This window comes from Microcaecilia unicolor, chromosome 12, assembly GCF_901765095.1.
Source record: "Microcaecilia unicolor chromosome 12, aMicUni1.1, whole genome shotgun sequence".
NCBI classification, from domain to species: Eukaryota; Metazoa; Chordata; class Amphibia; order Gymnophiona; family Siphonopidae; genus Microcaecilia; species Microcaecilia unicolor.
Window position 1 is genome coordinate 20,575,466 of NC_044042.1, and position 60,948 is coordinate 20,636,413.

A 60,948-nucleotide genomic window follows, 5' to 3' on the forward strand; every position below is an offset into this window, starting at 1 on the left:
TTTCTTTTTTTATTTTGTAACCTGCTTAGATGTCTTTTTGATTTAGCGGTATATCAAATAAATTAAATCTTCAACCTTATATTGTATTAATATAATATTATTTCTGTTATATTTATTGTTCATTTGTATCCCACATTTTCCCACACATGCAGGCACAATGTGGCTTACAGTATAATTAGGAAAATTTACAATTTAAGAAAATATTGTAAAGTCGACAAAGAATAGACAAGGGGAGCAGTACCTAACAATGGGGAACTAAGCAGGGTGGGGAATCATGATGGGACTTTATATTGTCCTTCACCTGGAACAGTGTATCCTCTTGGCAGTCAAGCTTTCAGGATTTCCACAATGAATATGCATGAAAGAGATTTGCATATAATGGAAGCAGTGTATGTAAATCTGTCTCATGCATATTTATTGTGGATATCCTGAAAACCTGACAGGCAAGGGGATATACTCCAGGACTGACTTGGGAAACACTGACTTAGAGCACAGTGAGCACCAGATATAAATTAGGGCCTCTTTTATTTATTTAGATTTTGCTCACACCTTTTTCAGTAGTAGCTCAAGGTGAGTTACATTCAGGTACTCTGGATATTTCTCTGTCCCAGGAGGGCTGACAATCTAAGTTTGTACCTGAGGCAATGGAGGGTTAAGTGACTTGGGTTAAGTGACTTGCCCAAGATCACAAGGAGCAGCAGTGGGATTTGAACCGACCACCTCTGGATTTCAAGATCAATGCTCTAACCACTACCACTAGGCCACTCCACTCCACTACTAGCAACATTCCATCTAGAATCTCCAATAATAGCAACATTCCATGTAGAATATTCAATATTTATTTAGATTTTGTTCACACCTTTTTCAGTAGTAGCTCAAAGTGAATTACATTCAAGTGCACTGGGTATTTCCCTGTCCCTGGAGAGCTCACAATCTAAGTTTGGACCTGAGGCAATGGAGGGTTAAGTGACTTGCCCAAGATCACAAGCAGCAGCAGTGGGATTTGAACCGGCCACCTCTGGATTTCAAGATCAGTGCTCTAACCACTAGGCCACTCCTCCACTCCACTCCACTTTTACCAAGCTGCAGCAAAAGGGGGCCTGCGCTGGCGTCTGTGCATGTTTTTCACACGCGCCGAGGCCCCCTTTTACCGCAGCGGATATAAGGGAAGTCTCTCTTTCTTGCAGGAAATGGCCATGCGGCAAGTAAAACACTTGCTGTGGAGTCATTTGGGGGGGGAGCCCTTACTGTCATCCATTGAGGTGGCGGTAAGGGCTCCCACACTAACCCAGCGGTAACTGGTCAGCATGTGGCACTGCCCAATTACCATCAGGTACACTCCGGCACTACAAAAATAAATATATTTTTGCAGCACCGGATATGACAGTGCACTAGGAGTGGGAAGTACTACTGGGCTGCTGCGGTAGCCCAGCAGTGCTTCCTGTTCAGCGAGTGGTAAGCCCGCGTTGGACTTACTGCTGCTTAGTAAAAGGGGTCCTAAGTGTGTTAATCCTATATAATAATTCTCACCTCCAACGTTCTTTGCGTCTTGCTGCCTGTGTCCGTGGCTTCTTCGGAGTTGGTCTGCTAGGCTCCGTAGCCCAGGCTGACGTCACATAGAACACCAGAGCCGGAGGAGGAGGGGCGAAAGGGGCAGGGCACAGGGGCGGAGGCGGAGTTTGAAAAAGAAACAGAAGTGTTGAGGGGCGGAGTAGCCGAGAGCATCGCCACCAATGGCAGGGAAAGAAAGGTCAGAGTCCTCCTTGGGCGTGAGCGGAGGGGGCAGAGCCATGGAGAGCGTGCTGCTGTGCTGAGCCGGCGCACGGGTGCGCTCACGCGTTCCTGCACTGGGCGCGGGGGAGGGGGGACCTCAGGAGTCAGAGCAGCGCTGCAGAGGAGGAAAGCAGGCGACGGGCACGGCTGCCCCTCCGGGCCCCATGGGAGGGTGTGTGGGCAGCCGCCATGACTCCTCGGGAGGGAGGGAGAGACTTTGAAACTCGGAGGGAGGGAGGGAGGAGGGACCCTGAAACTCGGAGGGAGGAAGTAGGAGGGACCCTGAAACTCGGAGGGAGGGAGGGACCCTGAAAGTTGGAGGGAGGGAGGAGATGACCCTAAAAGTCGGAGGGAGGGAGGAAGGGAACAACCCTGAAAGTTGGAGGGAGGGAGGGAACGACTCTGGAACTGGGTGGGAGGGAGGGGGGAAGGAAGGGAGGGGGAGGGAGGGGGCACCTGGCACACACATTCTCACACACACACTCTCTCTCTCACAGACACACTTGCACCCAGTCTCACTCTCTCACAGACACACTCGCACCCAGTTTCACTCTCTCTCTGTCACACATACACACTCGCACATTCACTCTCTCTCTCTCTCTCTCTGTCACACAGTCACTCTCACACACACTCTGTCAAACATACACACTCTAAGAAAAACCTTGCTAGCGCCCGTTTCATTTGTGTCAGAAACGGGCCTTTTTTTTTACTAGTAAATAATAAAAGATTTGGGGATTTCAGTTTTAAGTGAAGAGAACAGATATTCAGTTTAGTTCTAGCTGCTTTTGGTTTCTTTCCTTAGTTTTCCTGAAAGCACTCGGAGTTCTCGTCATCAGAAAATGAACAAGGAGGTAAGAAACCAAAGCACCACCTCACCATACATTTCATATATAGTATTTAAACCCATCTATTAAAAATTTTCTAAGTGTATGAACATATATATTGAATTAATAATAATAAAAGTATTAAAATAACATAAGACATCTAAAATACATTAATCATATTTTTCAAGACATAAGTAGTATCATTCAAAGTGGTTTACATATATTATATGCAGGTACATTTTCTGTTTCTAGTGGCCTCACAATTATTTTTTGCTCACATCTTTTTTTTTTTCAGCAGTAGCTCAAGGTGATTAACATTCAGATACACTAGATATTTCCCTGTTCCAATTTTGTACCTGAGGCAGTGGAGGTTAAGTGACCTGTCCAAGATCACAAGGAGTATAGTGGATTTTGAACAGGGCATCCATGGATTTCAAGGCTTGTACTCTAATCACAAGGCTACTCCTCTACCCCACATGAGACAATCAGTCAGAAACTATTAGAACCATTGTAAAGCAGCTCCTGAAATCCCTAATTGTAACAGACAGACAATCTATTAAAATCTCAGGAATGACTGAGCCAAAGGCAGCTGCTTTATGTCTGATGTTCAAGGCTAATAAACCAAGTAGACATGGCTTCACTTTAAGTAAACGCTGGATTTATTCAAATGCACTTGGGATGTCAAGTACTCTTCCAAGATACCCGTAAAATCCAGCTGAAGAACAGGAGTAAATGTGTTGGTTAATGAACCTCAGTGGTAAGACGCTGTGCCTTTATCCACTCATGCAAGGTGTCTTAGCTACTCAAATCGTCATTGGTTCAGTAGCCGCCAACTTCCTATTCAGTTTTTAATTATTCTGTAAACTTTTTGTGATAATAAACTTGATAAACTGCCTTATATCATTCATACTACTTAATACTCATCTTTAAAATATAACACTTGATCTAGTTGGCTTAGGGGCAGTCTTCTCCGACACGGCACGTGTTTCACTGGGTTGCTTTTTCAAGGATGTCCCCTAATTTCAGCTACCGCTCATCCTGCCGACGTTCACTGGACATGGTCGACATAAATGTTGAGATGGTCGGCCTTAGAGATGGTCGGCCCCGGTTTTCGGCGATAATGGAAACCGAGGACACCCATCTCAAAAACGACCAAATCCAATTCATTTGGTCGTGGGAGGAGCCAGCATTCATAGTGCACTGGTCCCCCTGACATGCCAGGTCACCAGCCGGGCACCCTAGGGGGCACTGCAGTGGACTAACTGATGCACTAACTGAATGGAAAAAGCCCTTCCCTTACTGATCCCTTAGCGATTCAGAAAGGAATGGGCATGCATGAAGGAAATTGCATGCAAATGAGCTGCTCGCTGTTAGCTCATTTGCACACGATTTCCTTCCTAAGGAGGGGAAGCCAGTGCAGAGCAGCCAAGCGTTATACGTGGCTGCTCTGTGCATGCCAAAGACGGCTTCATACATGCAGACAAGCTGTATGTATAATAGCTGTCTACAACCTTAAATAAATTGCCATCTACAACCTTAAAAAAACACAAGTCCAGGTGAAGGGCGTCCAAGTGTTAGGTGCCTTCGCTATGTGTGATGGGCAGTGGCTGTCCCTGTGGGGGGGGGGGCAGTTCAGGATGTCCAAAATGTTTGAAAGAAGGACGTCCATGCCTTCGCTATGCCTCCGCTGACACACACACACACTTCCCTCCCCACGGTCCTGCATACTGCTGCGATGGACCTGAGTATGATATTTGAGGCTGGCAAAAAAAGTTTTTAAAGTTGTTTTTTTCAGGGTGGGAGGGGGGTTAGTCACCACTGGGGGAGTCAGGGGAGGTCATCCCTGATTCCCTCCGGTGGTCATCTGGTCAGTTCGGGCACCTTTTTGAGGCTTGGTTGTAAGAAAAAATGGACCAAGTAAAGTCGGCCAAGTGCTCGTCAGGGACGCCCTTTTTTTCCCATTATCGCTCAAGGACACCCATCTGTTAGGCACACCCCAGTCCCGTCTCCACTACACCTCTGACCCCCCCTCTCCCCCGGGAACTTTGGTCGTCCCCACGACGGGAAGCAGTTGGGGACGCCCAAAATCGGCTTTCGATTATGCCGATTTGGGCGACCCTGAGAGAAGGAAGCCCATCTCCCGATTTGTGTCGAAAGATGGGCGCCCTTCTCTATCGAAAATAAACCCGATGGTGTAGTACGTACAGGTTTCACTCCAAAGTGTGCCCATAGATTCTGGATCAACTCAGACATAAACTGTGTCCCTTGGTCTGAGAGTGTGGCTATCCTACCCGGGAAAATATTTCTAGCAGGGCAGTGGCAATCTTCTCTGATTCTATGGAGGATAAGGCTACCGCTTCAGGTAGCAAAGTCCACCACTGTCAATACATATCTTTTCCTAGTCTGTCTAGGGACAGCTAAAGGCCCCAATATATCCACAGCTATTCTCTCAAAGGGCTCAGTGGTAATGGCTAAAGGTTTCAGGAGAGCTTGGGGTGATCTTGGGTCTTACCCACTCTTTGGCGCGCATCGCAGGTTTCACAATAGTCAGTTACAGCTCAAGGTACTCCCAGCCAATGAAAGTTCTGGGTCAATCTAGTGTGTCCTGCTAGTGGAATATCATGTGCAATCTGTAGGAGTTGTTCTCTGTATGGCCTAGGCACTACAAGCTGCTTGCCTGCAGTCCAGGGCCTATTAGGATCAACAGGGCCAGTCTCTCTGTACTACAAGCCCCCCTTTCCATAGGATACGATCTTTACAAATCTCACTGATTGGTTGCCCAGCCCTCTGCCTCAGGGCTTCTAGGTCTACTGTGGCCCACCTCTTGACATATCTTGTTTCCTCAGAGGCGGGATGCGGTAGAGCGAAGAGGGCGGTGCTGGTGGCACCGCGGCTTGGCAGCCTATGGGAATCTCTGCCACCTTTTGGAACATAATAAAAGAAGCTAAACACAGGGAAAAGAGTTGAGGAGGGAATTGGGGAGATGCCAGATCGGGTGGGGACGGCGGTGGTGAGGGCGGGGGCGCATTTCATCTCTGCCTCATGCAGCAGATTGCCTTGGGTCACCCCTGGTACAGAAGACTAAAGAAACTAAGCCAAGGTAAGCTACCTACCCACCTAGAAAGCCAAGTTAATTCTTGAGGAAGACCAGGGCAAGGCATCCATTGTACATGTCAAAGGAAGATCGCAGTATAGCAGATAACAAACCTCTGCAGGAATCCCTCCTTTCCAGTACCCGATTCCTCTCCATATTCCACACAACATTTTCTGCTTTACTTGTGTTCCAAATGTATTACTAATTTGCTTTTTTCTTGCTCTCTTGCTTGACTTTCACGCATTTTTCATTCTGGGGTAAGTTCTTCAGTTATTATTTTCTTGTTTCTTATTTGTTAGCCTTCTGAAATACTCCAAACCATCCAGAACATGCCTCTGGTACTGGCCATATTTGATGGGCTAAGAGGCATTTTTCTGTTCCTGAAGAATGGAGGGGAACTTCTGTTTGTTTAAACTAGAAACGCAGTTAAAATATATGGGCACAATTTAGTAGCCTAACATAGGAGCCTAAATTTTGTAGCTCATCTTTTTTTGAGTATTAGGGCCCTATGGGAGGAATCCTATAAATAGCACTGAAAGAAATTGGCACTAATAGCAATTCTAAAAAGGGCAAACACCCTTTAAAGAAAAACCAGGACCAGATTAAGGCCAACTGATGTCCTAAGCACAGCCCAAAAATGGTGCCCCCTCAGCCCTTCCACTGCTTAACTGACAAGAAAGACATTAAGACTTAATAAGTGCTGAGAAATATTATTATTATACAAAACAAAACATCATATATATTTATAATGATTAGGAAAACACTGAAATTCATGTTGGATAATGGGTGTGGCAGACGGCAGTGAAAGAGTTAAGGGCATGATAGCTAGGGGGAAAAACCACTGTGGTGCCTCCCTTTCCTTGGTGCCCTAAGCACATGCTTCTGTTACTTAAAAGTTAATCCAGAACTGAGATGAGAATAGCACATAACACCAGGGTCCCGTGCCTAACTGCGGGTGCCAGACTTACACCTGCTGAAACCTAGTGTAAATGCGGTTCCTAAGTGACCCTTTTACAAAGCTGCAGTAAGCCCAACACGGCCTTACCGCACGCGAATCTAGAGCTACTGCTGGCCCAATGCCCCAGTGTGTGCCTTTGCCCGTGCTGGGGAAAATAGGGCTGTAATTTTTAGCATGGCACTAACCCGGCGGTAATTGGGCAGTGTCGCAAGCTGCCCAGTTACCGCTGGGTTAGCGTGGGAGCCCTTACCGCCACCTCCATGGGTAAAGGCTCCCCCTTGCGTGACTACATGGTAAGAGCAATCTTACCACATGGCCATGGCTATTTTCAGCCTTTTTTTTACCTGCTGTGGTAAAAAGGACCCCAGCATGCAGCAAAAAGTGCTCCCACTGCCAGCGCAGGGCCCTGCCTATCGCATCTTATTTAAAGGGGCCCCTAAGTTAGGTGTGCTTACCCAGTATTCTATAACTATGCATGTAACGTTTTGGAATGCCCCTGACATGCCCATGCTCCTCCTATGGCCACACCCCTTTGGGGGATGTGCGCTCTGGGAGTTAGGTACCCTGCTTTATAGAACAGTGCGCGGCCAGATTCGCAAGCAAATTTTAATGAGTGCCAACTAACATCAATAATTGATTGTTAGCACCCAATAATTATTGATGGTTAAGAGCTCATTAACTAATTCATTTGTGCGCACGTCTCAGCAGTATGCATAAATTTGGACGTCATATATAGAATCCAGGGGCATGTGACTATCCTGCTTATTTTTGAAGGAGATCGCCGGCCATCTTCCGACACAAATCAGGAGATGGCCGGCCATCTCCTGAAGCCGGTGAAATCGGTATAATCGAAAGCCGATTTTGGCCGGCTCCAACTGCTTTCCGTCGCAGAGCCGGCCAAAGTTAAAGGGGGCGTTTCCGCAGGGTATGGAAGGCAGGACAGAGGCGGGACGGGGGTGTTGTTAAGACATCGCCGGCTTCAGCTGATAATGGAAAAAAGGCCGGCTCTGAGGAGCATTTCGCCGGCTTCACTTGGTCCATTTATTTTTAGGACCAAGTCTCAAAAAAGTGCCCCAATTGACCAGATGACCACCGGAGGGAATAGGGGATCACTTCCCCTTACTCCCCCAGTGGTCACCAACCCCCTCCCACCCAAAAAAAACCCCTTTTTTGTCAGCCTCTATGTCAGCCTGAAATGTCATACCCAACTCCCTGACAGCAGCATGCAGGTCCCTGGAGCAGTTTTTAGTGGGTGCAGTGCACTTCAGGCAGGTGGACCCAGGTCCATCCTCCCCCCCCACCTGTTACACTTGTGATGGTAAGTGTTGAGCCCTCCAACCCCCCCCCCCCCACAAAACCCACTGTACCCACATGTAGGTGCCCCCCCCTTCACCCATAAGGGCTATGGTAATGGTGTAGAGTTGTGGGGAGTGGGTTTTGGGGGGATTTGGGGGGCTCAGCACACAAGGGAATGGAGGTATGCACCTGGGAGCAATTTTTAAAGTCCACTGCAGTGCCCCCTAGGGTGCCCGGTTGGTGTCCTGGCATGTGAAGGGGACCAGTGCATTAGAGATGCTGGCCCCTCCCACAAGCAAATGCCTTGGATTTGGCCGGGTTTGAGATGGCCGGCATCGGTTTCCATTATCAGCGAAAACTGATGCCGGCCATCTCTGACATTTGGCTGGCCCCAACCATATTATCGAAAGATGGTCGGCCATCTTTTTCGATAATACGGTTCAGAACTGCTCTTTGTGGCGGCGCCCATATAGATGGCCGGCGCCGTTCGATTATGCCCCTCCATGTTACCTGCCCAGATCGTACTAAATGTATATAAGAGACAGAACCACTGCATTCGGATCTAACTTTTAAAGAGTCCCAAAGAAACCTGCAGAAGACTCTGTAAATGAAGAAAAGCAACATGGAATATGTTTACGTTTGGGGATCCTGCCAGGTACTTCTGTCCTGGATTGGCCACTGTTGGAAACAGGAGACCAGGCTTGATGGACTTTTGGTCTGATTCTATTAAGGCTGTTCTTATGAGTAAAAGGAATAATCTGTTCCAGTGGCGTAGCCAAGGGTGGGCTGGGGTGGGCCCAGGCCCACCCACTTTAGGTTCAGGCCCACCAAGTAGCAGCACACCTATAATGTGGCTGGCAGGGATCCCAAGCCCCACCAGCCAAAAACTCCCAACAACTGTTTGCTGCCGGTGAAAATCTGCTATTTAAAAGGTATATGGGGGAGAGGGGATGTTTGAAAGACCATATGGCATGCAGGCGAGAGAGGGAGAAACCAAATCACTTGTAGGACAAGGCAGAGTTCTGCCCACCCACCATGGGTCCAGGCCCACCCAAACCTGGGTGTCTGGCTACGCCCCTGATCTGTTCTAAAGCCTAAAGTTCAGCCCTATGAGAAGTTAATGAAACAGGGTCCTGTCTGCTTCTCACGCTGTTTGTCTCTTGTCTGTCTTTCTATCCAGCACTTCTTAATGGAGTAGACGCAAAAGAAGAAATGTCAGGAAACACAGGAGGGCCAAGCTCCAGTGGAGGCAAAACCCAAGAAATCAAAAGTCAAAAGATCTGAGGATCACAGTTCCACTGAGGAACCATTTGCTCTTTCTCAAAGTAAGAAAGATTCCAGCTGCCATTCTGAGGCAGGAGTAAGAGTCTTGGATATTAGTAAATTAAGGGAAGGCCTTCGTATCCACAGAGATATAACTATATAGATCTAGCTTCAACTCTGCTCACTAAAACTTGAAAGGACGTTTACCCGCATGAATCAGCTCTCTGAAAATTGCCCTCCTTCAATGTTCTTGGGAAGCACAAGGAGGTCGTGAGAGGAAAATTATATTCTTGGATCTCACTTTCAAATCTATTTGCATTATTTGCCATGAAAAAAACAAATAACGCAATGCATAACGCAGTTGCAAGTGGCTGAAGCTACTTTTACCCATGACAAGTACATAAGCGCTTTCCCTTTCAGAACTGTTGCAAAGCCTGCAGCTAAAAAGTATCCAGGCATTTTGCCCCAGTGCAGTCAGGTTGCAGCTTGAAATTTACCCCTTTAACCTCCTTGAGCTGAAAGATAAGATTGGGCTGGGAACATTGCAATAAGGCGAGTTTTGACTCTTGCATAGCTTTGTAAAGGTGGTAGAGAAATTACAGTCAATAGGTTCTAATTTCAGGAGAGTTAGTGGCTAAGTACAATATGTGGTACCGAAATGAAATCTGACCCCCCCCCCCCCCCCCCTGTGGTATCGGAGGTCCCACAATGCATGATGCATGGCACAGAAAGCCAGTTCTTGAGTTTATCTTTAGTCTTATAGTCTTGTAGTTCGTGTTACATAAGTCTTGGTGTTGATCTGGATTTCTGGGAGCTAGTATATGCTTTTTGTAAGTGTCCCAAGGCTATCTTTGTTGCTGGGGTCCAAAGGTGCCTTGTTTGCCCATATCTAGCCAAATATCTTACAGTACAGGGCATAAGATGAGAAGATTTTAGATTCCTGAAGTCATCTCTTATCCAAAGGGTCCTGCATCTTGGTGCAGAAATTTGGGAGTCTGGCCTCACTTGACCTGCTTTTGTAGGGTGCCCCGGTGGTGAGGCTTTTCCTGACCCCACAGAATTGCCATAGTCCAGTGAGTGAGTTATTTTTGCTTGATCAGTGAGTTTTGGAGCTTTCCATTTTCTGTTTTACTTTTCGTGTTTGATACAGATGGGAAGAGAGTGAAAAAGAAGAAAAGTGATATATCGGAGGAGATCAAGAATCCTTATTCCAAATTCATCAGAGAGCCCAAGAATACAGAGGACTCCTTACCTCACTTCACTATGACAAAAATCTACAAAAAAAGACGAGGTAAGAAGCCGATCTGGCTCCTTTTACCCATGCCGAAACAGGTAGATGTACAGAGTTCCTGAACAGCGTTTGTGGTTATTGTATGGACCATTGCATGAACTCTCCTTCTCTCCCACCCCTACCTATTCCTCTCCAATGTTCAACGTTTTACCTTCTAATCAGAGGAAGAGGTGGAATTTCTCTGATAATCAGATGTGGTGTGTTCTGGTATTTTCCCTGCACACAAGTACCAAGCTGCTAATCACTTATGTGGACCACCATAAGCATGATGGTTTCCATGGCAGGGCCATGAGTGGAGTGGGTTTCCAGTGCTGTCCCCAGCCATCCCAAGACAATGGAGGGTTAAGTGAATTGCCCAAGGCCACAGGAAGCTGTCGTGGAATGTAAACCCTTCTGGTTCCCAGCCCACTGTTCCAACCACTAGCTTACTGTTCCATTCTGATAATCAGATAACAAAAATAATTTGCATGCTGTTAGCGTTGACCATCGGTCGGTAATTTAGATTCGCTGTTCCAGCTGGTGTTTTCTGGCACTGTTCTATGCATCTCCTCCTGGGTTGGACCAATGGTCCATCTAGACCAGTATCCTTCTTCCACCAGTAACCAATCCAGGTCACAATTACCTGGTAGAGTCCCAAAGAGTTGCAAGATTCTGGAATCCCAAAGATTAACAAGATTCCAGAATCCTAAAGAGGAACAAGATGCCATGCAAAACCTAAAAGGGGAAGGGAAGTGAAATGGGACTTGATATACTGCCTTTCTGTGGTTTTTGCAACTAAAGATTATAGCAGAATTCTAGAATCTTAAAGATTAACAAGATTTCAGAATTCTAAAGAGTAACAAGAGGCCATGAAAAATCCTAAAAGAGTAGCAAGATTCCAGAATCCCAAAGATTAACAAGATTCCATGCAAAATCCTAAACAGTAGCATGATTCTGGAATCCCAGAGAGTTTAAGATTCCATGCTACCAATCCCAGAATTAAGTAGTGGCTTTCCCCATGCCATGTCTACCTTAATAGCAAATTATGGACTTTCCCTCTAGGAACTTGTATAACCTTTTTAAAAATCCAGATACACTAACTGTTGTTACCTTGACCCCCAGCAACAAGTTCCAGAGCTTAACTATTTATTGAGTGAAAAAATATTTTCTCCTGTTCATTTTAACAGTATTTCCATGGAACTTCATGGTAATACTGAGGGTTCAGTTACTCAGGCTATATGTGCACAAACTCAGCTGTACATGGGCAAGAAATTTTACCAAAGCCCATTTTCACAGGTAGACAACTCCTGACCTGGGCATCTCAATTCCAGTTTCTATGTTTTTTCTAAAATGGGACTGAACACAGAAGTTCAATACTCCATTCCAACCCTGCCCCAGAATATTTCCCTAGGGAAGAAAGGTTTATGCATTCACAGGGTATATATGCTTAAGTTAAAGATCATGTACTTATGGCAATGTTAGAAATAATAATTTCTGCCCCATAAATGCTGTTTTATATGCAGAAACGCCTTACAAAATTACACCATTAAAACTTAATAAGCTGAGTGGAAATTTATGTCAGGATCCACCCGTGAACTCTAAGGAAATTATACTGTTCTGTCACTGCATCTGGGATGTTTGCTCAAAGGTGAATCTTTTCATAAAGGTGGCTAATACATCTCAATAAACAAACAAACAAATAAATAAATAAATAAAGATTTCTTTGGCTAAGAAGTCCAATCCTAGGAAAGGGAAATTGCAAAACTGTCCCACAAGTTTCCAACCTGCCACTAGATGTCCCTCTTGCTCTACATGAACCCCAACGAGACAAAATGTAGTTTGGAGGAAACCAAACACAGCTTGTGTTCTATTCAAAGTAAAGGAAGGGAAATTCTCAAAAGCCATTTATGTGGGCAAGTGGCTAATTAGCCAGGTTAAAAGGCCCTTTTGAAAGCTGCCCACCATCTCCACAATGCCACAACCTTCAGCCTCTCTTGAGTGGAGGCTGTCCCAGCAGCAGAAATAGGGAAGGGAATGCAAGTAGATTTGCAGGGAAATAGTACCCACAGAACAGTCAGGTACAGATCGCTCTGGGGTCTATTTTTCCCTAGAAAGATTTCAAAGGGAAAGGATGCTTGCACTTTCCTAGTGAGAACTGGTGCAAAGTCCATGAGTGAGAAGTATCCACAGACTTTGCAAATGCCCACAGACTTCACCTCCTAAAGCACTGAAGATTTTCTAAAATGTGCTACCATGTTGCCACACAGTATCACCATTAATGGGTGCTGCTAGCAAATAGGAGCAGAGGAGTAACCTAATGGTTAGAGCAGCAGGCTGGAAACTGGAAAGGCCCAAGTTCAAACCTCACAGTAGCTCACTGAGGCCTTGGGCAAGTCACTTAACACTCCAAATTTCAGGAAAAGGCAATGGCAAACCACTACTGTATCATGCCCAAAAAAACCCCAATAGGGCTCTTTTTACCAAGCTGCGCCAAGAGGGGGCCTGCGCTGGTGTCAGCGCATGTTTTTCATGCATGCCGAGACCCCCTTTCTACCGCAGTGGGTAAAAGGGAAGTCTCTCTTTCATGCAGGAAATTGCCGTGTGGCAAGTAAAGCATTTGCTGCGTGGCCATTTCAGGGGGGGGGGGGGGGGAGCCCTTACTGTCACCCATTGAGATGGTGGTAAGGGCTCCCACGCTAACCTGGCAGTAACCAGGCAGCGCACAGCACTGCCCAATTACCACTGGGTACATTCCAGCACTAACAAAATGAATATATTTTTGTAGCGTCAGATATGACGGTGTGCTAGGGGTGGGAAGTACCACCGGACTGCTGCGGTAGCCCGGCGGTACTTCCTGTTTAACAAGTGGTAAGCCCATGTTGGGCTTACCATCGCTTAGTAAAAGGGGCCCATAGGGGGGAGGGCACTAGGGGTCTCACCAGAAATCAAATCTGATTCAAGGGCATATCTGAACCCAGGTTAGTAAATAGGCCCCACAGCATAAAATAGGATCAGCAGTAAATAATGTATGCTAATATATACTAATACACAAGAGCACCTTTTAGTAAATCTAGCCAATAGTTATATTTCCCATTTTATGCAATGAGACCTAGTAACTAATAACTGGGGTTAACAGTAAAATAACATGCCTTAACAGTAGCCCACATTAATAACTTTTTCCGTAATTAAAGAAAAAAGAAATGTCTCCAGAAATTGGAATCACTGCTCTATGTAATATAAGTGAGGCAAGTATAGGACAATCAAGCCATTGTGACATCACTGATGAGGCTGGATCTTAGGCATTGGTGGAATGAGGCATTATGACATCACAATCTCAGCTCTGGTTACCAGAGACTGAATCTCATCACACTAAGAGAGGAAGTTATCGACATGGACTGTTGATATGTATTATTTTACCACTAATTCATGCTTTTTTAGCACAGGTCCCATGTTATCAGTGCGTTTTTTTTCTAGCGAAAAAGGTGCCGGTACTCAAATGCCAGGCCACCCTTCAGGGATGGGGTGAACACTGAGGGAACCATCCCACAATAGCCAGGCCCCCTGCAACCAGTCACAGAATCTATGACAAGGCAAAATTGGTGTGTAGAGCCTGAGCTTTCATTAAAACTTGGGGACCATGGGTCAATTTTAGCAGACAATGGAAAAGGTTCCGGTACTCAGTACCCCCAAGTACCCCCTCAAAAAAAGCCCTGATGTTATACAATGAGGTCCCATGTTATACAATGAGACCTAGTTACTAATAACTGGGGTTAACAGTAAAATAGTGTCATAACTGTAGCCCACGTTGATAACTTTCACCCTAAAAGAAAAAAAGAAATGTCTCTAGAAAGGGAAATCACTGCTATAAGTAATAAAAGTGAGCCAAGTACAGGCCAATCAAGCCATTGTGAGGGAAAATCCGCCAGAAAAGCGGAGAACTCGAACACCCCACGGTAAAAACAAAAATGTAAAAAAAGTGGGAGAGCGACCAAGGATACCAGAAACTGGAGGATGTTCGATAATACACAATTTATTAATAATTTGAAGACTCGACACAACGTCGTGTTTCGGCCGTCAGGCCTGCATCAGGAGTCTACTTTGTGAAGTGCTGCGTAGCAAAGGTGACGACAATGCATTACGAAGAGCGCGAGCAGCGCTTCTGACGGCATTTTTTCCAAACACAGTCTTTTTAAAGACTACAACGTTATATCTGAAGGATCATTTTGTCTTAGAGTTAGCTGTAAAACTTCAAAAGGCTTGTCGTCACCTTTGCTACGCAGCACTTCACAAAGTAGACTCCTGATGCAGGCCTGACGGCCGAAACACGACGTTGTGTCGAGTCTTCAAATTATTAATAAATTGTGTATTATCGAACATCCTCCAGTTTCTGGTATCCTTGGTCGATCTCCCACTTTTTTTACAATCAAGCCATTGTGACATCACCGATGAGGTTGGCTCTTCGGCATTGGTGGAATCACAATATCAGCTCTAGTTACCAGAAACTGAAACTCTTCACACTAAGGGGAAAAGTTATCAACGTGGGCTACCATTAAGATGTGTTATTCTACCAGTAGCTCAAGCTATTTAAGCACAGATCTCATTTTACGCAGTGATGTCCAGTTACTAATAACTGGGGTTAACAATAAAAGAACATCTTAACGGCAGCCCACGATAAGTTTCTCCTAAGTCAGTTTGTGTTATCTGTCCCTGAAAATCTTCTCTCACCTTCCTACATCCTTCTGCCCTTTTTAAACATTACGTACACAAAATTCTCTAGGCTTGGTTCCTTCTGATTTAAATTCCTTAGCTCTTGACAGGTTCCATGAGTTCCTCCTTTCTCTGTTACTCTTTGTGTTTCCTATTACACCCCGGAAGATCAGGCCTAGCAGAGTGGACTAACCATTCGGGCAACCAGGCAGTGCCCAAGGGCTCAGAGGCTCTGCCCGGTTGTCCACCACCGCAAACTTCAGCCCCCAAGGGGCCCTGGTGGTCTAGTGGCCGCTGCCACTATTCTCCTTGGTTGCAAAATGGCTACCGAGACTACCGTGAGAAGTCTTGGCAGCCATTTTGTAAACATGACTTTGCGCCGAGCAGAGGATGGGCAGGAAAGAGCAGATTTATTTCCTGCCCCCGAAGAAGCCAGAGCCACTAGACCACCAGGGCCCTTCAAGGTGGGTGGGGAGCACAGTAGGAGGGAGGCAGCACGGTGGGGGTGGGGGCAGCGGTGGTGGCAGCAACAGCAGCATGGTGGGGGGGGGCAGCAGCAGCATGGCAGGGGGCCCAGAGTAGTCTCAGTGCCCAGGGGCCCAGAGTACTCTGTCTGCCCCTGATGCCTATGATGCCTAGTGCTGGACTTTGAGTTGCACTGTGACCAGGAATCTCAAGAAAGATCAGCTACTCAGGAACTAGTCAAAGGATTGAATTCTCTGATATGAAATGTCCATGTGCTAATCCACAGAAACACCTAGCCCTATCACTGAGTCTAGGTATACTAACATTCTCCTCTTCTTATTTTCTTTTTGGATGTAAGGGCAGAAAGTGCCAGGTTGTGATCCCATGGGAGAAAGTTAGTCATTCATAGTTGTGTGCTTCTCATATGTCTTGGGCATCCCAACCAACCTTCCATTGTTACCCCAACAGGAGACTCTGAGGAGGAGGAGAAGAATTCTAAAGAAGATCTCCCCAAGAAAGCAAACAAGAAGAAGACCTCCAAGGACAATACCTCTGTGGGCAGCAAGGAAAAGAAGAAGCCGAGAGGTCAGGCTAGCACCTATATCAATCTCTGATCTTACTATATGTGCCCTCAAACCGTCATGATATCCACAATCAATATGCATGAGAGGCCATCCCCAGAGGAGGTTCACCATGCTAGCCTGATGATTCGGAGACCTGCACTTCCATACCATGTCAACCAACAAAGTTGCAATGAACCCAGTGCTTCTCAGCTGGTGCAATGACAGCAGCAATGTCCTTGGTGTGCCAGGGTAGCACAGTCTCAGCGTGATCTCCTCTGTTCCCCTTTGACATGGTTCGTTAGCAGGAGGAGAGCAGTACTTCTTACCTGCATCTGCTGTATGAAGTCAGGACTTTTTTCATTCTACGACAGTTGCGCTCAGTTAGGTGTTACTTTAATCACGCCACATTCCACTCTCATCATTTCATTCTTTTCCTCCAAGATAGACTATTGCAACATTATCTATTTGGCTTGTCCCAAATCCACCTTAAAATCTTCAAACTCTTCAGAACACCGTCATCCGACTTCTCTGCCACGCGGACCATACAGATCAAGTTTCTCCACTACTCCAACAACATCATCGGCCTCCCATTAAACAACGAACCATATATAAAACACTTCTTCTTACTTTCAAAGCCCTTCATGTGGGCTACCCTGATTACTTATCCTCCCTTATCGTCCCCTATGCCCCTTCACGCTCCCTCTGTTCTCAAAATGATCATCGCCTTGTCCTTCCAAATCCCAAACAAGCAATTCTAGACTCTACCAGAGATGGAGCTTCTATTTCACTGCACCTGCCCTCTGGAATTCCATGCCTTTAACACTTCGTGCTGAAATTGAATCCTCTTTATACCAGTTTAAAATTGACCTTAAGGCTTGACTTTTCAATCTTGCTTTCTCGCCAAACTACTGCCTTAATTTTTGTTGTTTCTTCTTATACTCAGTTTATTTCTGCTTTACTACATTTTTGCTGTATGATTAGGCACACCCTACCCTTTCCTAACCAATATTATAGTTCCTTTCAATCTTTGTGTTTTATTGTAATTTTTAGCAGGGCCGCCGAGAGACTTGGAGGGGCATAATTGAACAAAAACGTCTATCTCCATGGGCGTTTATCTCCGAGAACGGGTCCGTGAAGGGGCGGACCGAACCGTATTTTCAAAAAAAATAGACGTCCATGTTTTATTCGACAATTTGTGAGCTGGGCGTTTTTGTTTTTCAGCGATAATGGAAAATGAAAGCGCCCAGCTCAAAAACGAATAAATCCAAGGCATTTGTTCATGGGAGGGGCCAGGAGTCGTAGTGCACTGGTCCCCCTTACATGCCAGGACACCAACCGGGCACCCTAGGGGGCACTTTTACAAAAACAAAAAAAAAGGTAAAAGAGCTCCCAGGTGCATAGCACCCTTCCCTTGTGTGTTGAGCCCCCCAAATCCCCCTCAAAACCCACCACCCACAAGTCTACACCATTACTATAGCCCTAAGGGGTGAAGGGGGGCACCTACATGTGGGTACAGTGGGTTTGGGGGGGGGTGGAGGACTCAGCATTAAGCAGCACAAGTGTAACAAGTAGGGGGGATGGGCCTGGGTCCACCTGCCTGAAGTCCACTGCACCCCCTAACAACTGCTCCAGTGACCTGCATACTGCTGTCAGGGAGCTGGGTATGACATTTGAGGGTGAAAATAAAAAGTTGTGAAACTTCATTTTTTGTGGTGGGAGGGGGTTAGTGACCACTGGGGGAGTCAGGGGAGGTCATCCCCGATTCCCTCCAGTGGTCATCTGGCCATTTAGGGCACTTTTTGGGGCCTTATTCGTGAAAAAACAGGGTCCAGGAAAAGTGTCCTAAATTCTAGCTAAAAACGCATACTTTTTTCCCATTATCGGTGAAATGCGCCCATCTCTGTTCGGCAGATAAGCACGCCCCAGTTCCGCCTTCGCCACACCTCTGACACGCCCCCATCAACTTTGTCCGCATCCGCGACGGAGTGCAGTTGAAAACGTCCAAAATCGGCTTTCGATTATACCGCTTTATTCGTTTTTGTGAGATAAACATCCATCTCCCGATTTAGGTCGGAACTTGGGCGTTTTTCTCGTTCGATTATAAGCAGGTTGGCCAGGCCCGGGACAAGGCTGCCCCCGGGGCCCCCCCACCTGAGGTCGCCGGACCCCCCCCCCCCTTCACCCGCCACCGGGCCTTCTCTCCACCCCCGGGCCCATTGTACTGACCTTAAGTGCCTCACCTTCGAAAGTGCAGCAAGCAGCGGCAGACCACTCCTTCCTTCTGTGTCCCGCCCTCGCGGAAGTTACGTCAGGCGAGGGCGGGACACGTAAGGAAGGAGTGGTCTGCCGCTGCTTGCTGCGCCTTTGAAGGTCAGGCGCTTAAATTCAATGCCAGGGAGCGATGGAGGGCGGGCGGGCAGGCCAGACTGCGGCAGCAGCGCCGGGCCCCCCCCGGAGGCCCGAGCCTGGGGAATTTTGTCCCCCCTGTCCCTCCCTCTCGGTGGCCCTGATTTTTAGACTGTGTAAGTGGTATAGAAAGTAAATAAAAGGATGTAAAATGAAATAGTGTCTCTTCTGCCAGCTTCAGTATGGTCTAAATCATGCCAGTCCCTATAATCTCAGGGCTGACTCTGGGGTGGGTAGCACACTGGGCAGTGGGTAAGGTGTGCCTGGCCTAGGTAATTATATCCTCTTCAGAGACAGGAGCCAGCTGGGTGCCATACAGTGCGCCAGGTTTGCACACACTTGGGACAGAAGGGGACGTGAGGTCAGCAGAGGACCATGTGGCACCCCAGGCAATGGCCCTGTTTACCTAAATGCAGCCCAGGCCACAGCTCCACATGTTCAGACCAGATTGAAGCCAGGAGAGGTAATGGAATTCAAACATGCATGGGATAAACACAAAGGAATGGATCCACGGAATCTTAGCGGACATTGGGTGGCGATGCCGGTGGAGAAAGGCAGGGACAATTCAATTCAATTCAAGCTTCTGCTACTAACCTACAAATGTACTCGATCTGCAGCCCCTCCTTACCTCTCAACTCTCATCTCCCCTTACGTTCCTACCTGTAACCTCCGCTCTCAAGACAAATCCCTCCTTTCAGTACCCTTCTCCACCACCGCCAACTCCAGGCTCCGCCCTTTCTGCCTCGCCTCACCCCACGTGTGGAACAAACTCCCCGAGCCCATACGCCAGGCCCCCTCCCTGCCCATCTTCAAATCTCTGCTTAAAGCCCACCTCTTCAACGTCGCCTTCGGCACCTAACCTCTACACCTCTACCCAGGAAATCTAGACTGCCCAACTTGACATTTCGTTCTTTAGATTGTAAGCTCCTTTGAGCAGGGACCGTCCTTCTTTGTTTATTTTGTACAGCGCTGCGTAACCCTAGTAGCGCTCTAGAAATGTTAAGTAGTAGTAGTAGGGACAAATCTGTTGGATTATTTGTAGTAAATAATTAGCAGATCTTAGTACACACAGCTTCAGCTTTAGAAATGTTAATTTCTTTCTTCATCTCTCTCTCATTCACCCCTGAATAATTCACTGCTGAGTCACTTTAAAGTTGAAGTAACAAAACATCTGTTTACTCACAGTTTGTAGTTAGATTATAATCAGACAGGCTTATATATACATATTACTATACATTTGTATTATCAGCTCCTTCCATGTGCTTAGATGGTAATGGATGCTCACACCACCATAGATCCTCTCAGGTTAGGAGAGATCATGAGCTCCATGTGCTCCATGTGCTGCATGTGCTGCATCTAACCCCCACAGGAAGTTGCATAGCTGTGTGACCTCTCTAAGTAATTCACATCAGAGGTCACAGAGTAATCACAGAGAAATAATAGGTGACAGGCAATGCATGTAAAATACAATACATTCCAACAAACCCCTTCTCATGCATAACTGTCATGCAATTATTTATTCATACAAAGTCCAAGCTTTATACGCAGATTCACAAAATGTTCTCTGGGTAACGGTTTGGTCATGATGTCAGCTGTCATCTCACTGGTGTGACAATAGTGTAGACTGATGACCCCTTCTTTTGCCAACTCTCGCACGTTGTGGTATTTCGTTGCGATGTGCTTGGTGCGTGACTGAACCTTGTCATTCTGTGACAGTCGGATGCAGCTCTGATTATCTTCCATTATCTGGATTGGTCTCTTTTCAGCTATTCCGAAATCCAGCAAAAGTTTTTCAATCCACATCAGTTCTCTGCACGCTTCCGATACAGCCACATATTCAGCTTCTGTAGAAGACAAACTCACAATACTTTGTTTATGACTGGCCCATGAAATTTGTACATTTCCATACATAAACACATATCCACTTGTGGATTTATAATCAGAATGATCCCCTGCCCAATCTGAATCACAGTAACATATTAGTTTTGGATTACTATTGGCTGAAATCTTTAATTTACAATCAATGGTACCCTTTAAATACCTTACCATCCTTTTAACTGCAGTCCAATCTGATTTGGTAGGTGAGCTGACCCTTCTGCTCAAAATTCCTACTGCATTTGCTATATCAGCCCTGTATGTGGTAGCTAGATATAAAAGCTTACCTATGGCTGATCTATATTGGATGTTATCTGGTAAAGGTTCTCTTACTGTTTCATCCTTCAGAAAATCAGTGATCATGGGAGTGCTTACAACTTGGGCATCTTGCATACCTAAACTTTCAATAAGCTCATTTATTTTCTGCTTCTGGCTTAGAAGATAAGAACCATCATTTTGTTTCTCAATTTCTATACCAAGATAGTATGACACATTACCCAGTTCTTTTATCTCAACATTCTGGTTTAAACACTTTACAATGTCCTTGTACTCTTGCTCACTTTTGCTTGCAATGAGCAGATCATCAACAAAAGCTAAAATGTATGCATATTGTCCATTTGTGCACCTAGTGTACAAGCATTTATCTGCTTCACCTTGCTTAAATCCTAAATTTGTCAATATTTCATGCAATTTATCATTCCAACATTTTGCACTTTGCTTTAATCCATAAAGACCTTTGTTTAATTTACACACTAGCTGTCTTTGTTTTGTATTTATGAAACCTGTTGGTTGTTCCATGTACAAGTCTTCAGTTATTTCTCCATGAAGAAACGCTGTTTTCACATCAATGTGTTTGACTTGCATGCCTTTTGAGACTGCAATGCTCAGAAGTGTTCTGATTGTCGTGTGTTTCACTACAGGTGCAAACACTTCATCAAAATCTTCTCCATATTTTTGAAGATATCCCTTTGCCACTAATCTGGCTTTATACCTTTCCACTTTTCCTTGTGCATTCCTTTTTAACTTGAATACCCATTTGCATCCTATAGCTTTCTTGCCAGGAGGTAATTTTGTAAGAATCCAAGTATTATTTTTATCCAATGCATCAATTTCTTCTTGTGCAGCTTTATGCCATTCAGCAGCTTCTTCTGCTGGCATTTTCTCAATCTCATCCCATGTTAAGGGCTCTTGAGCTTCTGCTGACTTTGTTAGGTAAGACAGTCTTGGGGGTGGAACACCTTTGTTTTCCCTGGATGAGCGTCTGACTACAGGTTGGTCTGACCTTTCCGCATCCTCTAAATCTGAGAGTTCTTCTCCAATTGATTCCCCTTCTCCAACTGTACTGTCTTCTTCAATGATCCTTTCTGTGTCTGTTTCCTCTGCCTGTTCCTCGTTAGATACAGGTGAGTTGCTTTCAGACATCTGCCTTGGTATGGCATTTATATACACTGGCATGTCTATTATGGTTCTAGTTTCATATTCTGGATGATAAGGCTCATCTGGGATAATCCAGCCTTTATCAACCCTTTTGTTTTCATCAAAATATGTAACATGTCTTATGCCAACAATGCCAGTTTTCAGATTCAAAATTCTATATCCTTTGTGTCCTGGAGCATAGCCAACTAAAATGCCCCTTTCTGTTGTGGAATCCAGCTTATGCCTTCTTTGCTTTGGTACATGAGCATATGCTGTACTTCCAAATGTTCTTATGTGTGAAAGGTTTGGCTTCCTACCATGCCATGTCTCATGTGGTGTGCGCTCAGCGCCTTTAGTTGGCATTCTGTTTTGTAGGTACACTGCTGTGAGAATGGCTTCCCCCCATAGTCTTTTAGGGAGATTGCTATCTGACAGCATACATCTGGTCATTTCCACAAGTGACCTAAATTTTCTCTCTGCAACAGAATTTTGCTCTGGTGTATAAGCTACTGTTGTGATATGCTGAATGCCTTCTTGTTCTAGAAATGTGCGCATGCTTTGTGAAGTGAACTCACCACCATTGTCGGTCTGAAGAACCTTTGGTTTTCTTTCAAATTTATTGCTCACCATGGCTACGTATTTCTTCAGCATGTCTGTGACTTGACTTTTTTCTTTCAGCAAATAGGCCACACAATATCTAGAGAAATCATCCAAGAATATTAGCACAAATCTGTTATTTCCCAATGATGGGATATTAAACGGTCCACATAAGTCACTGTGTATTAAGTCCAGCACTTTATTACTCCTATTTCCTGTGTATGCAGGAAATGAGGGTCTTACACCTTTTTGAGTAACACAGTCTATGCATTTCTCCATTTTACCAGCATCTGCACTTATCTGAATGCCGGTGGCTAGTTGCTTACTGTAAAGATCCTGGATCACCTTAAAATCACGATGTCCCAGGCGGCGGTGCCAGATTTCCGGACTACATTTACCATCATTCTTCCTTACTTGCACCATATGTGAGGCTTCACCTGAAATGCTCAGTTTATAAACATCATTATGCATAAAAGCTTCAGCATACACTTCATCATTTTTAGAGATTGTGCACTTACTGTTTTCAAAATGAATCGCAAATCCCTTCTTATCTAATGTAGATACACTAAGCATATTACAAACTGCTTGGGGAATATACAAGACATCACTTACAGGAATTTCTTTAACTTCATTAGACACTTTGCATTTTAAGAATCCAATACCTTTTGCTTGGATCTTAGCAGTCCCTGCGTTTGCAGTTTTAAGAATACCTTCTTCTGGACACATTTCCTGAAAGAAATCTTTACAATTGGTTAAATGGCATGTGCTCCCCGAATCCAAAATCCAAGTACTTTCATTTGAATTATTATTTACCATAGTCAAAGATTTTTCTGCCATTAGAAAGCCCTTGTGTTTATCTTTGTCCTTCATACATTTCCTGGTTTGACAATTCTTTAGTTCCATTGGCTTAGGTGAGCTAGAGGGAGTGTTTTGTGTTTCCTTACACCATTTAGATACATGTCCCTCCTTTCCACATGAGTAGCAAATCAGCTTGCCCTTGGGTGGAGTTTTCCCATAGCTCCGCCTTCCTCTGTTCTTTGCCAAGAAATTTGTTTCATTTCTCTCTGACTGACTTTGAGAACACATCTCCTCAGAATCATTTATTATGCATTCCTGCCTTAGTTTTGATGTTGCCTGTTCAAAAGATTGCCCTTCAATGGCCTCATTTACAGACCTAAAAACATCAAACTTCTTTGATAGTGAGGTAAAAAGAAATGCTCTTTTCAATGCATCACACATGGGAATTCCAGAAAGTTCTAACTTTTGAAATGAAGACATAAGATGCATAATGTGATCATTACATTTACTTTTATCCCTTAATTTGGTTTCATTCAACTCTGCCAACCAAATTGGTTGCTGCTTTGCATATGTAGTTGCATACATAGTTCTCAGTTTATATAAAATGTCCTTTGGTGTATCTTTTCCCTCCACTAATATGGCTTGTTTCTCTGAGAGAGCTTCCAAAAGCATGCACTTCACATAATAGTTTGCATTGTCCCATTCAGCCATATTTTCAGCTGTTCTGTCTTGGTCTAAGCATATATTTAATCCTTTTGCTCGAAGGAGACTTATGAATCTTAGTTCCCACTTCTGATAATTAAACTCAGTTAATTTAGGCACCTTGAGAGAATAGAAAAATGGTGAATTTCTTCCCTCAGCCATTTTCTTAGCCTTCTGTCTGCTGTGTGGGGGGAGAGAGAGACAGACTGAATCTTTCCTTTAAAACTTAAGAGAAAAATGTGGCCTTTTTTTCTGCCTGGTAATATTTCTCTTCTTTTTCAATTCCTGGGCCCATAACCCTTTTGTTGGATTATTTGTAGTAAATAATTAGCAGATCTTAGTACACACAGCTTCAGCTTTAGAAATGTTAATTTCTTTCTTCATCTCTCTCTCATTCACCCCTGAATAATTCACTGCTGAGTCACTTTAAAGTTGAAGTAACAAAACATCTGTTTACTCACAGTTTGTAGTTAGATTATAATCAGACAGGCTTATATATACATATTACTATACATTTGTATTATCAGCTCCTTCCATGTGCTTAGATGGTAATGGATGCTCACACCACCATAGATCCTCTCAGGTTAGGAGAGATCATGAGCTCCATGTGCTCCATGTGCTGCATGTGCTGCATCTAACCCCCACAGGAAGTTGCATAGCTGTGTGACCTCTCTAAGTAATTCACATCAGAGGTCACAGAGTAATCACAGAGAAATAATAGGTGACAGGCAATGCATGTAAAATACAATACATTCCAACAAAATCAAACTCGGATTATCTTGTTGGGCAGACTGGATGGACCATTCAGGTCTTTATCTGCCGTCATTTACTATGTTACTATGTGTTGTGGTTTCCTGTCTGGGAGCCGTGAGGACGGGCATTGAGACCTGTTTTCTGAGTGACTGAGCAGACTTCTCTCACTGTTCCTTTCCTCGTTCACAGTTTGTTTATTTATTTGGATTTTGCTCATACCTTTTTCAGTAGCAGGTCAAGGTGAGCCACATTTAGGTACACTGAGTATTTCCTTGTCCCTGGAGGGCTCACAATCTAAGTCTGTACCTGAGGCAATGGAGGGTTAAGTGACAGTTGCAAGTTACTAGTAGTTCAGCCTGTTGGTGTCTCAGGTGATAGAAAAGAAATTTTTTATGAGAACCAGTGACAATGAAGGTACAGGACCATTAGAAACCTCAAATATTAGTTGTTTAGGTCTTACCCTTTCTGTCTTTTCCTGAGCTCAATAGTTTCTCTTACTTCTTTGGGCTTCCAGTTTAATCGGAATCAGGCCTGGGATCGTGGCCCTCGCTCATAATCAACCACCCAGAGAACTTTTCTACTATTTTGCTTATAACCCTTCCTAACCTTATTTAAGTCCAGTCTGGAAGCCATGAATGCACCAATTCCTGCCACTAGGTGTCACCATTGGGCAATGACTGGGACGCCTTCCTCCCAGGGAACCTGAGCTCTACTTCCTCAACTGGACAAAGATGTTGAAGACCCAAACCCAGGCTACTCTACATGTCAGTGCCTAAGTCTGGGTCAGTTTCCTTTCTCACATTTTTATACTTTATAAGAAGAAGAGATGGGCTTTTGTTTAACAGGGCACAAACCATTTCTAAAGCTTTCTCTCTGGAATCACATGTTGATTTTAAACAGATTTTTTGGGCCCTTTTACTAAGTGGCGGTAAGCACTAACACATGTTTACCACACGCTAAAAGACACTACCTCAAGTATTCCATGGTAGTTCTTGGATCAGTTTGCGCAAGTCCCGTGCTAAAAAATATTAAATACTTTTTAGTGCTGCGGCGTGTTTGGGCGTGGAGAGTAGACAGGGGCGGACTGAACATTCAGGCAACCAGGCAGAGGCTCTAGGGGGCCTAGAGGCTCTGCTCAGTTACCACCACTGCTGCACACTATAACACTCCCCCCCCCCCCCCCCCCATCAATCCTACCTTCAAGGGCCTGGTAGTCTAATGGCCTCTGGGTAGGGTTACCATATTTGGTCCCCCCAAAAAGAGGACACATGCCCTGCCCTGCCCTGCCCCACCCCACCCCCTGTCATGTATCGCCCCATCTCACCCCACCCCCTGCCCCGCCCCCCACATCCCCCTAAGGGTGTCCTATCCCCTAGTCCCCTCCCCTTACCTTACTCTACTGCCCTGGTGGTGTAGTGACCTCTTTGGGGCAGGAAAGAGCCCCCTCTGTCCTGCCCAGAGTGCTGCCCTGCAATCTTTCTCTTCCCTTTGCAATGCTGACGGTCCCGGTGCTGATTCAAAATGGCCGCCGAGAGTTGACGTGGCCTCACAAGACCGAGGCCGCGATAACTCTTGGTGACCATTTTGAATCGGCGCCAGGACCATCAGCATTGCAAGGGGAAGAGAGAGAATGCAGGGCAGTGCTCCGGGCAGGAATGAGAGGGCTCTTTCCTGCCCCGAAGAGGTCACTAGACCACCAGGGCAGTAGAGTAAGGTAAGGGGAGGGGATAGGACACCATTAGGCCCGCCCATCAGCCTGCCCGTTTGTCCGGAAATCCCGCCCGGTTGCCCAGCCATGTCCTCAAAAAGAGGACATGTCTGGGTAAAATCGGACATATGGTAACCCTACCTTTGGGGGAGGGGGGGTCAGGAAAGAAGAACATTCTTTCCTGCCTGCTGCCGCTATTCTGCCCGGCGCTGCTGAGTTTTAAAAATGACTGCCGAGACTCCCTGCGACAGTCTCATGAGACTATTGAGACCCACAAGACTACCATGGGAAGTCTCGGCCGCCATTATGAAAATAAGGCGGCACCGGGCAGAATAGCGGTAGTGGACAGGAAAGAGTGGGGTTCTTTCCTGCCCCCAAAGAAGCCACTAGACCAGCAGGTAGGACCAGGAAGGGTCCACCGAGGCTCGGGGGACTGTGATGTGTGGAAGGGGGACGGCAGCAATGTGAGGAGGCAGCAACATGGTGGTGGGGGGTGCCCAGATCACCCTAACTGCCCAAGTGCCCAGATCGCTCTCAGTACGCCCCTGAGAGTAATTGTGTTTATCCCATGCATTTTTGAATTTTGTTACCATTTTCATCTCCAAAACCTACCGCGGGAGGGCATTCCAAGTATCTACCACCCTCATCCATGAAAAAGTACTTCCTGACATTATTCTTGAGTCCGCCCCCATGTAACCTCAATTCATGTCCTCTAGTTCTACCACCTTCCTGTCTCTGGAAAAGGTTTGTTTGTAAATTAATACCTTTCAAATATTGGAACGTCCGTACCATATCATCTCTGTCTCTCAAGTCTCTCCTCAAACGTCTTGCAACGAAAACCCCATAGCATTTTGGTCACTTTTCCCTGAACCGCTTCAAACTTTTTTATGTCCTTTGCAAGATACGGCCTCCAGAACTAAACACAATACTCCAATACCTGTAAGCTGGAGATCCTGACTGCTAACATTCACCTGCTCCTGCCCCTCGTTCCCCCTGTGTTAGAAAGAAAAGGTGGCAGCAGTACAGGCTTCCAACAGGACAGACATCGCAGGCAGGCAGTGCAAAACAAGGGCATCAAGGTGGAGATTGCACTGTGTAGCAGGCACTTTCTGCCAGAGGTTTACCTGGCATAGGAAGTGCCGAAGCCAATATTCCTCTTTGCCTTTACTACTACTACTACTACTACTTAACATTTCTAAAGCGCTACTAGGGTTACGCAGCGCTGTACAATTTAACATAGAGGGACGGTCCCTGCTCAAGGAGCTTACAATCTAAGAGACAAGTGAACGGACAGTCCGATAGGGGCGGTCAAATTGGGGGCAGTCTGGATTTACTGAACGGTAAGAGTTAGGTGCCGAATGCAGCATTGAAGAGGTGGGTTTTAAGCAAAGACTTGAAGATGGGCAGGGAGGGGGCTTGGCGTAAGGGCTCAGGAAGGTTGTTCCAAGCATAGGGTGAGGCGAGGCTTCCACATGCTTCCTTTTTTTCTAACTTATGCCCCTGGCATTTCACGTTTGTTCCCTTTGGGTAATCCATTTACCTCCTGTACATGAGATGATTCAAAGTGGAAGGACCCTGGTCCAAAACAAAATGATCCATTCTAGTCATATGCCTTCTTTTCCTTTGGAAAGTAACATGAGAGAAAGAGAGAGAAAAGTTGAGCCCAGGAGAGCTGGCCCAGCAGAGCTGCTAAATCTTTATATCGCAGCTGTCATTTAATGATGATGATTTGCCAGTCTCTGCCATCTCCCCGCTCTTTGCTGAATCTCTTGCCTCTCACCTCTTTCAGGTTAGCTCCATTTCCACCCAGTCAGCCTTTCTTTCCCCCCTCTGCTCTCTTCCTTGCTTTTATACCTGCCTTTGTTTCTGTCCATTTATTTCTCTCTTCATTTTTTCAATCAGGGGAAAAGGATGACTTGGAAGCAATGGCCAAAGGCATTAAAACAAAGAAGGATTCGGCATCCATGTTTCGAGTGAATGGGGAGAAGGAAGGAAAAGCTGGAAAAAAAGGTTAAAACCATTAATATCCTATATCACTGCTGCTATGTGCACAACACATTCTCATTGAATTGACAATTGGATTGCATTTAATTATTTGCTTTTCTGAAGCCGTCTTCAAGGTGAGTCCAGCTCCAGGAAGTCCGTTTTCTTCTCTCCTCTGGGTCAGTATGGTCCCATCTAACGCTCAGCAAATCTTCTCCAAATAAACCCAAAAGAAGACTTGTATTTCTACAGTAGAGGCAAACAGGTTCTGAACAGGGCCGGATTTATTGGAAGAGATGCTATATATGGCGCCTAAATGAATCAGCGCTGAAATCAGTGCCGACTAAGCATATTCTATAATCAGCGCCTAGAAGGTGCTAATTATAGAATAGGCTTAGTTGATATTTCAGCGCCTAAATCTGCACGCATCCATATACACCAACTAAAACATGGCATAAATCCTGGCTTGTAGATTTAGGCGCAGTGGGACATATTCTATACCTAGGTGCCTAAATTTCAGAACGCCCACGAAATGCCCATTTCCCCACCCATAACATGCACTTTTTTGCCTGCGTACATTACAAGTTCAGCGCACATCATTATAAAATACGCTTAGTGAGTTGTGTGCCTAAATTCTAATTAGTGCCAATTAGTGCTCATAATTGCTTAAGTGCTGACATCAGCGCTCATTAGTTTGTTAAGCTAATTAAGTTGCGCGTGGTTTTATAGAATTCGCGCCAATATCGGCACCTAAATCTAAGTGCACTATATAGAATCTGGGGGATTGTGGCCCCTAAGCTGTAACATTTAAGCAGTGACGATCCTAGGTCGGCTGCCACCCGGGGCAGATCGCCGATGCGCACCCCCCCCCCCCCCCGGCACAATGACACCCTCCCCCCCAGCGCATCAAACCCCCCCCCCCCCCGGGTGTATTCTTGGCTGCTCGGAGCAGCCGTGTGGCTCTCGGCTCCGCTGGCTCCCTGTTCCCTCTGCCCCGGAACAGGAAGTAAACTGTTCCGGAGCAGAGGGAGCATGGAAACAGAGGAGCCGACAGGCGCGCGGCTGCTCTCTGCACCCCTCCAGCGGCGTGCACCCGGGGTGGACCGCCCCCACCACCCCCGCCCTTGGTACTCCGCTGCATTTAAGAGCCCTCCTCAATTAAGTAGGAAGTACATTTTAGGTTGAATAGTTTTCCATGCTAGTGAAATGTGAGGCCCTAAGATCCAAAACCTTTCCTGGGGGAACCCTATCAAGTCAGGTTTTTAGGATATTCACAATGCATGAATAGCTTTGCATACTAAGGAGGCAGTGTATGCACATTTATCTCTTTGAATATTCGTTGTGGATATCCTGAAAACTTGACTGGCTGGGGTGCCTCCAGAACCAAGTTTGGGAACAACTGATCTAAAGCACTGATTACATTTCTAGATGTGCAGGCTTTCAAATGAACCATCCAGTAATAAGCATCCATCCCTCAGAAGGGAATTCAGACAATGGCAGTCGGAAGGCACTTTGTAAGCTGAGTTATCTTTCTAGCAGTTCATCTGAGAAAGAAAATTCAGTGGACACCTTGAAGACAAGGCTGATTCTAAGGCAGAGGTTCTCAACCCAGTCCTCGGGACATGCATAGCCAATCAGGTTTCAGGAAATCCAAATGAATATGCATGAGATAAATTTGCATGCACTACCTCTATTGTAGGCAAATATGTCTCATGCATATTCATTATGGGTATCCTGAAAACCTGACTGGCTAAGAGGGGCATTTTCGATACGACGTCTACATCTGACTTTGGACGTTTTGCTGAAAACGTCCAGAAATCAAGTAGTGAAAATTACCATTTTCAAACCAGAAAAGTGTCTCTCTTTTTTCTTTGAAAATGACCATTTCCTAGACGTTGTTGTGCTTAATACGTCTATCTTTTTGAACCATGAAAAAAAAAAGTTGAAGTGAAAAACACACAAAATCAAGCCATTGGGATGTAGAAGGAGAAAGTTTTCCTAGTAGACTGGTCACACAGGCATCCCAGCAGAGCAGTGGGGCACCCTAGGGGGCATTGCAGTGGACTTCACATAAAAGGTTCTAGGTATACATCTCACCATTACCCCCTTATATTGTATGGGGAGCCTTTCAAACCCCACAAAAAACCTACTGCACCCAACTATACACCAGTACAATAGCTCCTATGGCTGTAGATGTCACCTATGGGTACAGGGGTTTGGGGGGCTTTTTTGGGGGGGCTGACACTTTCCACCACAAGTGTAGTAGTTAGAGTGGATTGTGGGCCTGGGTCACCTTCTCTACAGTCCACTGCACCAACCACTAGGCTATTCCACGGACATGGCTTGCTGCTCTAATAGGACCGGCCATAACATCTGAAGCTGTGTTAGAGCCTGATATATATTGTTTCATATACATCTTTGCGGGAGTGGGAGGGGGGGGTCAGTGACCACTGAAGGAGTAAGGGGTGTCATTCCTTTATTCCTGCAGTGGTCATCTGGTCATTTCAGGCACTTTTTGTGGTTTATTCGTTAACAGGTCTAGACCAAAACATCCAACTTATAGCCCTGGATGTTTTTGTTTTGCTCCATTATGGCAGAAAAACATCCAAGTGTTAGGAATGCCCAGATCCAACCTTTATCCTGCCCCTGGCATGCCCCCTTCTGATTTAAATGCACTTCTGACAGACTTCATAGAAAGATATCTAAAAATTGGTTTTGAAAATATCCATTTGGACGTTTTTGTGTGAAAAAAAAAGTCCAAATGCATATTTACGCCACTTTTTGGACATTTTTCTCTTTTGAAAATGAGTCACTAATGGGCTCATTTTCGAAAGAGAAGGCCTCCATCTTTCGACACAAATCGGGAGATGGGCGTCCTTCTCCCAGGGTCGCCCAAATCGGCATAATCGAAAGCCAATTTTGGGAGCCCTCAACTGCTTTCCGTCGCGGGGACGACCAAAGTTCCCAGGGGCATGTCGGAAGCGTAGCGAAGGCGGGACAGAGGCATGCTTAACACATGGGCGTCCTTGGCCTATAATGGAAAAAAGAAGGGCGTCCCTGACGAACACATGGAAAAGAAAATAAGATGATACCTTTTTTATTGTACATAATACATTTCTTATTTTCTTTTCCATTTTTTATTTTGTTTTATTTCTATTGATCACCTTTAAAAGTGGACTAACACGGCTACCACACCTCTCTTCTCAGAAGAGGGAAGCAGTTTGCAGGTGGATTTTGACTGGATTTGTATTAAAAGATAAGAACGCTGCCACAAGAAGAGAAAAAGTCAACACAGTTTCCTTGTCCCTTATTTGTCGATTTCCTCTTCCATCTCTTTTCTGCTGCAGATGAGAAGGATGAGGAGAAGAGCTCGGCTTCCAGTCCCAAGTCATTAAAACCTGCCAAAAAAAAGAATGTGACTTCCATGTTCCAAACAGGAAGTGGCGACGCCAAGGAGAAGAAAAGCAAAAGGAAAAGTAACCAGTTTCCTCTTCTTTCAAACATACCTCTTAGACAGTGAAGTGATGGCACTCGGGATCCCCTTGTTGAGGAGCAGAGCTGCAGAAAGCCCCTTGATAAGACTCGTCACTTCTCCTGGAGCTTGACTAGTGGGATGGACACACCCCAAGTTGCCACCTTATCCAGGACAACCTGAAGAGGCTGATCCAGTCTTGACTTTGCCTGTATTGCATGCAGGGAGTTGTAGTTCTGGTTACACTGCATCTTCTTGCATACAACAGGACCAAACCTGGCCTGAGTCACCTCTGGTTGGACTAGTTAAGGGGACATCCCTAGACATAGTGCTGCTGTTAGCTCTAGAGGCTTTACTAATGAGATGGATACTAGTGCTGATAGAGCTTGCTTAAGTTGAAGGATGATGGCATTAGATCGGGCCAGGTGCAGTGAGAGGAGGAAAGAAGATTTGGTGGTCAACAGACTGGTGTGAAGGATGTGGGTAATGCCAGAATACCAGGAGCTGTAATCTGGATGACTAGGACCTCAGTTCAGTAGAGATATGAAGGGCTTATCCCAGCAGCAGAACAGCACAGTCCTATGGAAGCAGAAGCCTTAATATAGACGATCAACCCACAATGTGGAGGGGAGACCAGCATTCCTGAACAGCTCAGAGAAGGTGGATAAGTCAACAGACAGATTTTCTACCTTGAAAGCTCCTGATGTCTCATGTCATAATAGCTAAGGGCCTCTTTTACCAAACCACTCTAGTGATTCCCGGTGTGGCAGTCGCTAGCGTGGTTTGGTAAAAGGGGGCCTTAAGATTGCAAAACAATGGTTACTAAGTATAACAACCATTTGAACTATTTACTTGTTTTGCCATATATAAACCAAGCACCAGTAGCTAAATACAGATCTAAGAGGAAGAGATTATAAAGGTGAGCATGAGGTGGTGAGGTGGATAGGCTGGATGGGTTGTCTGGTTTTTGCTTGTCATCATTTTCAATATTTCTCTAGGTTTACATGAAATTTTACAGTATTTTCATTGTAACCTGTGTCTGTGCATTTTCTCTGGAATGACCATATTCCACCAGGCAGCGGCGTACCAAGGACGGTGGTGGCGGTCCACCCCGGGTTCACGCTGCTGGGGGGGGGTGCAGAGAGCAGACGTGCGCCTGTCGGCTCCGCTGGTTCCCTGCTCCCTCTGCCCCAGAACAGGGGCTAAAAGTGCACCTGGGAGGGGGGGGAGTTGATGCGCCAGGGGAGGGGTGTCATTGTGCTGGGGAGGGGGGTGTTGTGCTGCACCCGAGGGGGGGGGGGTGCGCATCGACGATCCGCCCGGGTGGCAGCCACCCTAGTTATCAAAGGAGGGCTCCTACTAATCAACACAAGACGAACAATCATTATGTAGACAAGATTCCTAAAGAAGGAACGAGTCACAACAGAGAAAGAGCACGCAGGAGGATACGCAGTGATTCAGATGAGCTTTTTATCTCTCCATGTTCAACACCTATCAATAATTCTACCATGATTCCTGTTAAGGAAATCAACTCCACTTTTTTAGACACACTTTGGAATACAAAAATCAAGAAGAAGGAAGAAGGGAAACACTACCTCTATTATCGCCACCATAAGGAAACAAATATCAGGAGAATGAGTATTATCCAAACACCAGAATGGAGTTCCAAGGGAGAGGAAGAGGACGTGGCAGAGGGAGAGGCAGGATGCAGTATCATCGCCACCAATCGTACAAGAACTAGACATTCCCATCATTAACTTGTCAGACAAAGTTTTGTCAAATGAAGAGACTTCAGTTCTAAGGAAAGGCCTGAAATTCGTGCCCACTAATACCTATGACCCCTTACAGACAAGAATACACCTATGTATATTTGAAAGGAAGCTCGGGATCACACATTTCTTTGATAACAACACCACCATCAACTCGGACCATTCTTTGGTTAAACCCCCCCCCAAGATGGATACCACCTGGGCCCACTGACCCATTGATAGCGACATTCCATCAATGTGTATTAAGAGACATTGAATTGTTAGAAAACAAGAAAAGTAGAAGATTCTACAATCTTTCTACAGAAGAAAACAAAGCTCTTCATGATCGTAAGACGAATAAAGATATTACCATTAAGCCAGCAGATAAGGGGGGCGGTATTGTGATTCTTAGCTACATTCAAGAAATCAATCGCCAACTATTCGATACTCAGTTCTACTGTAAATTAGACACAGATCCAACTGATGAACTAAGAAAATAAATTAATTTTTGGGTTGACTTTGGCTTCAGGTCAGGCTTCCTGACTACGAAAGAGAGAGATTTCCTAACAACCAGCCACCCTATCACACCAATTATCTATATATTGCCAAAAATTAATAAATCTTTAGTGGATCCACCTGGAAGACCAATCGTATCTGGGATAGGCTCTATTCTTGAGCCTCTCTCCATCTTTGTGGATACTTTTCTCAGACCCTTCATTCAGCTCATAAGTTGGCATATTTTCAAAGCACTTAGCCTTCCAAAGTTCCATAGGTTTCTATGGAACTTTGGGAGGCTAAGTGCTTTGAAAATAAGCCTCAAAGTCATATATTTGTGACTCATCTCACGTTATTAATTTATTAGAAGAATATGATGGGGACCTCAGTGATATTATTTTGGTTACTTTGGATTTGGAGTCTCTTTACACTAATATCCCGAACCAACCAGTTTTGGAAATTATTACAGATGTGCTGAATGATAGGGAAAATAACAGGGTCCCCACTGCTTTCATCACTCAACTGGCATCAATATCACTTCAAGAAAATTATTTTTGCTTTCAGGAATCATTCTATAAACAAATCAGAGGTATAGCAATGGGGGCAAGCATGGCCCCCGATCTTGTCATACTGTACGTAGCTTTCTTCGAGCACCAAAATCTAGAAGATCATCCATTTCAGAAGGAACTTAGATTCTGGAAAAGATACATTGACGATGTACTGATACTTTGGAAAGGAAGCATCAACAGATTAAAGGAATTCCATTCTTGGCTGAATGGCCTCAACCAACGTCTTAAATTCTCCATGAATTATGACAATAAGGAAATTCCTTTCCTTGACATTCTTATAAAGAACACATACAACTTCACCGCCACAATATACAGAAAACCAACCGATAAAAATAATTTTTTACACTTCCAAAGCTTTCATAACAGAAGTTTAAAGCTGAACCTACCATACTCACAATTTCTTTGACTCAGAAGACTCTGTTGCGACTACATCGAGTTTGAAAATCAGGCAAAACCCATGGCAGCAAGATTTTTAAGTAGGGGTTACCCCAAGGAGAGTGTTATGAAAGGACTCAACAGGGCCAAAATGGCAAACAGGGACAAACTTTTGCAAGGCAACCTAGAACGAAAGAGACCTGATATTGTATGCAGTCTCAGATTTTCTAATCTTTCATCAGACATACAAAAAATACTAAGACGACCTTGGCATATATTGGAAAATCACAGTTGCTTCAAAAACAAACACCTCACTGTTGCCCACACCAGAAATAAAAATATCAAGGAAATTATTGCGCCATCAGCACTACCCCCCTATACGACCTCCACCTCTGCCTGCCATCGGACATCGACCCTGTGGGTCATGCTCGGTCTGCACATCATCCATGTCCATTATGGCTTTTATACATCCATGCACAATGAAATCATATCCATTAAAACACTCCTCAGATTGCAACACAGAAGGAGTGGTGTACCTGATCATATGTCCCTGTCAACTAATCTACGTGGGAAAAACCATCCGGAAGATAAAGACCAGAATGATTGAACACAGAAGCAGTATCAGACGAGGGGATGTTTCAGCCCCACTAGTAAAACATTGCATAGAGCATTCCCATAGTTTTGGTGACCTTCGTTTCTGTGCATTTAAGGTTCTTTTCAAACCATGGAGAGAGGAAAACTTAGACACGATCTTACTACAACATGAACAGAGGACTATTTTTGAACTCAATACAGTTTATCCTGCAGGACTTAATGCAGAATTGGATTTAGCTGTTCTTTCTTAGATTACTTGTTTTATAACCCCCCCCCCCCCCCCCCCCCCCGTTTTTATTAGGGAGCATTTATTAAAATCGATTATGTGTTACTAAGTTTTATACATTTTACATATATATAATGTTTATTATTTATTTTTATTTTTATTATGTCTCATTTTGCTGTTGAACACCATAAACGCCATTATTGTCTTTTGACAGATTATACTATGATTTAGACAGTCTCCCCTTCCTGTATATATAAAGTTCTACTGGGGTCCACTACACAGTCTCTATCATCGAGATATATATATATATATGTATTTTCCCTTTACTTTTCTATTCTTACGTTATCCATACATCGGTTACCACATAGTAGTTTATATAAGTTATGCCGCCTACTGATATGTCCGTCTAGAGACCACTCTAATTGACCACGATACATCATTATGCTGTTATTTTCCAACGCCAACTCTTACGTCACCATCTTTTGGTGCCATTATTTTTATTTAAAAGACAAGTGTAAAGCCGCCCCACTTACTTTGGCGTTTATCCCGTGTGACCGATGCCGTTACTACAGGAGATTCACGAAAGTATTGTCTTTTGTGACAGACGACGCTCACTTAAAAATCATATTTTCTTTATTTTGATAATGTTTAGATAACGCATTGACGGCGTCTTTATTTATATTACTTAAATTGCTGGTGGACTAGGAATTGCCATGCTCCAGGTGTATAACACTTCAGGCAGTAGATTTAATTGAACTTTGCATTCTACTGCGATACACCTTAATACTTTAATAACAGCTATATATTCTCGAATTAGATTGTGAACGATATGCACTTTATTAGTCCTTAAGACTCCAGCTCTGCCATTCACTACAACTTATGTTTGTACCATCACAACTAAATCACGAAATGACTTTACGTTTCTTCTTATATAGTTATGTGGAGTATATGTTGGTTTTCGTTTTGAGACGTGACACCTCTAGTCTCTGTTTCCAGCACATAATAACTGTGTGTGGCACATTTATCGATGATCACGATGTTGTTAATATAAGACTCACCTTTTATTGAGACTCGACATTCTGCATTCAAAGATACCGCACCTAGTAGATCTCCTTTCAGCTCCCGTTGATATTTCCCTTCTCTCCATAGGATTTGAATTTCATAATTACATTTCGGAAAGAATACCCTCTAATTCTCTTCTTTCAATGTATTAGATTTATGATGATTGATGTTCTGAATGTCTTTACCCATTACTTGGATGTTATATCTTTCAATTCACGAAATTTGAATATATTTTTTCAAGTAATTATTTTGGAATGTATTTTAAGTTTGTACGAAGTGATTTCTTATTATATACTTTTAACATGTTTATTTCTACGTTTATTTTATCAAATATGGCACAGCAATGTCAACTCAGATCTATATGTTGATTTATTATTCATCATTATTGGATATGGATGTTTATTTACACACATATATATGTGGTTGGTTTATGATTGTTGTTCCTGAATATTTTTACCCATTTTATAGATGTCTTTTTTATGTATGTTCTTTATATATATATATATTTATTTATTTATTTACATACATATACTGTCCAAGTATCTCCTAAATCATTTGGTAATGTCTCCTTTATGCAGACCTCTCATGGTGATGCTTTGTATGATTATATTGTTAGTTTTTAATATTGTTTCTATTTTTTAATTTCATGTTTTCGTTACTATATATTTTATTATTAGACCCCTGAGGCAGGCGTTGTTGACGCTGAAACACGGCCCGTGTCGGGTCATTCACTAATAAAGGACTCCTGTTGTCTCAGTCTTGAAGGCCCAGTTGTGCTTTTTGTGTCTGTATACTTTTTTTGTATGCTGTATTACCCTCTCTATTTGCTCTACAATGAGACTGAATGACATGCAAGGAAGTATAAAGAACCAAACACCAGGACAAGTGCAAACGTTTGTCAGACCTTAAATTTTATCTCCTTTTTTTTCTGTGTATAGACACAGCCAAGCTCCATGAAGAGGAAAACGAAGACAAGATTTTGGAAACTGCCAAGAAAAATACCAACAAAAAGGGGAAAGAAAAGAAATCCAAGAAGGTGAAAGCAGTGCCCAGTTGAAGGTTCTTCCTGTGGGAAGAGTAGGAATGGGAACTAATGCTAACTGGTACAGCAGCACTGCCTCCCAGTGGTCAACCCTAGATTTTGAAGAGATAAGTCTTTCATGTGTTAGCTCAAGACTTTTTTGTACGAATCAGAAAATGGGCTCTCTTAAAATCAAAGAGCCTTATAAACAAAAACAGTTCAAGTGCTGTGTAACAAAGTCAAAGTGATCAATTATTTGTTAGCTCAAGGGGATCATAAGAAGACTGTCCTATACCAGTGTTAACATAGTAACATAGTAGATGACGGCAGAAAAAGACCTGCACGGTCCATCCAGTCTGCCCAACAAGATAATAAGGGACACTTTCAAAACCATCTTCCTGGGTAAATAGGGGTATGCAGGTGGGGGGGGCAAAATGTTTCAGTTTATGTTCTGGGGAAGAATATATTTAGTTTCTTATTGCTGTTGTTGCTTTATTTAACATATGCTAAATAGTTTTACTAGGTATTACCCCCCTGTTTAGTAGTTGCACTAACGGCTGCCATGCGCTAATGCCAACACAACCCAATCACTTTGAGAGGCCCTTTTATTAAGGTGCAATATGAAGGGTCCTGCGCAGGTAAAAAAGGCTGAAAATAGCCATGGCCATGTGGTAAGATTGCGCTTACTACGTGGGTCATGCGAGGGAGAGCACTTACCGCCAGGGGCATAGCCAGACTTCGCCGGGAGGAGGGTCCTGAGCCCGAGGTGAGGGGCACATTTTAGCCCCCCCCCCGGCACAGCCGACCCCCCCCCCACCATTGGCAAACCTCCCCCCGCCGCCACCACCACCACCAACAACAACAACTTTGACTCCCCCCCCTGCCGATGACCCTCTCAACCCCCCCTCCCGCCGCCAACCATCCCCCGCCGCCGCTGTAGCCTACCTTTGCTGGCGGGGGTTGAGTCCCCTGCCAGCAAAGGTAGCCAACGGTGTGTAACCAGGGTACCTCTCTTGTGCAGCCAAGGATAGAACAATCTCCTCCAGCCACAGGCTCCTGGTACAATGAAGAAATAGATGTCCATCAGTAACTTCAATCTTAAGGACTTTTATTCCATGCAGGTTTCTAGTACACAGTTCCAACAGCAGCATAGCACTTACCAGGGTTCAATACAGGCTTACAGGCTCCAGTCTAGGCTCTTTATCCAGTGCACAATAAACAGTAATTCAATTCCCAAGACAAACAGTTCTTTCAGTTCATCATCCCAGGTCAGTCACCAAGCAGCATTTTCTACCTTCTATCCTCTTTACCTTCAGGAGAGTTCAATATTTTAGGGACTCCTTCTACCCAATTCAATACTTTTGGGACTTCCTCTCACCCAAGGAATCTCAGCCTGCTTCAGTACTTTAGGGACCTCCCTGCCCAAGGATTTTCAGCCTGCAACTGCTTCTCTCCTTCTGCTTCTGACTCCTGAACTGAACTCCCCCCTGGGACTCCTTCCCACCTGCCTAATCAATCCCTGACTTCAGCTACCACCACCAATCATTCTCCTTCCGTTAGCTTCCTCACACCCAAACCAGCTGAGTTAAGCATTAGACTAATGAGACCAATGATGAGCTCCTGCACACAGGGTTTCCTAACTCTCTTTCCGCCTAGTGGCAGCCACGCTATACAACCTGCCAGCTTACACCCATGTCTTCCCCGATTGCAGCTAGGAGTCCAGTCCGGGTTCTTCATCTCACCCTCTGGCTCCTTGCCTGCAATGCCTTCTGGGACTTGTATTTCAGACTGAAACTGCCTTAACCCAACTATCCTGGAGGGGACTTTATCACAGGTGACGGCGGTGGGTTGGCGGCGGGAGAGGGGTTGAGAGGGTCGTCAGCAGGGGAGTCCAGGGCCAAATCTATGGGGGCCCAGGCCCCCGTGGTCCCATGTAGCTACACCACTGCTTACCGCCACCCATTGAGGTAGCAGTAAGGGCTCCCATGCTAACCCGGATGGGCTGTGTTGGTACTGTCACGCAGCAGCCACTAGCGTGGCTTAGTAAACAGGGGGGACCATTTTAATGCACGATAAAACCATTTAGAAATTGACAAACATCTGAAACTTGCCTTCTCTCAGGGGCCTTTTTACAAAGCGACGGTAAGCCCAACGCAGGCTTACCGCACGCTAATCTGGAGCTACTTCTGGCCCAACGCGGGTGCCAGCGCTAGTTCCAGCCCCAGCACCCGCCATTTCCCACACTGGAGAAAATAGGGCTGTATTTTTTAGCACGACGCTAACCCGGTGGTAATCAGGCAGTACCGTGCGCTACCTAGTTACCGCTGGGTTAGCATGAGTTCTCCCCCTCGCATGGCCATGCAGTAAGAGCAATCTTACTGCACGGCCATGGCTATATTCAGCCTTTTTTTACCCGTTGTGTTAAAAAGGGCCACGGTACGTGGCAAAAACAGCCCCCCACAGCTTGGTAAAAGGACCCCTTACTCCAGCGAAAAGTAAACATGTCTTCCACAGCATTTATACTTTTAGCCAGGCTGCAAAAAAAAAACTTGTGTTTAACTGTGGTGTGCACATTGTGTTTCCAAACAATTTTCTATTGCTGTTTCATCTGTCCACTTCCCCCTTATAAATTTAGCATAAGGTTTTACCAATGGATAGGGAGAATGTTTAAAAAGTGCCCCATGCTTCATAATAATCATTGTATTTTCAAATTTAAACAACCATCCTTTAAAATTAAGATGCTAAAAGAAATTAAATATCCCCTATTTTGAAATTCTGTTGTTCCTGGACTCACAAGCGTCTTACCTTATTTCTCCATTTGTAAAAGAACGTTTACAGACAAACTGTTCACTGAACCAGATGCCTGTGCGCTTGTGTTGTGTCTATTATGCCCTGATGGAATGGTGAGTGTATCATTCTTCTCTGAGCAGTATCCTTTCATCTTGTGTCTGCAGAAGGAAGAAAGGTCTCCCTCGCCTGTAATCGAGGTAGATAATTTGGAAGACTTTGTCCTACGGCCAGCTCCTCAAGGAGTAACCATTAAGTGTCGGGTCACTAGGGACAAAAAGGGCATGGACCGAGGTCTGTACCCTACTTACTATGTTCACTTGGACAATGACAAAAAGGTTAGTAGGGTTACGTAGCCCAAAAATGTTCATTTTGTTTCATTTCCTATGTCATTTATAGGAATTTTCATTTATTTTGTTTTTTTTTGTTTGTTTTTTTTTTTTTTTTGCTTTACCGGCAATGTCGTAAATAGTGTGCACTTTTGAAAAAGACACAACTTATTCACAGTAAGGGTAACAATAGTAAGGATCTATCCATGTAAGGATGTGAGTTTATGTTTTGGAGAATTTCTTTTAATTTTTGTCATGTGCTATTTCACTTTTATTTTCTATATAAGATTTTATATGATGTATTCTTTAAATGTAACTCTAATTTATTTCTTTTTGTTTATGTTTATATTGTAAGACACATTGAACCTGAGTTCCACTTGGACTAATGTGGGATAGAAATGCCATAAATAAACAAATAAATACATCAATAAATCAATAACATGATATTTCATTTAGCGCATGCTATGTTGTGTTATCTATTTAATGTTTAGTATGTGCTAAATGAAATAATTCCTGCTAAAAATGAAATAAGTTCACTAAAACAAAAAAATACAGAAAAAAATGAAAAAAAAAATACAAATGTTTTCTCCACCCAGTAGTTACTAAACTGTATTAAGGGAATAAAAGAATATTTTTGGCTTTCAACCTGCATTAAATTACAAAATTGTGCATTATTTTATTGTAGTACATAACAATAAGATGCAGATTACATAATAATAAGTACGTAAGTACATAAGTATTGCCATACTGGGAAAGACCAAAGGTCCATCAGCATCCTGTTTCCAACAGTGGCCAATCCAGGTCACAAGTACCTGGCAGAAAAACAAAGAATAGCAACATTGCATGTAGAACCCCAAAGAGTAGCAAGATTCTAGAATTCTAAAGAACAACAAGATTCCATGCAGAATTTCAAAGTGTATAGCAACATTCCATTCAGAACCCTAAAGAGTAGCAAGATTCCATTCAGAATCCTAAGTACATAAGTGTTGCCATATTGGGAAAAGACCAAAGGTCCATGAAGCCCAGCATCCTGTTTCCAACAGTGGCCAATCCAGGTCACAAATACCCGGCAAGATCCCAAAAACATTTTATACTGCTTTTCCCAGAACTAGTGGATTTTCCCCAAGTCCATTTAATAATGGTCTATGGACTTTTCCTTTAGGAAGCTATCCAAACCCTTTTTAAACTCTGCTAAGCTAACTGCCTTTACCACATTCTCTGGCAATGAATTCTAGAGTTTAATTACACATTGAGTGAAAAAACTTTTCTCCGATTAGTTTTAAATTTACTACATTGTAGCTTCATTGCATGCCCCCTAGTCCTAGTATTTTTGGAAAGCGTAAACAGACGCTTCACATCTACTCGTTCCACTCCACTCATTATTTTATAGACCTCTATCATATCTCCCCTCAGCTGCCGTTTCTCCAAGCTGCTTTAGCCTTTCTTCATAGGGAAGTTGTCCCATCCCCTTTATCATTTTTGGGCTCATATTGAAAGCAATGGAAGTAAAACCCAGACTGGCTCAATCTGTCCTCCTTTTTCTGGAGCCATATAGTAACCCTAACAAGGAGCAACAGTGGGATTTGAACCAGCTACCTTGGGATAATGAGATTGGTGCTCTAACCACTAGGCTACTCCTCCACTCCTTATACAGCCAATTTCCTGCAATGAGTTGGTACATTTGTAACTATCAGCTCAGTCAGCTCAGCTGAGAGTTATTATACCTGGTGAAATGCTGGATAATTATTTTGGAATCTTTGCTGCATTTTGTGGTCATGTCTGTAAAGCACTGTGGGGATGGAAGATGCTTTTCTATCCCTATAAAAGTGACTGTATTCTCTATGCTTGGGAAACTCTGAAAGGAAACATTCCTGCACTAGATTTTATGTAAAAATACTGGGATCAATATTCCAAGAGATTTAAATGACCAGGAGAGGCTTCTGGCCATTTAAATCAGCTAGTTTGTGGGCAGTATCGGGACAGAATTAGGGCAGAGTGGAAACTTAGGCTTCTTTTACAAAGCCACGCTAGCGATTCCTGCTCGGCAAATGAAAGGAGGCCCGTAGGAATTGAATAGGCTTCCTCTCATTTGCCACACTGAGACTCAGCAGCGTGGCTTTATAAAAGAGGGCCTTAGCCCATTAGTGGCAATTTTCAGTCTGGTAACCTGCAAAGTAACTGCATAAAGGGGTCCTTTTACTAAGTTGCGCTAACAGATTCGGCACATGCTAACAATTAGCATGCCCTAAATGCTAAGAAGCCCATTTTATACCTAAGGGCAGGGCCGCCGAGAGACAAAGTTGGACCCAGGGCACAGGGGCATAGCCAGACTTCGGAGGGAAGGGGGTCCAGAGCCCGAGGTGAGAGGGCACATTTTAGCCACCGCCAACCCTCCCCCTCCGCCACCCCCTCTCGGCAGCCCTACCTATGAGCTTCTTAGCATTTATCCCCAGATTCTCTATAGCTTGACCAAAATTCCATGTGCAAATCCAGGTATATTCTGCATTTGCACACACAATTTAATTAGTTAACAAGCCAGTCAACACGGATAATTGCCACTTAACAAGTAATTATTGACACTAATTGGCTTTAATTAGAATTTAGGCACACGACATACTAGACGTATTCTATAAAGTGGTGCACATAAATTCTAAGGCATGCAGCCAAAAAGGAGGCGTGGTTTATAGAATGCACCTAGGCGGAAATTTTGTTTCTGCGCTGATTTCTCAGGTGCTGTATATAGAATCTAGCCCTTAGTACGCACTAATCATTAGGGCACAATAAATCCATTAGAGTAAAAGAACCCCTAAGTCAAAACAGCAGAACAGCTTGTCCTAACTTTATTCAGTGAGTTAACCAGAGCCACCAGTCTGAATGTCAGCCAGTGTTAAGTTAACTTCCAAGTTGGCGGTCATACCCAAATATTCAGTGCCTGGAGCCAGAATATCCAGAGTTAGTTCATCCCATGGCTTGAAGTGGTTTGCCAGCCACCTACCGCCACGGAGTGGATATCGGGCCCACTATGAAATAAATTTAATTAAATTCTAGGAGGTATAAGAAAGTTGAAGTCATTTTCATATGCAGGTATTTTTAAAACTCACAAACCATTGACTACCTGCTTTCTCCTGAAGGTCTTTCTTCTGGCTGGAAGAAAACGGAAGAAGAGTAGGACCTCGAATTACCTGATCTCTGTTGACGCCACTGACCTCTCCAGGGGAGGGGAAAACTTCATTGGGAAAGTCAGGTAACGGCTTGTTATGAGGCTGACTGGATCAAAGAATGACGGGGAAAGGAGGATATTGTCTGTGATTGAATGGGGGCAGGACTGGATTTAAGCAATATAGGCAATTGCCTAGGAACCAAGTTTTGAAGGCACCAAAAAGGTGGGTTTTTTAAAAATGTACCCCTCTCCCCCACCACACTCTCCAGGGAGTATCCAGCCCTGGTGCTTTCTGAATGCTAGATTCTTAAATCCAGTCCTAAATAGTAGAGTGAAAACGTTAAATGTTATATTTATTTATTTCATTTGTATTCCACATTTTCCCGCATAGCAGTAGGCTCAATGTGGCTTTCAGGTTCCGGAGAGGAAAGAACCGACTCCGGGAACATATACAGAGTGGAAAATAGCATTTGTATAGCATTTATCTAACCCTACTACTACTAATCGATTCTCTAGGACCGCTAGACAGTGCTGTACAAATACAGCCACGTGACAGTCCCTTCCTGGTAGAGCTTACAATCCAGTCAAATGTACAGGACAAGAAAGAGTTTGGTAATTTCATTTGTTAAGAAAATGGTTAAAACCAGCAAGGTTGTGATCAGGAAAAAAAAAACCCAGCGTTAAGCACGAAGAAATCCATGTATCCCTGGAGAAAGCAAGTGCATAGAAATTGAATACTAAGTTGGTTCCCTCTCCCATGGATTAGCTGAACAGATCGCTCACTGTATAAGAGCCCAGAGTCATTAAAGCCCAGATTTCTACCTCAAACCTGAGTGTGAAGCAAGCTTTGTGGTTAGACATGGGATGGTGGGTCGGGTGTAAATTAAACAGGGGATTCTGTAGGCTCATCAACCCAAGACAGTAGTAAACAAAGAAAGGGAAATGGGACTTGATATACTGCCTTTCTGAGGTTTTTACAACTATGTTCAAAGCGGCTTACATATATTCAGGTACTTATTTTGTACCAGGGGCAATGAAGGGTTAAGCAACTTGCCCAGAGTCACAAGGAGCTGCAGTGGGAATCGAACTCAGTTCCCCAGGATCAAAGTCCACTGCACTAACCACTAGGCTACTCCTCCACTCATTCCACCAGTAAGAGCCAACCTCATCAGTGGTGTCACAATGGCTTGATTGCCTGATACTTGGCTCACTTCTGATATTGTGATGTCATAAGGGAAAGGGAAATGGGACTTGAGATACCCCCTTTCTGAGGTTTTTGCAACTACATTCAAAGCGGTTTACATATATTCAGGTACTTATTTTGTACCAGGGGCAATGGAGGGTTAAGTGACTTGCCCAGAGTCACAAGGAGCTGCAGTGGGAATCAAACTCAATTCCCCAGGATCAAAGTCCACTGCACTAACCACTAGGCTACTCCAAAGAAACAAAACAAACAAAAAAAAACCTATCCCAGATAAAGTGTGTTAGGAAGCACTTTATCTTTTCCTGTTGCCATCTCCCATGTTAAGATGAATCAGGTATTCATCGTCCCCACCCCACACCCAGTGCTTTTAACAAGACTTCTCTTTACAACAACCCATTCTGCATGCTTTGCTTCCCTCTACTGCACCAGCAGCTCTCCACAGGATCCTGCAAATAGGGTTAAATGCATTTACCAATCTGCTCACTGACTTATGCAATAAAACCTAATCTGCCCAATAAGGGCCTTTTGTGATAAGACCTTATCATTAAAAAGTTCTAAAAAGACAGTAGCACAATCACACTGCAAGTGTCTTCAAATACGTAAATGAAGGAATATCACCTGCAAGTGAGGCTTTAGTGTGTGCAGTAGTAAATAGCATGGTATATTCCTCTATGCACTCCGTAAGGCCTAAAATGGATCAGGAGTTAGTTATACTATGCGCACAAAAGCCTACAAGGGCCAAGACCAGATCCCCTATGCTAGCTGAGTCAGTCTGAAAATGCTAGATAGCACAGGAAAGTTCTTCCTTCCACAAATTTCAATGATCCCATCTGTCCTCGGGAATGCCCCCACCCCTTCATTTATTGATTTATTTACCGCCTTTTTGAGGGAATTCACTCAAGGCGGTGTACAGTAAGAATAGATCAAACATGAGCAGGAGGCAATTAGAGCAGTAAAAATATTCGAACAACAATACAAAGTATGGCATGGTATACTACTTTCAATGACAACACAATATGTACTAGAACATTACAATTGGTAGTGAAGGGTAAGGCAAAGTTGTAACATATAAGATGAGTAAGAAAATAGGAAGAATTAGAAAGTAAGGTGATGGATTTGAAGAAAGTTACACGTGAGGTCAGAGAGATGGTTAAATATTATCTCAGCTAGGGTAGGAGTGGATAAACATGTCCCGCTGCAGTATGTGCAGCCCGAGTCAATCCTTGTGTGTGTGAGTGAGACTAACAAGTTAGTTACTTCTTCCATTAAAGGCTTGGTTGAAGAGCCAAGCTTTCACCTGCTTCCTGAAGTAGAGGTAGTCTTGTGTTAAGCGGAGCCTTTCAGGCAATGCATTCCAGATTGTGGGGGCTACTCTGGAGAAGGCTAGCTTGCGGGTATCACATCGCGTAATGTCTTTTGGAGAGGGTGTAATTAGTGAAAGTCCTTCATTAGTGTTATGCATCCCTTTTCCACGTAGAATCATCCCAAGCTACCTTGAACCCTACCTTACTACGAAGTCTCCCTCTTCCTCTTCCTAAAGACTGATCCAAAGTCACTCCTCCTGAATGAGAAGTTTGCTCGCCATGAGCAAGAGAGACATCAGGATCCTCCTGCCACATGGATGCAGCTCACTCAATGATGCCACCAAGCAGGCCTTCCACCAAGAGGCTTCATGGCATGGACTTCCCACTTGCAAATGTATAAACCGCAATCATCAGTGTCTCTTGCTCACTGTTTCTTCAAGACATTATACATATTTAAGACACCTGTTTCTGGATCTTGGCATCAGGCTTTTGCAGCACTGGATTTCAGCTCTGACTTAGCTTCTCCCTTTTTTTGTCTCTTTCATATTAGATCAAACATAATGGGAACAAAGTTTACGGTTTTCAATAATGGTGCGAATCCCGACAAAGCCAATGCGAACTGGTCCAATGTCCGGCAGGAGCTGGCTGCTGTTGCATATGTACGTAAACAAACATGAGTCACTTTTCTTCCCAACAGGTCCATGTTCATTGCCCGCATATATTACAAAAGCCCATTCTTTAACTGGGCACCTGCAGTTCCACATGCCTTGTGTGTACAAGTGCACTACTCACCATTCTCTAAGACAGCGTTTGACTGCAAGGGAATGTACACCTGGGCGGAGCATGAGAAGGGCATGGGGCACATCTCCAACTTATGCGTGGCTGCTCTGGGCAATACAAGTCCAGGTGAAAACGTTCAAGTGCTCATTAGGGATGTATGTTTCTTTTTTTGAGTATAGGTGAAGGACTATGCCTCTGTTGGCAGTTGAGGACGTCCAAAATGTGGATGTTTCTGTGAGAAGGATGTCCATGCCTCCTACACCCCCTTTATTTATTAATTTGGATTTTGGATCACAAGTAGCAGCAGTGGGATTTGACCTGGCCACCTCTGGATTGCAAGACCAGTTCTCTAACAACTAAGCCACTCCTCTACTCCACTCTCTTGAAATTTGTGAGGGGGGGCAGTTGAGGACGTCCAAAATGTTTGAAAGAAGGACTTCCACACCTTCATTATGCCTCCGCTGACACACACATACCTCCCCCCCCCCCCAACAGGGACCTGCATACTGCCCCTGCCACAGGGCTGGCCAAATTTTAAGGGAGTGGACAGGAGTGGCTTAGTGAGTTAGAGGGTTGGTCTTGTAATCCAGAGGTAGCTGGTTCAAATCCCACTGCTTCTACTTGTAATCCAAATAAATAAACAAAGGGGGTGTCAGAGGCATAGCAAAGGCATGGACATCCTTCTCACAGAAACATCCACATTTTGGACATCCTCAACTGCAGTTGCAGGGACGGAGGCATAGCGAAGGACATCCTTCACCCATACTCCAAGAAAAACAAAAGTTATTTTTTTCAGGGTGGGAGGTGGTTAATGACCACTGGAGAAGTAAGGGGAGGTCATCCCCAATTCCCTCCGGTGGTCATCTGGTCATTTAGGGCACATTTTTGTGGCTTGGTCGTAAAAAAAAAAAAGGACCAAGTAAAGTTGGCCAAGTGTTCGTCAGGGACGCCCTTCTTTTTTCCATTATCGCTTGAAGACACCCATCTGTTAGGCATGCCCTAGTACCGCCTTCACTATGCCTCCAACACGCCCCCAGGAACTTTGGTCATCCCTGCGACGGGATGTAGTTGAGGACGCCCAAAATCGGCTTTCGATTATGCTGATTTGGGCGGCCCTGAGAGAAGGACGCCCATCTCCCGATTTGTGTCGAAAGATGGGCGCCCTTCTCTTTCGAAAATAAGCCTGATAGTATACTGCTTACAATGTCAACACAATATGTAATAGAACATTTTCATTGTGATTTTCTATCATGAATTCAAGTTATTTTCTTTTTTTTGTTTGTTTTTAATTTTTAGTTTTAACAATTTTATTGATGACAAGTCAAAAGCAGTCGCATTGACCAGAGAAACGTACAAATGTTAAAACATCAAAACATACATTATAAGAATCAGTATAAGAAAGTATGTCATCAAAAGTTTTTTTTTTGTTTATAAGTATTTTAATCCCTTATATCCCATCCCTAATCCCCTTCCTCCTATTGTCCATACCCCACCCTCCATAACTCATAAACTATCGTCCCCTTCCCCCCCATCACGATCACTATCCTCTCCATAAATCATCCCGTCACCACTATTCATCTCCCATAAGCAACATTGTTTTACATTTTTAATTGTGCACCACTGTGATTTCTTGTGAACTTTGGTGGTAATGTATAATCAGGTTTAATAAACTATAACTATCCTGTAAACCTGATCGTTCACAGCCCTTGAAGACTGGGGAGTGAATATCACTGAACAGAAGACCCTTAGCAGCCCATCACCCACAGAGCAATAGCAGACAATTAATACTGTGTACGATAAATAGATTATAATTCTCTGTTACTGGAGGAGAAGCAAAATGCCCTAACAAAGGACAGAAGCCTCAGTGGGAATTGTATTTGTCTTGTACTTCCTTGGTTTGAAAGTGGGAAAATCTGATTGCTGTTCTGAAATTTCCGACAATCGTTCATTGCTCTACTTTCATTTCTGTTTGTTTCAGGAGACAAATGTTTTGGGCTTCAAGGGCCCTCGTAAAATGACTGTGTTAATTCCAGGGATGAACTCAGACAACGAGAGAGTGCCCATCCGTCCCCACAATGTAAGTCGGAGTCCGCAGCATCATGGCCCCTCTCGGCCATGCTGCACTCCATAAACATCTCGTCAATACAAGGTGAAGTAATTCAATTTAATTTAAAATAGCATTTGTATCCCACTCTGAATTGGGTCATAATATAACATTTCTCAGTTCTACAGGTACAATATTACAAATAGACCATCCAGCTTATAATTGAAAAAGAAAACCGCCTATATTGCGACCCAAATCGGGAGATAGACGTTTATCTCACAAAAACGAATAAAGCGGTATAATCGAAAGCCGAATTTGGACGTTTTCAACTGCACTCCGTCACGGATGCAGACAAAATTGATGGGGGTGTGTCAAAGGCGTGGTGAAGGCGGAACTGGGGCGTGGTTATCGGCCGATCAGAGATAGGCGCCTTTCGCCGATAATGGAAAAAAAAAATATGCGTTTTTAGCGAGAATTTAGGGCACTGTTCCTGGACCCTGTTTTTCCACGAATAGGGCCCCAAAAGTGCCCTAAATGACCAGATGACCACTGGAGGGAGTCGGGGATGACCTCCCCTGACTCCCCCAGTGGTCACAAACCCCCTCCCACCACAACAATATGCCGTTTCACAACTTTTTATTTTCACCCTCAAATGTCATACCCACCTCCCTGGCAGCAGTATGCAGGTCACTGGAGCAGTTATTAGGGGGTGCAGTGGACGTCAGGCAGGTAGACCCAGGCCCATCCCCCCCCCTACCTGTTACACTTGTGCTGGTAAATGGGAGCCCTCCACACCGCCCCCCAAACCCACTGTACCCACATATAGGTGCCCCCCTTCACCCCTTAGGGCTATAGTAATGGTGTAGACTTGTGGGTGGTGGGTTTTGAGGGGGATTTGGGGGGCTCAACACACAAGGGAAGGGTGCTATGCACCTGGGAGCTCTTTTACCTTTTTTTTTTTTTTTTTTTTTTTAAAGTGCCCCCTAGGGTGCCCGGTTGGTGTCCTGGCATGTGAGGGGGACCAGTGCACTACGACTCCTGGCCCCTCCCACGAACAAATGCCTTGGATTTATTCGTTTTTGAGCTGGGCGCTTTCATTTTTCATTATCGCTGAAAAACAAAAACGCCTAGCTCACAAATTGTCGAATAAAACATGGACGTCTATTTTTTCCCAAAATACGGTTCGGTCCGCCCCTTCACGGACCCGTTCTTGGAGATAAACGCCCATGGAGATAGACGTTTTCGTTCGATTATGCCCCTCCATGTGATGTAATCAAAACTGGATGCTCCATATAAACACGTCACCCACACACACACATATACAGTAAGAACACTTTCATTTGGAAAGCTCGTCACTGTTGGAATCAATCCACATACAAGTTTATCTTTTTTTTAAAGATATATTCAACATTTTGTACCCCTGAGGCAAGCATAAGTTGAAACAAGGTCATCTCGGGTTTTAATCCTTTTAATTGAGTATACATTAAAGAGTAGATATCCAGCCAGTGGCGGCCAGCATTTTTTTCAAATGGTTGACCGCCATGGGCAGAAAATACCCCAAATATTCAATGCCAGCACATGTCCAGCCCCCAGCACTGAATAACCAGGGCTAATTCTTCAGAGACCACATAAGTATATCTGCACTGGTACCACAAGGCTGCCGCTAGAGGTCATGGCAGCCATTTTAGGGAGGCAGCCACAATGGGCGGGAACATGTGGGCGTCGCTCCAGCCCATTTTCCCACTGGACCATTAGGGAAATGGAAAGGCAAATCTGCAACCATGGGGGAGGGACTGCCTGTTCCAGGGGATGGGGGAGGGAGGGGGATCCAATGGGGAGCTCTTAGTATACTTCTGGGGATAGGCGGGAGGTGGAGTGGGCATCAAAAGGGGGGGGTCTTGCATAGCATTTGGGAGGGAGGGAGGGGTATCAGGGTGATTCCGGATGTCTTGGGGAGGAAGGGGGATGGCATCACTTCAGGCTACGACCCGGAGATTAACCAGGCACCAGCTGATATTCAAACTGCTGCCTGGGTTGTCTCTGCTGGAAAAAGCTGTGACAGCTTTTTTTTCTGTCCTAACTTTATGTGGTTGCTCAGCTTTAACCAGCTTTCGTTTGAGTCAGTGTACTGTTTGCCTTGCCAGGACGGTGATGGGCTGCTGATACGATGGCAAAATAAGAAAATGGACGACATGATTGAGCTGCAAAACAAAGCACCGGTATGGAACGATGAAACACAGTCATATGTCCTGAACTTCCACGGTAGGGTGACACATGCCTCAGTCAAGAATTTCCAGATCGTGCACATCAGCGATCGTAAGTCAAGAAATGTTCAAGGCGTGGAAATGGGTGCATGTGCCATATGTACCAAGAACAGAATGTTGGAACATTGCAATACATCAGTGGTATAGCCAGACCTGACATATTTTGGTAGGCCCGCAAATAAAATGGGTGGGCCTTCCAAAACTCCCCCCTCTCCCTTTTTGTCCTGCATCTCTCTCTCTCTTCTGCCTCCAGATCCAGCATATGCACCCTTTCCCCGGTATACCTCGGCATCTTCGCGGGTAGCAGCAGGCTTCCCTCTGCACATTCCGCCAGAGAGGAAACAGGAAGTGAAGTAAGCGAAGAGGGGATGTGACAGAGGGAAGTCTGTGGGGCTGATGCAGGCAGTGGACGTGGATGGCTGCTACCACTCGTCAACATGCTGAAGTAGATCGGGGAGGGGCAGAGTTGCCAGGCCACAGGTGGTGGTGGTGGTGGGGGGGGGGGGGGGAGCAAATGCTGGATCTGGGAGTGGGAGAGAGGAGAGGGAGGTGGCTGCAGCTGCAGATGAACTTTTTTGGTGGGCCACACAGGGCGGGCCTGTGCCCACCAAGGCCTACCCAGACCCACCCGTATCTGCACCACTGCAATGCATAGATAATGAAGCCAGTTTCAAAGTCATTCCCACTAGTAAAGCAGTTTTGCTTTGTTTTGTTGTACACATAGGTGGATATACCGGACTTACAACTTGATTTTTCTCTTTTGTCCCTGACGCAGGTGCTGTGCTGCCCGAAACACGTTGGGAGTTTTGTAAAAAATTGATTTTGAAGTCTGAAAATAGACACCTGCTGTGACCACTCCTGTTTGGATTTAAATAACACAAATTTGGAGTGTTTAGATACCTTTACTGCTCTTTTATTCTCTGCATTCAATTTGCAGATGGGTTTTGCCTCTTTTTTTTTCTGTGGCAGAAGGAATTGGTTTAGAATGCTATTCTATAAAGGGCATTCTGGGTTGAGCACCTGTGCCCATTCTCGTGCCCAAAGTTGGGTGCCAGCTGAAATCTGGTGTAAATGCCAGCATCCAATTCCTGGCATTTTGGCATGGAAATGGGGCAATTCTGTAACCCTGAATGCGACTTTTTGGAATACCCCTGCCCCTTCCTGGCCACACCCCCTTTTGAATTACATGCTAGGATATTTAGGCATGCGGGGTTATAAAATAGCATGACGAGTGAATGTCATAATTTTAGACAATTTGCTGGGGGGTTTTTGTATTTTTCCCCTTTGTAGCATGATTGGAGCAGTGGGCTGAGAACCAGGGAAACCCAATTCAAATCCCACTGTGGCTCCTTTTAATCTTGGCACCTAACCTTCATTACGCCAAGTACAAACTTAAACTACAGTGGTGGAAATAAGTATTTGATCCCTTGCTGATTTTGTAAGTTTGCCCACTGACAAAGACATGAGCAGCCCATAATTGAAGGGTAGGTTATTAGTAACAGTGAGAGATAGCACATCACAAATTAAATCCGGAAAATCACATTGTGGAAAGTATATGAATTTATTTGCATTCTGCAGAGGGAAATAAGTATTTAATCCCTCTGGCAAACAAGACCTAATACTTGGTGGCAAAACCCTTGTTGGCAAGCACAGCGGTCAGACGTCTTCTGTAGTTGATGATGAGGTTTGCACACATGTCAGGAGGAATTTTGGTCCACTCCTCTTTGCAGATCATCTCTAAATCATTAAGACTTCTGGGCTGTCGCTTGGCAACTCGCAGCTTCAGCTCCCTCCATAAGTTTTCAATGGGATTAAGGTCTGGTGACTGGCTAGGCCACTCCATGACCCTAATGTGCTTCTTCCTGAGCCACTCCTTTGTTGCCTTGGCTGTATGTTTTGGGTCATTGTCGTGCTGGAAGACCCAGCCACGACCCATTTTTAAGGCCCTGGCGGAGGGAAGGAGGTTGTCACTCAGAATTGTACGGTACATGGCCCCATCCATTCTCCCATTGATGCGGTGAAGTAGTCCTGTGCCCTTAGCAGAGAAACATCCCCAAAACATAACATTTCCACCTCCATGCTTGACAGTGGGGACGGTGTTCTTTGGGTCATAGGCAGCATTTCTCTTCCTCCAAACACGGCGAGTTGAGTTCATGCCAAAGAGCTCAATTTTTGTCTCATCTGACCACAGCACCTTCTCCCAATCACTCTCGGCATCATCCAGGTGTTCACTGGCAAACTTCAGACGGGCCGTCACATGTGCCTTCCGGAGCAGGGGGACCTTGCGGGCACTGCAGGATTGCAATCCGTTATGTCGTAATGTGTTACCAATGGTTTTTGTGGTGACAGTGGTCCCAGCTGCCTTGAGATCATTGACAAGTTCCCCCCTTGTAGTTGTAGGCTGATTTCTAACCTTCCTCATGATCAAGGATACCCCACGAGGTGAGATTTTGCGTGGAGCCCCAGATCTTTGTCGATTGACAGTCATTTTGTACTTCTTCCATTTTCTTACTATGGCACCAACAGTTGTCTCCTTCTCGCCCAGCGTCTTACTGATGGTTTTGTAGCCCATTCCAGCCTTGTGCAGGTGTATGATCTTGTCCCTGACATCCTTAGACAGCTCCTTGCTCTTGGCCATTTTGTAGAGGTTAGAGTCTGACTGATTCACTGAGTCTGTGGACAGGTGTCTTTCATACAGGTGACCATTGCCGACAGCTGTCTGTCATGCAGGTAACGAGTTGATTTGGAGCATCTACCTGGTCTGTAGGGGCCAGATCTCTTACTGGTTGGTGGGGGATCAAATACTTATTTCCCTCTGCAGAATGCAAATAAATTCATATACTTTCCACAATGTGATTTTCCGGATTTAATTTGTGATGTGCTATCTCTCACTGTTACCAATAACCTACCCTTCAATTATGGGCTGCTCATGTCTTTGTCAGTGGGCAAACTTACAAAATCAGCAAGGGATCAAATACTTATTTCCACCACTGTATATGCCCTCCAGGGATGGGAAAATACCCACTGTACCTGAATGTACCTCGCCTTGTACTGCAACAGAAAAAGGCATGAGCTAAATTCAAAAAATTATCATACTGTGCCTTATAAATGCGTGGGATAAACATAAAGGAATCCTGCTCAGAAGGAAGGGATCCCCAGAAGCATAGCCGGTGGTGGGAGGCATGGCTGGTGGTTGGGAGGTGGGGATAGTGCTGGGCAGACTTATACGGTCTGTGCCAGAGCCCATGGTGGGAGGCAGGGCTGGTGGTTGGGAGGCGGGGATAGTGCTGGGCAGACTTATACGGTCTGTGCCCTGAAAAAGACAGGTACAAATCAAGGTAAGGTATATACAAAAAATGGCACATGTGGGTTTATCTTGTTGGGCAGACTGGGTGGACCCTGCAGGTCTTTTTCTGCTGTCATCTACTATGTTACTATGTTACTATGAGTGTGCAAATCCCAATTATTGTCAATTAACTGCAATAATTGATGGTTACCATCAATTAATAGCCAGTTGATGGCTCATCTAATTAAGATGCACGCGCATCTTATATCTGCGCTCAGTAGAATCCGGGGGGGGGGGGGGGGGGGGTCACTGTGTAATTAAACTTTGGAATTAATTTCCAGAGAATGTGGTAAAAGCAGTTAGCTTAGCAGGGTTTTAAAATAGGTTTGAACAAGTTCCTAAAAGACAAGTCCATAAGCCATTGTCAAAATGGGCTCAGGCACACATTCACTGCTTATTCCTGGGATAAGTAGCATAAAATATGTTTTACTCTTTTCGGATCTTGCCAAGTGCTTGTGACCTGGATTAGTCACTGTTGGAAACAGGATATGGGCTTGATGGACCTTCAGTCTGTTCCAGTATGGCGATGTTTACGCCAGTGGCGTACCAAGGGGGGGGGGCGGTGGGGGCAGTCCGCCCCGGGTGCACGCCCCTGGGGGGGTGCCGCGCGCCGGTCAGCGTCGTTGGTTTCCATGCTCCCTCTGCCCCGGAACAGGTTATTTCCTGTTCCGGAGCAGAGGGAGCATGGAAACCAACGACTCTGACTGGCGCGCGGCACCCCCCCCCCCCCCCCCAGCAGCATGCACCCGGGGGGGGGTTCTTTCGCCGGGGTGGAGGGTGTCGCGCTGCATGGGGGGGGGCGCTGCACCAGGGGGTCGGGGCGCATCGGCGATCCGCCCCGGGTGTCAGCGCCCCTTGGAACGCCACTGGTTTACGCTCTTATGTACTTGCATGTAGCTTTTTCAGTAGTAGTACAAGGTGAGTTACATTCAGGTACACTGGGTATTTCCCTGTCCCTGAAGGGTTTACAGTCTAAGTTGTACCTGAGCAATGGAGGATTAAGTGACTTGCCCAAAGTTTAGTGAGATTTGAATGCTGGCTTCCCTGATTCTCATTCTGCTGTTCTCCTCGCTAGGCTACTCCTCCACACTCCTCCACCATTATCATAGGCTGACACTGGTAGGAGCTACAAAGGCTGTCAAGAGGGGTCAATTTCTTTGCAAAATGAAAACAAAGCACATAGCAAACAGCAGTACAATTGCAATGTTTTCTGTGGGCAGTGCTGCTGGTCTGGCAGGGTGCCAGGTGAGGTGCTGAAGACAGAAGATTGAATGGGGGAAGGGATCCCACCTGCTCTGTAAGTTGCCTAAGAAAATGGTTGAATGTCATCTGGGCCTCTCCTGACAAGTTTCAGCCCCACCTTCATCAGTCACATCACTTTGTCTCTCTGACATTTCAGCTAGCAGCCCCAGGCCTCTTCAAGTTTGGCAAGCCCATGCTGCAGAACTGTCCCAAAGAATTGCTAGTTAAACATGTGACCTGTTCCTTTAGATAAGATCAGTCTTTCAAGTGAAAAACACGCAGTTTCAAGAAGCAACGTTACTTAATTGCAGGGCCCAAGTTTGAAGTTTCTTTTCATTCTTGTTCATCTAGTTCCTGAATAGCAGGATTTTAAGAAGATTTCTCTCCGTCCCCAGAGAGGTTCTTGGACTTTATTTCAGAAGCTTAGATCCTAAGATGTTGATATTCAAAAGATTAACTTCAGAAAAGATGTGGTGGAATTAGAAAAGGTACAGAGAAGGGCAACGAAAATGATAAAGGGGATGGGACAACTTCCCTATGAGGAAAGGCTAAAACGGCTAGGGCTCTTCAGCTTGGACAAAAGGCGGCTGAGGGGAGATATGATAGAGGTCTATAAAATAATGAGTGGAGTTGAACGGGTAGATGTGAAGCGTCTGTTCACGCTTTCCAAAAATACTAGGACTAGGGGGCATGCGATGAAGCTAAAATGTAGTAAATTTAAAACAAATCGGAGAAACTTTTTTCTTCACTCAACGTGTAATTAAACTCTGGAATTCGTTGCCAGAGAATGTGGTAAAGGCGGTTAGCTTAGCGGAATTAAAAAGGTTTGGACGGCTTCCTAAAGGAAAAGTCCATAGACCATTATTAAATGGACTTGGGGAAAATCCACTATTTCTGGGATAAGCAGTATAAAATGTTTGTACTTTTTTGGGATCTTGCCAGGTATTTGTGGCCTGGATTGGCCACTGTTAGAAACAGGATGCTGGGCTTGCTGGACCTTTGGTCTTTCTCAGTATGGCAATACTTATGTACTTATGTAGACAAATGTTGTCCAGTTAACAAGATTTGTGTGGTTAATAAGAGATGGTGCTTTGGTATATCTGGCACCCTAAGCAAACTTTCAGCCATCCCCTCCCCCTCCCCCCCCGACCAATTTTTTTAAGGTGTTACGGGCCTTCCTAACAATCATGATCACCCCAATGCCACCCTTCTCAGAATAATGTGTAAAATGGATTGGTATAATTACTGCCTGCTTTTTCTTTCCATTTGTCTGGTTTCTAGGATCTATTATTTTACTTTGGCTATAGCTGCTCATTGACACCCCCCAGAAATTGTTGTCCTAGGTGACTGCTTCGTCTTTCCTAATGGTAGGGCAGGCCCTGTATCTGGCAAAACTTAACTGGGTAAGTTGGACTGCTGAAATAACTGTCCTATATTTATCTGGTTACATTTATCCAGATAACTTTCCGCAATCACTTATCCATTTAAGTCTTCCAGTTATGCAGGTAAAGTTTTCCCTGATAATTTTAGCCTGGGTGTTAACCTGCTGAATATCACTCCCCTCCCTCCCCCCAAACAATACATTCCATAGAATCTATTATTTGGGAGGGTAGCTGAGCAACCCTCCCAAATAATTCTTTCTATGGAAAGGTCTTCTGAAAGCATGAATTATGATGTCATATTTCATCCGGACTTGGAATGCCCTGACACAGAACAACCAGGTTGGGTGGGAAGTTTCTGAAATGTAGGGTTATCAATAGAAATCAAACAAAATAAAACATGGAAAAGAAAATAAGATGATACCTTTTTTATTGGACATAACTTAATACATTTCTTGATTAGCTTTCGAAGGTTGCCCTTCTTCGTCAGATCGAAAGCTAATCAAGAAATGTATTAAGTTATGTCCAATAAAAAAGGTATCATCTTATTTTCTTTTCCATGTTTTATTTTGTTTGATTTCTATTGATAACCTTAAGAGTGGACTAACACGGCTACCACACTCCTCTACTGAAATGTAGGGAAATGGACACTGTGATGATATTAAAGCCACTTCACGTACAGGAGATCCCTGGGTTGGATATTTACAATCCCATGGTCTGCTAACACATGGGTTTCTCATCCAGACAGTACAAAATTCCTTGAAGGCCTACTAAATGTTTATGCCAATGGGCATTGTCTAGGCTAGGAAAGGTGAAACCACCACAATCACAGCTCCCTTTGTACCAATGATGAGCTCCTGGAAGCTGGAATGGAGCCAACCTCTTAAAGGCTAACCACAGATATATTTAGTCCAGTGGACGGCTCCATGTAAATTTCAACAGATAATTTAATTGAATTTTGCATAGACATTTCTAGTTCATTTTACCTCACAGCTCCAGGTGGATCACAAATAATGAGCGTTTAACAAACAGTAACAACAATTCAGTTGATCTAAATCAACACATCATAAAAAAATCAAGTTTAAATTAACATTAATGACACATGAAATGCCACCCTCTGATAGAACCAATCCCATTAAATACTCCTTCAAACAACATTTCAGAAAGTTGCATTTCATCCCAACATTACCCCTCCCTCCCCCCAATCCCTTGGAAGTAACAATGATCTTATCAAGTTAAAGAAAAACAAACAAACAAAAAAATAGTGGATATCCAGGGGCACTGGCCTGTATCATGCAAATGCAGTCGTTTTTGTCACATTTCAGGATGGGTGAGCCCTTGGGCCATGACCAAGCACCAATGGTCTGGAGGTTCCCAGTTGACGGCAGGCAAGTCACTGCAAGTAGAGGCTCATGGGTGGCTCTGAAAAGAGCCCTTGGGGACAGACCGGCAAAACTGGGACCTGGGATTGGCTAAGAAAAGAGCCCTTGGGGGGCAGGCCTGCAGTGCATGGGACCTGGGGGATGGCTCTGAAAAAAGCCCTTAGGGGCATTCCAGGCAGAACCGGGCCCTGGAAGTGAAGCAGGAGCCAGGGCTGGAGACAGGAGTGCTAAGGCAAGCAGGATGACTTGCTGCGAAGGCAAGGCAGAGAGGGCTCAGCTGCCTTAAATGGCTCCAACTGGGTGATGCTATCAAGAGGCACAGGGCTCCACTTCTAACTGCTGACCCTTTAAAGTATCTTCTTCAGCGCATGTGTGCGCTTAAGCGAGCTGGCTCCTGATGGTCGGTTGTGACGGCCTGAACGCTAGGCTGAAGGGTACCACGAGGCACAAGAGATGGATGTACAAATGGTCTACCAGGATGGGGATACCTCTGAACCCCAAAGATAATGTGGGGTGGTCCCTTGGAAGAATAAGATGAGTTGGGTGGAGGGCCCCAATTCACAGGTGAAGGGGTACCGTATTGGCTCTAATATGCCCTTGAATACTCCCTTATATTGATGAGACTGGAATAGCCATAGGATGTTCCTGGGTAGGAATGTTGTAGTGCCAGATGAAGGGCCTAGCAATGAATTCCCCTCTGCCCACTCCAGAACTGATGAAGGCCTCTGTACTAGCTGATGTTTGGTCTAATTCTAGAGATGAGGGGGCAAGAAATTGCATGCGGAGAATTCAAAGGAACCTAGTTAGGCCAGACAGTTTCCCGACTTCTTAGGGCATCTGAGAGCTCAGTGACCTTTCTCCCCACAATACAGACACAACTTCAGAGACTGGTGTTGAAAGAGGGGAGTGGTCTAGTTGCATAGGCTCCCCCAAGTTGGAAGGAGAGGGAGTCTTGTTAGGCACCCGCAGGGACTGCTGGAAGGTAGGCGCCAGACGAATCATTCTACGGGAGGATAGTCGTTCCCAAGTCCACGCCTGAAAACGAATATCCACTTGATTGCAGAGGCAGATGAGGTCATCTAGGAATAAAGAAAGATCCTCTCCAGCCAGCTCATCCTGAGGTGCCCCACCTCCAATAATGGTTTGATACAACTGAGGGTTCTCAGATTATTAAAGATCTTTTGATAACAATAAATAATATTTGAGAGAGAGAGAGAGAGAAAATACGCTTTGAGGTTCCAAGAGTTCCATTTTTGCTCAACATGGCATCTGCCTGAAGGATTCTAATTCAGACAGGTAGCTCCAGGCTACGAGTTGACAAGTTACTGGTGGCCTGTTGGTCTGTCTCAGTAACACCCGATCCCCTTTTTGTCTTCCAGCTGACTACATTGTAATGCAGTTTGGTCGTGTGGCAGATGACACTTTCACCATGGACTACAGTTACCCAATGTGTACTATGCAGGCGTTTGCCATCGCCCTGTCCAGCTTTGATGGGAAGCTGGCTTGTGAATAGCACCCCTGAGGAACTGGTAATACAGTGCAAGGGGTCTCCTGGACCAACATACTCGGCACTAGTTGTGGTACCTTTTGCCTGTGCCAGGAGCCAAGAATGCAGCAGAAGGATGAAACACGCAGTGGAAACAGAACTGAGCAGCGATCCTTCACCCGAGTGCTGATTCTGGCTCTGTTCCTGACCCTGTATGGCCACAGGGGT

The 60,948-nt window shown here is 44.8% G+C and overlaps 1 protein-coding gene across 1 annotated transcript; it reads left to right on the forward strand.

Moving 5' to 3' along the window:
- The first annotated feature begins 16,034 nt into the window (after positions 1–16,034).
- TULP1 (TUB like protein 1) lies at positions 16,035–60,747 on the forward strand. Its single transcript, XM_030221656.1, has 12 exons — positions 16,035–16,044; positions 16,119–16,235; positions 28,371–28,478; positions 31,799–31,934; positions 32,447–32,453; positions 37,954–38,028; positions 40,968–41,138; positions 44,261–44,373; positions 47,348–47,456; positions 49,556–49,654; positions 51,766–51,937; positions 60,614–60,747. Exons 1-12 carry the CDS (start codon positions 16,035–16,037, stop codon positions 60,745–60,747), a joined length of 1,251 nt encoding a protein of 416 aa, XP_030077516.1.
- The last annotated feature ends 201 nt before the right edge of the window (positions 60,748–60,948 follow it).

Coding starts and splice junctions, on each gene's coding strand:
- TULP1 (XM_030221656.1), top strand. Junction 16,236..28,370: donor GGAAAAGAAGAAGCCGAGAG/GTCAGGCTAGCA, acceptor TTTTTCAATCAG/GGGAAAAGGATGACTTGGAA. Junction 49,655..51,765: donor TGCCCATCCGTCCCCACAAT/GTAAGTCGGAGT, acceptor TTGCCTTGCCAG/GACGGTGATGGGCTGCTGAT.